At 32.2% G+C, this 70,834-nt stretch overlaps 7 protein-coding genes and 1 long non-coding RNA gene across 17 annotated transcripts in view; 5 read left to right on the top strand and 3 right to left on the bottom strand.

Moving 5' to 3' along the window:
* The first annotated feature begins 253 nt into the window (after positions 1–253).
* Positions 254–7,543, top strand: HDA2 (histone deacetylase 2). Its single transcript, XM_011021179.1, has 13 exons — positions 254–596; positions 670–725; positions 1,763–1,880; positions 2,240–2,302; positions 2,692–2,760; positions 4,084–4,250; positions 4,372–4,436; positions 4,530–4,576; positions 4,761–4,805; positions 4,888–4,938; positions 5,690–5,776; positions 6,218–6,305; positions 7,187–7,543. Exons 1-13 carry the CDS (start codon positions 357–359, stop codon positions 7,264–7,266), a joined length of 1,176 nt encoding a protein of 391 aa, XP_011019481.1. The 5' UTR covers positions 254–356; the 3' UTR covers positions 7,267–7,543.
* Positions 7,544–7,657: 114 nt separating this feature from the next.
* LOC105122207 (uncharacterized) lies at positions 7,658–8,202 on the bottom strand. The gene is made up of 2 exons (XR_841658.1): positions 7,792–8,202; positions 7,658–7,741 (listed from the first exon to the last, which is right to left on the bottom strand). It is a non-coding gene; the product is annotated as an uncharacterized LOC105122207 (long non-coding RNA).
* Positions 8,203–8,738: 536 nt separating this feature from the next.
* Positions 8,739–16,704, top strand: KEA6 (K+ efflux antiporter 6). Its single transcript, XM_011021180.1, has 21 exons — positions 8,739–9,197; positions 9,708–9,751; positions 10,228–10,286; positions 10,419–10,497; positions 10,575–10,636; positions 10,720–10,795; positions 10,933–11,007; positions 11,471–11,542; positions 11,620–11,703; positions 12,397–12,465; positions 12,570–12,647; positions 12,785–12,873; positions 12,999–13,095; positions 13,217–13,270; positions 14,006–14,101; positions 14,672–14,860; positions 14,953–15,030; positions 15,244–15,288; positions 15,997–16,086; positions 16,216–16,252; positions 16,383–16,704. Exons 1-21 carry the CDS (start codon positions 8,975–8,977, stop codon positions 16,457–16,459), a joined length of 1,773 nt encoding a protein of 590 aa, XP_011019482.1. The 5' UTR covers positions 8,739–8,974; the 3' UTR covers positions 16,460–16,704.
* Positions 16,705–26,140: 9,436 nt separating this feature from the next.
* LOC105122209 (transcription factor MYB1R1-like) lies at positions 26,141–27,643 on the top strand. Its single transcript, XM_011021181.1, has 3 exons — positions 26,141–26,632; positions 26,849–27,042; positions 27,287–27,643. Exons 1-3 carry the CDS (start codon positions 26,335–26,337, stop codon positions 27,515–27,517), a joined length of 723 nt encoding a protein of 240 aa, XP_011019483.1. The 5' UTR covers positions 26,141–26,334; the 3' UTR covers positions 27,518–27,643.
* A 4,694-nt stretch (positions 27,644–32,337) lies between these two features.
* Positions 32,338–35,337, top strand: LOC105122210 (abscisic acid receptor PYL2-like). Its single transcript, XM_011021183.1, has 2 exons — positions 32,338–33,114; positions 34,943–35,337. The coding sequence occupies exon 1, from the start codon at positions 32,493–32,495 to the stop codon at positions 33,066–33,068; it is 576 nt and encodes a 191-aa protein (XP_011019485.1). The 5' UTR covers positions 32,338–32,492; the 3' UTR covers positions 33,069–33,114; positions 34,943–35,337.
* Positions 35,338–49,380: 14,043 nt separating this feature from the next.
* LOC105122211 (homeobox protein ATH1-like) lies at positions 49,381–54,690 on the top strand. Of its 6 annotated transcripts, XM_011021186.1 has the most exons (8): positions 49,381–49,399; positions 49,659–50,387; positions 50,502–50,573; positions 50,707–50,860; positions 51,763–53,215; positions 53,561–53,916; positions 54,032–54,092; positions 54,239–54,690. In XM_011021186.1, exons 5-8 carry the CDS (start codon positions 51,995–51,997, stop codon positions 54,401–54,403), a joined length of 1,803 nt encoding a protein of 600 aa, XP_011019488.1. In that variant the 5' UTR covers positions 49,381–49,399; positions 49,659–50,387; positions 50,502–50,573; positions 50,707–50,860; positions 51,763–51,994; the 3' UTR covers positions 54,404–54,690. The 6 variants fall into 6 exon arrangements, with proteins under 6 accessions (XP_011019488.1, XP_011019489.1, XP_011019486.1 ...); XM_011021187.1 differs by lacking the exon at positions 49,381–49,399 and having other exon boundaries at positions 49,477–50,387; positions 50,694–50,860; XM_011021184.1 differs by lacking the exon at positions 49,381–49,399 and having other exon boundaries at positions 49,477–50,387.
* A 5,370-nt stretch (positions 54,691–60,060) lies between these two features.
* On the bottom strand, positions 60,061–63,808 carry LOC105122212 (pollen-specific protein SF21-like). 2 transcript variants are annotated; one of them, XM_011021190.1, is made up of 11 exons: positions 63,539–63,808; positions 62,802–62,901; positions 62,237–62,334; positions 62,011–62,099; positions 61,760–61,820; positions 61,568–61,654; positions 61,392–61,469; positions 61,254–61,313; positions 61,060–61,115; positions 60,703–60,838; positions 60,061–60,601 (listed from the first exon to the last, which is right to left on the bottom strand). In XM_011021190.1, the coding sequence occupies exons 1-11, from the start codon at positions 63,596–63,598 to the stop codon at positions 60,380–60,382; spliced, it is 1,047 nt and encodes a 348-aa protein (XP_011019492.1). In that variant the 5' UTR covers positions 63,599–63,808; the 3' UTR covers positions 60,061–60,379. The 2 variants fall into 2 exon arrangements, with proteins under 2 accessions (XP_011019492.1, XP_011019494.1); XM_011021192.1 differs by having other exon boundaries at positions 61,254–61,310; positions 63,539–63,806.
* A 5,876-nt stretch (positions 63,809–69,684) lies between these two features.
* The window catches only part of LOC105122213 (SNF2 domain protein), a 3,731-nt gene continuing 2,581 nt past the window's right edge, over positions 69,685–70,834 (bottom strand). For 3 of the 4 annotated variants that reach the window (XM_011021194.1, XM_011021193.1, XM_011021195.1), the window contains exon 5: positions 69,685–70,564. In XM_011021194.1, coding sequence (XP_011019496.1) covers positions 70,101–70,564 — 464 coding nt within the window. In that variant the 3' untranslated portion in view covers positions 69,685–70,100. Of the gene's footprint in view, positions 70,565–70,674; positions 70,764–70,834 lie in introns of all 4 variants that reach the window. The other variant, XM_011021196.1, reaches the window with a different exon arrangement.

Here is a 70,834-nt window from a genome sequence, read left to right on the forward strand (position 1 = left end):
TGACGCCAGATCACTTTAACTTTGTCTAGTTTAACTCACGTGGTGTTTTTTTTAAGCCCATCCCAGTCTGTTCCGGATCTACCCGATATACCGGATGAGTTTAGTAATTAAGCTATTTTAATTAAAACACATACCCAGGCCAGGGCCATGTACATACAACGGGGTCCATTAGTACGGCAGCCCACCACTAGAATTCATCACAACAACATTACCAAATTTAGCACGTGTAAAACAGTCAAAAGTTTCCATCGCCTGATCGGTAAACCCAACCGTTCGTCTTTCACTTCTACTTTCTTCTACAGTACCGTTACCACGCTAACACCGATTTTTTTTTTTTTTTCATTTGAAAAATCTTGATGACGTTCCGAGTCACACCAGTAATCACTGAGTCAACTCGGAATCTCGGCAAATCAACGCTATATTTCTTCCTCACAATCGCCGCTATCAAAGCATCACATTCTCTCTACCGCTGCATTCGCTCTTTAACAATGTCATCTTCTTCATCTTCAACGAGTAACAGTACTGCAGATGCCTCTACTCTCCGCCGAAATCGTATTCTCTCTAGCAAGCTCTATTTTGACGTGCCTCTCTCTAAGGTTTGTTTTCTAAGAAATAAAGTAATTAGCAATTTAATTTCATTATTGAGTGTTTCAATGTTTGATCAAGCAGGTACCGCTAATTTACTCGAAGGCTTATGATATTTCGTTTCTTGGCATGGAAAAGCTGTAAGATAATTTATTTGAAGTTTATCGTCGTATTTGTTTGGGTAGCTGTAATTAATTTGCTGCTTTCTTGGTTGATGGTACCTTTGTCATGGTATTGATATTTACTTTCCTTTCCTTTTTTTGAGACTTAACAGTATGATTAATTGTTGATTTCTGTGGTTTAGATTAAATATAAAGCAATTTATTATGTGCTAATAGCATCTGATCATATTTTAGAATTGTTTTTGAAATTTGATTATAATTTGTGCGTCCTTATAATAATAACCATTTGATGTTTTTTCACTGAAAAACTTTATAGAGTATTGAACTTCTGCGGAAGAACGTATTGAATACATAGCAGATTTGTAACCTGGTCATGCCTTTTCTTTGGCATAGTAATCGGATCTGTTTTCTAACTTGATGAAATGGTGCTTCTTTCCTGGCGCTGCTATGTGCTAAACCTTTAAATGATTTTAACTTTTAATTACCATGGTTAGTATCCATATGCTGCCCTGGAAAGTTCAAAGCATAGTTTTTGCTCTGCACTGGTGTCTTTTTCAATAAATCATGATTATAAGTTAAACTATAGATTAAAAGTCGTGCAATGTTTGTGGAGTGCATTTGGGTCAATGAACATGGTTACTAATATGTTGCCTAATGCCTAAAGGCAACAAGCTTTATGATGTTTGGAATGGTTGGGAAATCGATAAATTGGTGGGCACTGCAATTCTAACAATTTCATGGTCTTTCACTGCGACATTTCTGGTACTTTATTTTTGTGTTGTTATTGGACGTTTGAGATAAAATTACAGATCTAGAGAAAGCTTAAAGAGATGAAAAAATTACATTGTTGCTTCTGCTTTTGAATTTATTCGCTGTTATGGGAAGTCGCATGGCTTAGTTCTGAATTGCTATTGGTATAATCATCTATAAGTCAGACATATAATTTGGAATTGCTAAAATGAAACTCTTGCATATTTTTGTTGGCTTTGACTTTTTGGACTTTGAGTTCAGTCTTAATGCTCACTAGCCCATTTCTCTAATTGTAACTGATGTAGGCACCCCTTTGATTCTTCTAAATGGGGTCGCATATGTCGATTCCTCATTGTGGATGGTGTTCTAGACAAAAATAGTATCATTGAACCTCTAGAAGCGTCAAAAGATGATCTTCTTGTGGTACTTTCTATATCTTTTTGAAAACTTTCACCCTCTTTTTATTCCTGTTTGTATTGAATGCTTTTAAGGGAACATATGATGCTTGGGAGAAAAATCATCAAAGAGAAGAACCTTCTGTTCAATCTATGCAACTCAGTGTTGATTTGCATTTACCTTGCTCCAGACTTTTAATTGGAGTGTTGTTAATTTCTGATTTTTACCTTAGAAATTGTGTGAGAGTTTGGTGAACAATCGAAATTGCCCGGCAAGGATGAAAGTTTTGGATAGATAATTTTACTACCTTACAGTTGGCTTATTGATGTGAGATGAGTGCTTATGGACTGGATTTATATATTGTACTAATTGGTTTTCTTTAACAGGTTCACACGGAGTCATATTTGAGCAGTCTAAAGAGTAGTGCAAATGTTGCCATGATAATCGAGGTGATGTATATTTTCTCCTTTTACTGCCAATTTCTTTTTGATTAATTTCATGGAATTGTAGTAAATTTTATATTGGATGCTAACTGCTTTGCAAAAAAAACCTAGGCAATATTTTCAACTATGTTGATAATAGATCACTTTGACTTAGTGATGATCTCAAGATGATAGTATTTGATCTATAACACAGGTCCCCTGTCACACTATTTCTTTAGGGCGATTTTAGATAATCTTTTCAGTTCTTCTTCTTGTGATAAACATGGACTAAATTTGTCCAATCCTGCTAATTTGCAAACAAAACCTATCTAAGCTATTTTTTTAAACTTAATTGATAACAGATGACTTTGAATTAGTGATGATCTCAAAATGACAGTATTTGATCTAAAATACAGGTTCCCCCAGTCGCGCTACTTCCCAATTGTCTTGTGCAGCAAAAAGTTCTTTACCCATTTCGCAAGCAGGTGTGTATAGTTTGTATTTGACCTCTATTTTTACTTTGTAAGGATAAACTTTAGACTCCATGTTTCTTTAAGGCGATTTTAGATAATCTTTTCAGTTCTTGTTATTGTGATAAACGTGAAATAAATTTGCCCAATCCAGCTAATTTGCTCAACTTTGTAAAACTGAGCTAAATATGATATAGACCCCGAAGGATTTTATAGGTACTCTCTAAATTTGACATTCAGCCAATGAATTAACATTGATAAAAAAATGCACAGTTAATGAATATTTTATGTCACAGTATAATTTTCTTTGGTAGGAATCATCCCATACATGTAAAATAGGGTCAACACATCCAAACAAAATGAAAATATGATATTATCTCAACAATATAATGTCATCACTGCAATGTGTTGCCGGCAGATATCCTTTTTCTTTTTATGGCTGCAAGAAGGGAGTTTTTCCCAACTTTTGGGATTTCTTCGTAAATGCTATGAGAAATGAGAAAAGCATGCATAAGATCGCTTAGGCTCAAAGTGTTTTATGCAAGGTGGATTAATCTATCTAGAACAGGTGTCATCTATTGCAACTAAATTTGCATGGTTGGTGTATCATTTTTATCTTCGTATAAGACAAAGGTTTCCATGTTGCTCTCGCCAATTGAACATAGATGAGGGGGTCAATCCTGTTGTTCCAAACATAGATGGCCTTTTTGGTGCACATGCAAAGTCTGCAATTCAATGAGTGCAAAAAAAAATAAAAAAATCACCAATCCTAGTTCAGCACCATGCAAATAAACAGCGTTGAACTTACTATTTTTACCGTGTTTGACCAACTTAATCGAACTGCATTTCCAAGTTAGTCGGGTCAGCATTATAGTCAGGAATTCTACATTCAGTTCTGTACTGAAAAAAAATCTCTTTTTGTGGTTGTATAGCTAGATTATTCTTGATCTTTTCTTCAATGTCTTTGTAGAACTTGCTCGAGTTAGTGGAGATGATATTATAGATGATATCATAACTGCAACTCAATTTGGCCACACTTCTCCATTTCTTGCTTTGATTCTGTGGTTAAACCATATTTCACCAAATTGAACCACAATGTTTCTGTCTGACCAAATGTTGATTAAGTTGATGAAGTTCAACTATCTTCACAGATTTGACCATTGCAATAGGTTTAGCAAAGAAAAAGACCTTAAATTTAGCAAAATTTTAATCACTTTTAGCAAATTAGATTCATTAAATAGATTTGGTTGAAGTCCATGTCATCACAACAAGAAGAATTGCAAGGTTTCAAATTTCTGTACACAGCGTGGTGTCTGCACTGATCATACCCTACCCTAGGTAGGGGGAACTGTTCTGGCAGCGAAACTTGCAAAAGAGCGAGGGTGGGCCATCAATGTTGGAGGAGGTTTCCATCACTGCTGTAGTGAAAGAGGAGGTGGATTTTGTGCTTATGCAGACATTTCTCTTTGCATTCACTATGCCTTCAACCGGCTTGATATATCAAAGTAATGGCTGCTGCTCAGATGAAGTAGATGCTACTTTTTTTTGTTCATGCTGCTATAGAGTCAGTTGACAACCATCCTTTATGAACACGCTTCTATCCACACTGTTTGCAAAATTTTGCAGGGTGATGATAATTGACCTCGATGCACACCAAGGAAATGGCCATGAACGGGATTTTTCCAATGACAGTATGTTTATCTGTTCTTCTCCCCTCACGATGTTTTAGTCAATTCATATTGGATTTGACTAAATAGTTCTGAAATTTTGTTTCTTTCTGACAGGACGAGTTCATATTCTGGATATGTACAACCCTGAAATATATCCTTTTGTAAGTTGCATAAATTCAAAGCTGTCCATTTTCTCTCTCTATATTTCATACATATATCACTCTCTGTAGTTAATTTGTGGATTTCATCTGTTTTAACAATCGAGTTGCTATCAGGTAAAAAGATAATTTGTTTATTGTGGTTATTTTAGTTATAATTCTTAGTCTGTGGGTATTTCTCTGATAGGATCATGAAGCTAGGAGATACATTGATCAGAAGGTTGAAGTAGTGGTACGTAATTTTTGGTGAAGTTGGATTTTGGTTGTTGAACTATGCACCAGAATCCAATTCATTCCTTTTCCCCTGTGGACAGAGTGGTACCACAACAGATGAGTACTTGGTGAAACTTGATGAAGCACTCGTGGTAAACATTCAGGCCTCCTTTAAAATTCTTTTCACTGCCTCTCTATTTTTGTTCAATTGTATCAACTCAATAGAGCATAAGCTTTCAGTCTGATTCCATGATAGTCTTCTTTGTATGCTATTTCCTGGCTTCTTTATTCCAAAACTTCATCCATCTTATAGCATTCACTGGGTTCCTTGATTTTATCTTTTGCCAGTTTCAGTTTCATCCTTTTTTGCTATGTGCCTACCTGTAATTTGTTGAACAATTTTCCATAGCCTTGATACTTGTGAACTACCTATAACTCTTCCTTTTCAGCTTAGTCATGTTCAGTGCATCAGCATGATATGTCAATATAGATTTTGGTTATGCCTTTATAGTTCTTTGTAACCTAAAGCTGCTGGTGTTGACTTTATGCCATTCTTTCAGTTAGTGCGTCAGCACAGTATGTCAATATAGATTTTGGTAATGCCTTCATAGTTATTTGTAACCTAAAGCTCCTGGTGTTGACTTTATGCCATTCTTTCAGTTAGTGCATCAGCACAGCATGTCAATATAGATTTTGGTAATGCCTTTATAGTTCTTTGTAACCTAAAGCTGCTGGTGTTGACTTTATGCCACTCTTTCAGTTATCACTTCACTTGACAGGTTTTTCTAGATCTTTTATTACTTTATGCGTTGAAATTCCTGGATCCGACGCATTTGTTATGCCGATTCTATTCTTATAGATTATGTTTATGCAACACTAATTATTACAAGGTGTGAATGTGAGGTTGCTGGTAAAATGTTTGATCCTGAGTTGGTGGTCTTCAATGCTGGCACCGATATCCTGGATGGAGACCCATTAGGGAGGCTAAAGGTATCACAATCCTCGGGTCTTTTTGTGCAAAAAATATTGCAAGTGTTTAATCTGTAATAGCAGCTAAATGTGCAGAACTTATGATGAGAATCTTGCATTGTCATTGGGTTTTTTGGCTGTTATGCCAGATGAATTGTATAATAAGCTGAGCTTTAATCATCCCACCAACATGATAATCTCCAGTTTATTATATAACTTTCATCATGCCAGTCTGATGTCATTAAATGAATTGGATTTGAAACTGTTGAGGATGCATCCATAGAATCTAAGGAAAAAATTATAGAATTTAGGTGGCCTATTTTCTCTTGAGCTGTTATTGATTAACTAAAGGAGATAATGTTTGTGCTTCTTGAAATTGATGTGCTGTTGTAACCATATAAGAAGTTAATTAATCATCATGAGTCTGGTAGGAACCCGTGTAATATAGTATGCTTGGTGCAGATTAGCCCTGATGGAATAACTAGCAGAGATGAGAAAGTTTTCAGGTTTGCTCGTGAAAAGAATGCCTCTCTTGTCATGTTGACATCAGGTTCAGTTTTCAAATTTATGCTTAGTTTGTAACGGTCAAACTTGCCTATGCATGGATTTTTGCTTGCATACCTGTGTGCGCTTTAAATTTCCATGGCCTGGTTTGTTGAGAGAGACTCGTCCCTTGCAAAGAAAAATCTGTTGATTATCATATGCTTCATTCTTCTATGATTTCCGTTTTGGTGGATGGAATATGAGGCCCTTAAGTTACATCTCCGCTTATACTAAGACACACCATAGAATTTTATGATCCCATTACTAAATTGTATCCAATCCAGCTTCTTGGTAATCATGGTCGTTGACCAAACTGCAAACTGCATTAGGTTGCTAGAAACTGTTTAAGAAATTACAACTTGCATTGGTTCCATTTTCGGATGGATGAAGCCTGAAACCATGCAGAGGTGTGAACATGATGCTTGGGTTTCTCCAAATCTTTAAGCATTTTGTCCATGCGTATAGTATCTGAACCAGCAATTCCCTAGGGTTTTTCCATGCTTACCTTGATTCATTTCATCTCAAGACTTACAAGTAGTTTCCTGTTGCTTTTCTGAAGAGAAATAGTATGTTGTCTTCCCTTTGTATTGCTTCTCTCAGAAACAGACAGAAAAGATTGAGATATATCACATGGAATGGCGCAAAAGGATCCATATAGCTGACCCCAACTGGCCTGGGTTAAGGTGTGGTTGTGGTTGCAACCTTTATTTTTCATCCTCGAGTGTCTATGGCGATCTAGGCCAGGTTGCTCATGCATGATAATTAGACAATCTGACCTTTACCATTTAGGATATGAATTGTTTGATTGGTTACATCGTGAGAATTCATCTCGGATAAATCTGTCTAGCTATATGCATTGTTTGATAATGTAACTTGTTCTTGTTTCAGGTGGTTACATGAAGTCGAGTGCCAGAGTTATAGCAGATTCGATAGCGAACCTCTCAAAACAGACCTTAATAAATTTCTAGACTAGTAGACCGCTCCTCAGTGAGGGTAATTAATATCCGTCTGTGGCATGCCCTTCAGGATTTGGTCCATGTTTGAGACGAAACCGTGACAGCTTCCCTCTTTATGCAGGAGGTTGTAAATATATGAAATGAAGAAAAAGAAAATATGTAGGACATTTACAGGGAGCAATTTAGTGCTTATATACGGGCTGTAAAGCTAAAAATGCTGTTCATGCCATTTAATGTTGACGTAGTAAATTTCCAGCTACAGTATTAAATTTTAAGAGCCTTTATCAAAGCTCTCCGTGCAGAGAAACCTGAACTGCTCTGCCAGAATCCCACCGCGGGGCTGGAAGCTCTCATGATTGTGGCTGTTTTGTTTTTGCCGTCGTAAAGTGTTTTTGGTTTTTTGGCTGAAAATGATGGAGATCAAAGGGTATCTTCTTTTATTCCACTCAATTGAATTTCAATGAAGAATGATTAATCTACTGTATATCTTGGCAATCCGGCAACAAGAGCTGCAGCAGCAACATGCTGGGGATGCACGTTGGCAATCCGGCAACAAGAGCTGCAGCAACATGCTGGGGATGCATTGGGTGTGAGGATCTCGAGAAGCTAGTTTTGGTTTCTTTATTAAGAAACTCACTCAGCTTTGTTTGACAAACACTACTCCTCAGCCGATTATTGGTTACTTTTAGTTGGATCTTACCTTTTCTTTATAGAAATAAGAAGAGAGTTTTATAAATGTAATGAAAATTTTGTAATATATATAAAATTATATTGGTTCCATACCCACACGTTTTGGACCGACATGCCTAACAAAGTAGACCACCCTGAAAGCACTGTCATGGTCGATCATGGGTTTTGAACTCTAGTCAAGGACACAGCTACAAAAGCACCCAACTTGCATTTCTCTTAACTCCCTTGTCTCCCTAATTTGTGGTTCTCTAAGAAAATAAAATAAAAACAGTCACTATTTTCAAACAAAGTATACTTCTGCCTGTGGCACTGTTACACGCACAAATTATTCATATTTAAATCAAAACATTCATTAAGAAAATATTTTTGAGCATATCACCTGGTGTACGTATTGCAGAACCCAATTGATTTTATTTTTCAAATTTAAAGGATAATATTGGATTAATTTACGTGATAATTAAGATTAATTTTTTTTTTTTAAAGTGTTAAGAAAACAAATCTAATACCTTTTAAAGAATAAGTCAATCTTTTAAGATTTGATGATAAAAACTAAGCAAATAAACCTTTTAAATCATCACCTTTCTTTTGAAACTAAAACTAAACCACCCTTATTTTTATATTTTAAAAATGCTTTTAAAAATTTTATTTTTTATTTATATTTTCAAATCTTTTTAACATATATGTAAATATTAAAAATAATTTTTAAAAAATAAAATATTTTAAAAAACAATATTATCAAACTCCCAAAAACCTAGCAGTCCCGTTTCGAATTAAAAAGAAGAAAAGTAATAAAAAATAACTAAGAAAAAAGAGAAATAAATAAAAAGCAAATTGGAGAATTAGATCATTGCTTCTGGTTTGCTTCTGGTTTCCTTCATATTCGATTCATGACTTCTACTTGACTACGCTCTCCTGCATTTTCTCCCCCTCTCTCTCAGCGCCCAAAGAAAAAGAGCACCTCCCCACCCGGCTCCCACACAAAAAAAAAAAAAAAAATTATCTTTTAACCTTGACGTTTCTCCTCCAAGCAATGTTGAGAAGAGAATCATTTCTTTGCAAACTCATTTTTTTCCTCTTCTGTTTCGCTTCCCTCTCACTCGCTGACGAACTCACCGACTCAGATCGGCTCGAGTTCACCGCCAACGCTTCAATCTCTAACACTTCTCTGCCTAAACCTAATGAAGGCGGTAGTTTTGCTGATATGATCGATAAAGCTCTCGAGAAAGAGTTCACTGAGAATGACCAAAACGAAGGTTCGTTTTCTTAATTTTAGGGTTTACTTCTTGATTTTGCGTTCAAGAAGTATTTCATCATGTTTAATTTAGTTAATTATATATTTTTTTGTTATTAACGCTTGCCATTTGTTGAGTGTCATTTTGGTGTGTTTTACTCTATTGACGGGGAATGTACCATTGATATATAGAGGATTAGATCTTGTCTTCTTAGATTCGTTCTCAGAACTGACGAACTCGATCTCAGGATCGAAAACTTGATGGGTTTATCAGTCTTATTGAGAATTTTTGGTCTTTAAATCTCATTCAATTTTAATTGTTAGGCTTGATTTGATGATATAGTTACTTGCGTGCATTTTAGATTGTGAAGGTAGATGACAGTACAATAGAGTCCAGAAATTCAATTTGCTCTGAGACTCTACTATGTTGATTATTGTTTGCGCAAGATGTGAATCACCGGATCATTGCATGCATATTTTCATCACCTAGCTAATCATGGTTCCTTCCTCACTTATTTTGTCATATCGGCAGCAACTGATGCCGGAAGCTTTAACAACAGCGTAGCTGAACAGCAGGTTGGTTTTTTTTTTTTTTTTCTTTTCTCAAATTTTGAATGACAGCAGATTTGACTCCGATGAAGCGTTTACTTTTGGATGTAAGATGAATTTATTTAAACATTATAATCAGTGATTGAGGCACAACGCACTCAAGAAGGCAGATGATGCCATTCGCTTTGATTCACTGTTATGGTTTATTAGAATTTTTTAACTAACTCATGCTTTTATAATGCTCACCATATATATTGAGATTCTAATCAAGTAGTTTTTTAATCGAAATTTATATTGTGATGAGAAAAACTGGCAATGGCGGTGTTTTTCACTTGTACTCTACTTGTGGTTATGATATTTTTTTTTCTTGTTCATCATAAATTTGATCTAGTTGCTTTGAGAAAAGTCTGCTTGGTTTAGAGCTTTTATCTTTCCCCTTGTTTGGATTCATTTAGAACAAGTTTTTGCTGAACATATCTTCTTGATACCTTTTCATTGCTCAGGCAGTTTTGGAAACTGTTGCCAGAGTAAAATCGAAGAAAAATGACACGAAAGAGGAAAAGTATAAGCTCCTTTCTTGTAAATTAGTGGCTTTCCTTATTATTTTTTAAACCTTAAGTTGGCTTTTGCTTTTATTTGGTATATGAATGCTGCTATATCATCTGAAACATTTCTCTTCTGAATCTCATTTTAGGTCGTTTAAATTTCATGATGTTTTTAATTTGGACAATGAGAATGGACCAGAAGATACCCCAACATTGATAGATCGAAAGGTGTGATTGCTTTTCTAAACCTATCCTGAGTTGGTGACATTGCTAGTGTTCACCTGCTAAATAATTGTTTGTTTCAGGATAATGTATTCATTATATCAAACTTTAAATCAAAATATCCGGTGCTGCAGCTAGACTTGCGGTAAGTGTACTGATGTTTTATATTTCATTCAATTTATTTCTCTTTCTCAGCTGGTAATTTAATCTGAGTTTATTGCCTTGTAGATTGATATCAGATTTGGTTGTCGTCATTGTATCTGCAACTTGTGGTGGCATTGCGTTTGCTTGTGCTGGACAACCGGTCTGGTTATATTTGATCTCTGCTTAGTTCATGACTCACTGCAATGCTATATCAATGTCGGAGCATTTCATTTAGTTAAATTATACCATCTCATCATGTTACTCTTATATCATTGTTCTAATGGTAAATTCTTGCAGGTCATCACTGGATACTTGCTAGCAGGATCCATTATTGGTCCTGGAGGGTTTAACTTTGTCAGTGAAATGGTTCAAGTATGTAGCATAGATATTTATTTCTTTACCAGTTCCCCTAAAACCTTTCTGGACGATTCTTTCTCTGCCTTAGTGTTGTACTTGGATATATTACAGGCTCTGAATGCATAATCTAGTAGTAACGACTAATTGGATTATTTTAGCTTTGAATCTTTGAATTCTGATGATTCACCTGTACCATTTCACAATCATAAAAGTGATTGTTCTTTACATCAGAACGTTCTCTAATATTTGAGGGTATTGAATATAGTTTTCACCATCAATAGTTAAATGGTTCACCTCTGTTGTAATTGCAACTATAAACAAGATTCCATATTATCTTCTTATGATGTTTTGCAAACACCAATGACAATCTTCTGAGTTATTGTTTTTAATTTTATAATCTTAATGCCCTAGCTTACCATGTTGTTGATGCTAATTTTCTTCTACCAACTTTACAATTCGCTTGTTTTTCATATGTCAGGTTGAGACGGTGGCTCAGTTTGGTGTTATTTTTCTTCTTTTTGCCTTGGGCTTGGAGTTTTCAACAACAAAGGTTAGTTCTCGACCTTCTTCTTCAATTTTTGTTTTTTCATCAATATTATATTCAAAGTTCATCTTCTTCAATTTCAGCTTCGAGTTGTCCGGGCTGTTGCTGTTGTAGGAGGTCTGCTTGAAATTGTTTTATTCATGTTCTTATGTGGCATTACAGCCATGGTATGATTATCTACTTATTGTTTCAGAAATTATATGCGATTATATTGCTGAGTTTCGTTAATATGTGAAGACCATTTTTACCAAAGTATACACTAATTGATTGTTTAACCAATCACAAGGAACCAGACATCGCATTCTAGAAAACATCTATGAGAAGAAATAAGAAATGATTCAACATATGCAATTTTTGGCTGAGAAACTGACAATTTGAAATGAACAACAGTTATAGAAATGATCCCATATTCAACACAGCATCATCTTTGTTTTTCCCATTCAATAATTTTTGGCTCTTAGATTCTGGCATCAGGCTTTGACCATAATGAGTTTTTGCTAAAGATAATCCTGCCATACCAGTTTCATACCTTGTGTGGTAAAGGGATTATAGTTCAAATCTGCCTCATGGTTCCCAATTCAGTGTTTAAGGTAGTTGCTGCATGGTTTCATTGTAAAATTGGACCAAATGTGCATCTTTTCTATCACACAAAAGTTTTGAAGTTGAATTCTTTATGTTAACCCACTGGTGATAAAACCTCTAGTTTGTACCTGTCATTGTGGTGCGCACACAGCAGAGGTACTATGCCATTGGTTTTGCTGCAGAGCATGTTGCATTCTTATATTTTCTTGGCAAGTAGAGTATACTGCACAGAGTTATTCATTCTTGATGCTGCAGTTCTGATTGGATGCTGTTTGCAGTTATGCGGTGGTAAGTCTTCAGAGGGTGTGTTTGTTGGTGCATTCCTTTCCATGTCTTCAACAGCAGTGGTAAAAACCTTATCCTAATGTATCATGAGTCACTTGAACCTTCGCTTTCATTATAGAATTCACAATGTAATGCAATGATCTCAAAGTTGCATGGTTTGATGCAGGTATTGAAGTTCTTGATGGAAAAGAATTCTATTAATTCGCTTCATGGGCAAGTCACCATTGGAACTCTAATTTTGCAGGTTGGGTTCTTTACAGTCATCCTTCAAATCTCACTTCTGTTTGCTGAGTTCCATTAACATTTTCTGGCACTCAGGTTATCTATGTGAACTTTCCTTCCTTCCACCACTTACAACTTTGGAATTTTTTTACCTCTCAGGACTGTGCAGTTGGTTTGCTGTTTGCACTGCTTCCTGTTCTATGTGGAACTTCCGGTGTTCTTCAAGGACTAATGTCCATGACCAAAGTGTAAGTAAATATTAATTATCATGAGTTGCCAACCTTTTTCTTTGGAGTTAGAATGTATACGTGCATGTGTGTTCAGGCACAGTAAAGCTATTTATCTGTTGTAATATGCTTACTCTTGTTTCCAGGCTGGTGTTGTTGATTGCATTTTTGGCTGTTCTGTCAATATTATCTCGTACTTGGGTTCCATGGTTTCTTAAATTGATGATGAGCCTATCATCACAGGTACACATTTATTTGGTAAATAAGTTGTTTTAAAGAAGTTCTGCTGTGGGCTTATAAAAAAAATGTTTGTGTGTTTTAGCTACATCAGTCTTTTTTCTAAGACATTAATGAATTTTTGCAGACCAATGAACTCTATCAATTAGCATCAGTCGCGTTCTGCTTGATTGTAGCCTGGGTATGCATCATCTGCTTGTTTTCAATTTATCCACAACTCTTGATGTCGCTTCGTTACACCTTTATGAGTACTCCTATTATTGCTCGCTATGTTTCATTTGGGTTTCTATTTATGTACTGAAATCAAACATTAGCTCTTAAAGAGCTGTACTTAGAGCATCTGAACCAGTGAATTGCAATGCTGCATGTGGCTTTAAATGTCTGAGGTGTTTCATTGTGGTGGATAAGTCTTGTATTAGAGTTAAGCTCATGAATAGAGGTTGTTTATCAGGAAATGCTTCATGAGATTTGAAATTATTGATATGCCATGTATTGAAACCATAATTAATTTGTATGGGACATAGTAGATCCAAGAATAGCTTTCCATTTTAAAAGTTTTTGAACATGGTTTTTTTTCTAACTAAAAATAAGATATTGGATCTGTTTTCATTTTGGCATCTGATTTAGATGATTTCTCCTGAGAATGTTAGAGATAGATGAACCAACATAAGAGTGGTGTATTTGGCATGTCACATACTGGTATAATTAACTGGGCTGTTATCATTATATAATTTCGGTTGCATCTGCTAAAGCTTTGATGTGTTGCATTTCATTATCAATGAAGTCCTTGCATTCCCCGCTTTGCTTTTCATCTTAAAGGGTTTCTTGAGATAATTTAAGCTGGCTACCTCTATAAATTTCTTTGCATTACAGGTTAAATGACATTATTATCTTTTTTTATTTTATAACATCTCAGAGTAGTGATAAGCTTGGCCTAAGTCTAGAACTGGGTTCATTTGCTGCTGGGGTGATGATATCAACAACTGATCTTGCTCAGCATACACTAGAACAAGTAAGTTATAGTTAGAATTCTATTTTGTCAACGAAAGTTGTATGCATTTGTATACTGTAATATATTTGGCATCTAAGGCAATGTTGCAACCATGAAAAATAGAAATGATTCCTTCTCATTTATTTGTGATTTAACAATATTTTACCATCAGGAGATTGTTGAAAGTTGTTAAGCTTTCCATGGTGGCACTAGAATTCAGCAATGAATTGCTACTGTAATCTGACTGGCTGACTCAACTGAATTTGGGCTTCTTGTTATTGTTGTTTTTTTTAACTAATCAATGGAGGCAATATTTGTCTCTTAGGTTTAGCAAGTTTTGTTTGTTTCTGCTAGATGAATATGAGAGACTGTGAATGTTAGATGCTCTTCAGGGCTGTCACATTGAATAAGGTGAAGGCTATGGTGAATGTGTAAAACCACAATGCTATTATCAGTATTATGCATTTAGTCGCAGTCCATCTTTGCAATGATAGTTTATTGGTTATTTTGTCAGGCTTGACATTTGATATTTGATACTGGTACCAGAGTACTCTCTAGTTATCCCACACATGAAGCTTGTTACTTGTGCAGATTGAACCCATTCGGAATTTCTTTGCTGCTCTTTTCCTTGCCAGCATTGGAATGCTGATCCATGTTCATTTTCTCTGGAGCCATGTTGATATATTACTGGCGTCTGTTATATTGGTTATCATAATAAAGACAGCCATAATCACGACAGTTGTAAGGGGATTTGGTTACAACAACAAGACCGCACTTCTTGTAAGATTTTATGATGGTCTCCTAGCTCTGTTACTTTAAAGAATATTGGTTGTTAATTGAGGGAACCTAAATGTATTTATGTAAATGTGTAGGTTGGAATGTCTCTGGCACAAATAGGGGAGTTTGCTTTTGTTCTTCTTAGCCGTGCTTCTAATCTTCATCTAGTTGAGGTAAGTGGTACTATTACAGTTTACTGGGAAAAGTTTTCAAATAGAGAACTCATGGAAAAGAGAAGTTTGTATCTACTACGTTGACTTCTTCTTTTTTTTGCTAATGGTGGTGGTCTGTGGTAATATTTACCGGAATTGCCCTTAATTCCTGCTGAGAGACTCTCTGGAGATTATGATGAAGAGCTAACTAGCTAATACTTTGATCATTCTCAGGGGAAACTTTATCTGCTGCTTCTGGGGACAACAGCTCTTAGTTTGGTATGGTGATTTATTTTACTAAAATTCGTGGAATTTATAGATTTTATGCTTGCCATGTTTTTTAGGTTGGGTCTAACTTGCCCTGATGCATTAATCGCTTGTTGGTATCAGAAAACTAAATGCAATTCTAGTTTAAGTTGTTTCTGCAATTTAATTGCATATTTAGATTATTATGTTCATTCGAATAGGATGGTGAATTTTGCATCCACACTCCAGTTTCAAATCCCTACTTACTGCTCAACATGAAGTGAAAGGTGCTTATAAAAAAACTCGTGTTTGATGCTTAGTTTTACTCTGGAGATGGACATGGACATGGGACACTAATTTGATAAAATGTGGACAGGCTCTGCATAGTCATAGCATTCTATTAAGTTATTGACCTTTGCTAGTGACAATTGTTTGCTTATGGAAATGAGAATGAACATGGGAAAAGCAGTTACTGGTACAAATGCCATGCATCTTGAAATAAATGTGATGGTAAAAGAAAGTTTAAATGACGGACAACTTTGTGCATCCAAGTTATGCCTTGTCATTTGGAAGCTAGATCTGTGATGAGAGTGGACAATGCTTTTTTATGTATTTTTCATTGCTTAAGAAGGAAATTTCTAGCGGTATTGAATTGCAAAAAAAGCGGACAATAGGGAGGAATCAATTTACTGTTGTCTGCACGTATTTTGACAGATGTTGACATACGTAACATCCCTGCAGGTGACAACGACTCTGCTTTTCAAGCTAATCCCTGCTGTAATGCATCTAGGAGTGCTGTTACGGTGGTTCCCTCCTGACAGCGCAGTCGAGGTAAGCATTGATGAATTGATTGTCTAGACATGGACTTGCAGCTGGTCGGATCGGCCATTGACTTGTATTTAGCGATCCTCCTCCCCTTGATCTCTTTCTAAACTTAATTATGTGCCTTTTGACTTCCAGGTTGGATCTAAAGGAGACAACTTCCGATCAGACAGTGGTAAACAACGGATTAGTGTGTTAGTCGAAGGACCTCATGACTCATGAGCTCTGTACATATGCCATTAAGTGGTATGTCAAGTTTATATGACTAACACTATGCTGCGGCTTTTTTTCATCCCTCTGTGCAGATGAAGTTGACTGTGTTCCTCTAGGACTGGCACGAAGTTTTGCGTTCGATTTAGATAGGAAATTTTCTTTGCCATGATTTTTTCATTGTATCATATGCTCGATCCAGCACAGAATCGCAGTGACAATTCATAGTAACCCATACTTGATGTCTTATGAATCTGTAAAATGAACATGTGCATAGTGCATTTTTCTTTTTCTTTTTTCCATTTTTATGATTTTTCCAAAATCACGTTGGGAAAACTCATCTCAATGTTATGGCTTTTCTTACTGCCACTGTTGGGCAGATGTATATATTATGTTTAGAATCTCGTGAAATGTTAACCATATTGTATGGAGCAAATTGTTTTAGAAAACCTATAATTTTCCGAAGCTCATAAAACGCATTATTATTTTTTATTTATTTATTTTGAAATAACGCTTTAAAAAATCTTGGTCAGCCATTCTCCATCACGATATCTTACCGTATAAAATGAATGAGTGAGATGGAATGAAAGAATGACTGACAAGGATACAAATGTTGAATCCATAAGCTGCTGCCAAGAGAGTTGCTAGCCAGCTCAATAACTTGGGCTAATGGCAGTAGGATTCTATGCCACCAAATGTTGCCTCATGCTTAATCTCACCACGTACAATAAGAACATTCCACTGTGTCCCGAACACGGAAATCCAATTCCATCTGGTTATTTAGCTGCCAGCTAGTATTTCATGAGGCAAGATTTTGTGGCATAAATTCCCCCTGCCATGAGCCCAAGTTGTTGAGCTGGCTACCAAATCTCTTGCCAGCACCTCAAAGATTCAACATTTGTGTAAAATCATTGCGTCATTCATTTCAAATGATAAGATGGCGTGATTGAAAACGCGGTATCTTAGGTCATTATATTTCTTAACCGTCATATTTGTAAATATTATGTTTTTTTTTATTTAATGAAGATATAAATCAAATTATGTTACTTCATCCAAATGTTTTTTTATCTATATTATTTGGCTAAATTGTGTATATTTGAAAGTGTGATTATTGTTATTTTTCAAATAATTTTTTGTGTTAAAATACATATTAATAATGTTTTTTTATTTTTTAAAAATCATTTTTGATATCAGTATATTAAAATGATTTGAAAATATTAAAAATATATTAATTTGAAATTAATAAAAAAATTAAATTAAATTAAAATTTTTTAAAAATACTTTTAAAACACAAAAACAAACAAACAGAAATTAATAACCAAAAACACACGAACCCAACCAAGTTTCGGGAGACGCAAGTTCTGATTAGTAATCTAGCTTGGCAAGAAAATCAACATACTTTATTACCTTTACGAAAAGCTAATTTGCCACGATCTATGTCATTACTAATGAGAAGGTGTTTTAAGTGTGAGAGATTATTTTTTAATAATATTTTTTAAATATATATATATATAAATTATTTTTTAATTTTATAAAGAATATTTTTAATATTAGTATATCAAAACAATCTAAAAATATCAAAAAATAATAATTTAAAACAAAGAAAAAAATTAAAAATTTTAATTTTTTAAAATGTTTTTAAAAAACAAAAATAAATAGGCTATAAGAAGTATAACTTAGTTGTTTTTTTATTTTACAGTATCATTGTATTTTTTAAAATATTTGAATATTTTTTTTTGTTTTAAATTAATATTTTATATATTTTTAGATTGTTTTGGTATATTAGTATCAAAAATAAATTTTAAAAAAATATAAAAAAATATTTTAATATATTTTTAAATAAAAAATATTTTAAAAAACAAACACTACTACAATATTATTAAATATTATCAAAATCTAATTCAACATGCAACCCAAAATTCCAAACTGGCTGAATGCCATATCTCAAGGGCATGAGCTTCCCATGTGTATTGGTATTGATATAACTCACCATTTATAAATACAAACAAAGTTATATAATTATAAATATAAATAAAAGATTTGTATCAGACTTTTTTCTTTTGATTTAAAAAAATAATAATGGATGGCATATCATTTATCCTAATTAAAAATAAAAATAAAGATCCAAGGCCAGCATAGCTTATTAAAAAATAAAGTTTTTTTTTTTGTTGTTTTCCTATTCCATCATTTACTAATGAAGTTTTATTAAGTTTTATAGTTCAGTATTACAATAATCATGAATTGGTTTTTTTATTTTTTATAATATAAAAAAATATATTCAATAAGTTTATAATTAAAAATGTGAGTTTAACAAGTTTAGTATAATGTATTTTGCCTATTATTTTTTTATTTCCTTTAAGTTTTTTGGGGATGTATCCAATCAACAAGTCATGCTGGGATTTTAAAAGTTTGAGTCTTTATACCAACTTTAATAAAATATGTCTATGACATATTTTAATTGGACATTTATTTTTTCTTCTTTGACTTCTTTTTTCTTTCAATCATATACTTTAATGTCATGTTTTTAGTTATTTTTATTATTTAATGTTTGGTTTTTTATGAATTGTTTTTATATTTTTTATCATATAATATAATAATTAAAAAATTAATTTAGCTCGGTGAAGTTAATATCTTGGGTTGTAGGTTTTGCAGTTTAATTAAGATAAACATGGTTTCTTTCATTTTATTTTAGTTTTTATTTAAATTTATATAATTTAATTTAAAACTTACAGTTTCTTTCATTTTATTTTAGTTTTTATTCAAATCTATATAATTTAATTTAAAACTTAAATTCAATAAAAAATCGAGTCAATATTTTTTAAGTCTTAAATATTATGCCAAGTTTAATGATAATACTAAATTTTCTTTTGCAATTAATATATTCTCCTTTTATTTAAAAAAAAATTATGATCCAAGCCACAATAAAAGTGCGGTCAAGAAACTAGTTAGCAACTAACTTTATTAATTAGCTATTTAATTTTTATAATTAGCTTAAAAAAATCAAGAGCTTCAAAAAAAAATTATGCATATGATTTTGTAAATTCCTACAAATCGCATTTATTGTTCATCTTCTCCCGCATTATTTTATAATTTTGGTATTAACACAATTTGCAATAAAATTTGTATTCTTAAAATAATTATTTTATTAACTCAAATTTGCAGTGCATTCTAATCATTCAACTACGAAAAATTTTAAATACAATATCTTGAAGCCTAATTTTAGTAGAATCTTGTGGTTACATAAATCGACCATGTTACAAATTGGTTACAAATACAATTCTGTGATCGATATACGCGTCTTGAAATCACAATTATATATAAAAAAACAATGTGAGGGCATTAGCTAGTTTCTAAAAAACCCTCTAAATGTTATATTACTAATTAAAATTTTAAAAAATCATCTCAACCTAAATAATTCAGTACTATAAATATATTTTAAAACATAAATAAAAATTCATGAATCATAAATCTTAATAATCAAATAAATTAATTTTATTTTAATTAGAAAATAAAAAATAAAAAATAATATTAAAATAATTAAATTTAAAAAAATCATGACAACCTAAAAAAAGATATTTTTTTCAAAATAAATAAATGATGTAAATTAATCCCTAGCATATTAAAAATAAAAATAAATATTGGATAGAAAAATCAGCTAAAATCAACCTAAATTTATATAATAATATAAATAACAAGAGTTGAGTTAACTCATATTAACTTATCAAAAATTATATTCTATATCATAAAATTGAGATAATTTGAATAATAATTTATAAATTATATTTTATATTTATTAAAATACCAAAATGTTCTTCAACCAACTTGACAATAATAAAAAAAACTAATGTTAAAATACAAAAAAACCTTAGACATCAATTTATAAATTTTTGTTTTTAAAAATATTTTGATATTTTTTCTATACTTTTAAAAAACATGAAGACTTATAAATTTCTGATAAATCCAATAATAATTACTGATAAATAAAAAGACTCAATTGCCCTCCATAACCAATTCGATAATTTTTTCATGGAATATCAAAGCCATCATCAACATTCCACTAAACCAGACCTCTGGTCTGAACAATATTTTTCCAAGCCTATTAGATTTTGTTATTTTTTTTTTTTAAAGGTGACCCTGGTGTCATGTCAGTGCCCACCAGCTTAAATTTTGTACCATTATTCTGGGTGGCACTATCATTACTCTCAACAAAAAAACGTTTTTCTCTAAATATTGTAAATTTCTGAGGTAACTTTCTCCAATTTCTCATATTAACTGTTCCTTCTATTCTTCATTTTATCGTGTAAAAGCTGCTTTATCATAATGCTTGTTCATTAATATCTATACGACACGTTTCTATCAGAGTGTGAGGTTGAATGCTGACACCCATTTCTTCATCATGGATCCACAGTAACTCTTCCATCTTCAGATGTTCATAAAAATTATATAACTAATAGAAAGTAAATTAACCAAGACAAAATAAGCTAAAGAACTTAATTAATTAAAATAAATTACTTTACAGGTGTTTATCATTTATTTTCTTATTTTTTTGGAATAAAGAGCCACTCTGATAAAAACGTGTTATATAAACGCATGGGCCGATGACGTTATGATGAAGTGATCGCTACAGAACAATCTTCAAAAGACTCGAAGAAAATCATGAAAGTGAGATAGACAGATCTGGGTAAAACCCAGGAACTCAAACCCAAGAACTAGTTAAAATGAGAGAGACAAGTGCTCACGTCGTGATTGGCGCTTGTCTTTTTTGGTGCTTGCATCGGTGCTGTCCATTAACTTTTAAATTTATTAATAATAATAATAATTATAATAATAACGTGTGATGTAAAATGAAAAGCATGTGCAGGGAATAGTAAAGTGAAGGCGACCCTTCATGAGTAATGGGAGAAATTTTCCCGTCCAAAGCTGTCTTGTATGGATAATTTAAGGAAATAATTATGACTCTGACTAAATTACTGTATCTTGTAGACAATATAAATTAATTATGAAGTAAGAATCTATTTCTCTCCTTGTTTCCGTCCATGTTTTTCACCTGCGATGACCTTTGATGATGCAAAAAATCAAGACCCTTTCTACACCAAAGGAATGGCACAGTGCCTTTCCAAAATGCAACAGTGATGCAGTTACAGAATCGCCCGCCCCATGTAATTATTCTCGAGCTCTAATGCATGATTTGGCCATCTTTACGCGGCTGCTTCCGGTGGTTTTCGACCGGACTCCAAAAAATTTCAAACACTTGACGACGGAAATCAGCTTAACCCCGCCGCAATCTCGGGCATAGCCATGGAATTTTGTTTTACATGACATGCAGCCAACAAATCCCCGTGGCCGATCTGTGCATGCAACGTCACGTTTCACACATCAACTTGACCGTTTATTTGTTGAAAATAAGTTTTTTATAGAAAATATTTTTTAAAAAAATAAATTATTTTTTAATGAAAAATAAATTAAAATATTTTTTAATATTTAGTTATCTTATGAAAAATGAACTAAAAATATTTAATAATATTCTTTTCAAGTTTATTAAAATAATAAGGAACAAATCTTACAAATTAAAAAGTTAAATGCAGATGAAATTAAAAAAAAAATTATAAATTATTTTAAATAAAATAAATAAATTAAAATATAAAGAAATTAAAACAATAATAATTATCATTTTATAAATTATTTTAAATAAAATAAATAACAATCAAAAGGATAAAAACTAAATTTGATAGATAAAAAATTTCAATTAAAAAATAAAAAATATTAATTATAAAAATAAGGATAAAAATTAATATAAAAATTAAATTATAAGGGATGAAATTAAAAAATAAATATTCAAGATAAAATATATATAACAATTAAAAATTTGAGGATGAAATTTAATATAATCAGTAAATAATATGACATTTTAAATTTTTTTATAATTTTAAAAAATATTTTTCAGCATGAAATAGAAGTAAAACACTATCCTGAAAGTCAAGTCAAAATTTTTTTATAAAAAAATATTTTTTATTGACTGAAAAGTATTTTTTTTATTGACTAATTTTTTTAATAACAGACATACATATTAAAATTTAAAAAGTGATTTATCAAAAACCACTTTTCGGAAACACAAATGCACCCTTAGTTGTACATTGCCTAATTTTATGAGTGTTTTATTCTATGAGCGTGTTTGGAAGTATAGTTGTAGATATTTTTTAAAATAATTTTTATTTTAAAACATATTAAAATAATTTTTTTATTTTAAAAAATTATTTTTAACATCAGCATATCAATATAATATGAAAATATTAAAAATAAATTAATTTTAAAATACATGTGATATATATATATATATATATATATATATATTGTGTCACACCAATCAATTATAAGGACCTTGCTTTGTGGTAAAGCTAGTTAGATAATTAGAGAGAATCTTCAATCACTGTTACTTTCTCTCGTCTTTTCTTTTTCTTCTTTTTTTTTTAAAAAAAATAATTAAATCGAACTACTATTTCAACCACAATTGAAATCAACGAATCAGGCAAGCTCTTGGTGAACGAATTGCCTTTGTCATTGTTTACCTAATCCCTTACATAGAAGTGTTAATCATGAGCTAGGTTCCGTGATAAGCTAATTAGCTCTTTAATCCACTAACAAATGACTTAGAGCTTAGTTTATAAGAGGGCTTTCGAGTACATACCGTGGCTAAATTAGGGGCTTCCAATTTAATAGATCAAGTTAATTAATCTAAATCTTTTCTTTTTTCTTTTAAATAAAGAACAAGACAAAACTGACTACTCTTACAATAACATGGTTTCCTTTAAAAATTAGCAAAAATAAAATATTGCTGAAGAGAAAATGTCTTCTTTAATGTGGAGAGATAAATTTTTTTATGTTTAAAAATGAAATTCCATGTTTTATATTCATACCGACATTATTTAATTTTATTCTCAGAACTTCAGGTTTCTTTGTCTGCTCAATCCTTGATCGGTTTATCTTTTAGTCATTTTATAATAATTAAAAAATAAAAAAACTCATTTATCAACTTCTTTTCACTATATATAAAAAAAAAACTAAAAACATTCCAATTATAGTTATTATTATTGTAGTTATCATCATCAATAATCGAGTATTAATCGCTTCGTGTACTCAATTTATGGGCTCAAGGAATGGTCTGCTCAAGTCTAATTTTTCAACAAAAATGGCGTTGGTTAATCAACATCACACCTTTCCTTCGTCTCTACTCTCTGAAGCCATTCCCTGCATTCAAAACAATGGTGGATCCCCCGATCCCTCTCAACAACCATGTCCTCGGGTACATTACTTATTCTGTACGTCCCATGAATCAAACGTGCCACATCTAGGGGCATGAATATCGATGCAAATGCCTGTATTTACACCATGTTAAAAGAAAAAAAAAAAGAATTCTTCTAGATTCTTTAGTTTATCGATAAATATTGAATAAATATTATTTTAAAAAATACCAAATATTATATACGTTTAAAACTATAAATATATAATAACATAATTTATAACAAACATATTATTAACATAAACAAAAATATATATTAGACTTGTAATTAATATAAAAAAATCATAACATGCATATTAATCATACAATATATCCAAGTTTTTTTTTTAAATAAAATAAAACAAGATACTTACTTATTGAAACATTTTAAAATAATAAAATTTTTGTTGTTATTAATAATAAATTTTTTATATTTAAAACTTTATTGCACCACTCTCGATACAAAGAATTTATTATTAGATTTACTCCACTAAATAGCCTCAAAAGTGAAGTAAAAAGGTATTTTTATTGTTTATTCGCATATTAAAATAACTAAAATAATCTTAAAAAAAAAAAACTAGCATATAGGGGTCGCTTCGGTTATTCCTCTTGATCAACATAATAACATGATTATATTATCCTTCAATTCAAACTATTTTTAACTTTCATCGTGTTTTTTTTAATTAAAGAGCTGGACAAGAGGTAATTTGATATTTTAACATGTATAAAATATTATTTGATATTTAAAAATAGTTGGCAAGTGCTATTCATGCGAGCGCGCATGACAACATCTATATTTTTTTAACAACATGTATGGTGTCTTATGATGACTGAATGCTGACTTCCATAATAGCGTTTGAATCTTCACGACGATCCCTCGAACCCCAACTGACATATGCGACTAATGAACCTCTGGTTTGACCAATGAACCTTTGGTTTGGCATAATTGACATTTTAGTTTTTTTATCTTTCATCTCTCTTTTATTTTTACATTGATCTTGTAGATTTTTAAACTAGTCCTTCAACTTATTTGTTTTTCATATTTTGTTCTTATTACTAGTTGTTTTATTTTAAATAATTCATAGAATTGAGATTTTTTTTAATTTTATTCTTATTTGATTTTTTTTTAATTTTATTCTTATTTTTTTAATTTATAAATTTTGGTTCTTATTCTTTATCTTGTTAATTTTTTTTGTTTTTATTTTTTTTAAATTGAAAATTTTTTCAATCGTGTCCATCAACATTTTATGTTTTTTATTTATTTCTCTTGCTCTTTTATTTGCTATCTTTTGTTGTTTCAAATTCTTTTTTATTCAAGCTTTCTTTTTCAATTTTTCCCTAGGTGATTGGGATTTTATTAATCAAGAATTTGGATTCATTATTTTTTTATTTCATATTTGCCTTCTATAGGATTGTTCAAGTCTCATGACCCGACTTCACGGGTTTGAAAGGTTAGTTTGAATTGATTTAAATATTTTTTTAAGATCATTTTTATAATTTTTTTTTAGTCTTATCTTTTAATGAGGTTATCTCGATCTCATATATTAGGTTGCGGGTCTCTTAAGTTAACCTGGGTTGACTTAGATCAATTTTATTTTGTTCCATTAATTCGTTGTTACTGTCTATTTTTTTTTATCATATTATTCAATTAATCGAGTTTATTGAATCCAATAAAATAAATAACCCAATTCTCTAATTTCTTTTAAAATATTATCATCGCTTAATTAATAGACAAACGCCGACTTTCATGATAGTGTTTAAATCTTCGTGATGACCCCGGAAACCTCAATTTATATGTGTGACTAACGAACCTTCAATTTGTCATCGACAACCTTTTTGTTTTTTTCTTTCCGCTCTCAACCTTGACTTTTATATTAAACCTATAGATTTTTAAACAAGTTCTTCAATTTATTTGTCTTTCATATTTTGTCTTTATTATTATTTGTTTTATTTTAAATAATTCATAGAATTGAGATTTTCTTTTAATTTCATCTACCTTTGATTTTTTTATCTATTCTTTTTATTGTTAATTTTTATTTTATTTTTAGTCATTTGTTAAATTTCATTTTTACTCTTTTATTTGCTATTATTTTTTGTTGTTTTAGATTCTTTTTATTCAAGCTTTCTTTTTCATTTTTTCCCATGTTGATTGGGACTTTGTTAATTGGAAATTTCATTTCATGATTTTTTTCAAGTTTGTTTTCTATAGGATAGTTTAAGTCTTATGACCCGAGTTACGGGTTTAAAAGTTAGCCTAAGTTGATTTAATTTTTTTTAAAATTTTATTTTTCAATAATGTTATCTCGACATCATATGTTAAAGCACGAGTATCACAAGTTAATCCAAGTTAACTTTAATCAATTTTATTTTATCAAATTAATTTGTTGTTATTTTTTATTTTTTTATTAAATTAATAAAATTTATTGAATCTAATAAATAAGTAATCTAATTTTTAAAAAATATTATCATCATTTAAATATTTTTATTTTATTTTAAAAAAACTCAATTCAGTTCCCACAAACCAATGTAGTGTTCCGAGTCCATGGGTTGGTGACGTGACGAGGGAATGTCAGCATGTATGGTGTAAATCGCAGGACGCTTGCGAGGGGGAGAGCGCGCCAAAGCTTGGGTGGAAAATATAAAGAAAAGAAACCATAAGCCCTTCGTTATTTAAATCACTAACCATAGAGCAGTAAGCAGTCATAAGGAGTCTCTATCCATCCCTGACTGTCTGTCTCGTGTGGATTTGGAAGTTTGCTGGTTTGATCAATATGGGCAGGAAATGCTCACATTGTGGGAACGTAGGGCATAACTCAAGGACTTGCACAGCTACTCAAAAAGAAAGTTTAAGGCTCTTCGGCGTGCAGCTGGACATACCAGCTTCGTCGTCTTCTCCTGCTATGAAGAAGAGTTTTAGTGTGGGTAGCTTGCCATCTTCATCAACCACACCTTCTTCTTCTACGTCATACAATTCACCGCAGGTAGTTAACACAGGCGACGAATTTTATCTCCTCTCCAATGGATATCTCTCTGATGGCCAAGTAGGGCGGACTCCAGAAAGGAAGAAGAGTGAGTTCAACTAGTTTTTGTGCTGCTTAATTTGCCACTCACCCTCACACATGTAGCTAGTTTCATCATCTTTTCTGTACACAAATTGAATTAATCATCTATGGAGGTATGGTGGTTATTACAAATCGATCATTCGCAGCGCTGCGTTTCACAAATTTCTTGGTTCAATTTATGTGACTTGTCTTGATGGGGAGTTGGCTTTTCATTCATGGTTAGGTGTGCCGTGGACCGAAGAGGAGCACCGGATCTTTCTGCTAGGCCTCGAAAAGCTCGGCAAGGGTGACTGGAGGGGTATCTCAAGAAACTTTGTGACCACAAGAACTCCGACCCAAGTAGCCAGTCACGCACAGAAATATTTTCTTAGGCAAAACAGTCTCACTAAAAGAAAACGGCGCCCTAGTCTCTTCGACGTAATTATCACCATTATTTCTATATGCTTAATTTAGGCTGTGTTTGTTTTCCAGTTTGATTTAAGTCATTTTTTGGTTTTTAATCCAAAAAAAATCACAAATATGTTTAGCTGGAACAACTTTTTACTTGAATAAAAAAATCATTACAAATTTAAGTCAAGATTTTACTTCCATTAAAAGTTGAAATTCCTAGCTTTAACTTTTAAATTTTACCAAACATAATTCAAAAATTATATTTTGACAGGTAGGGAATGGTACTAGCTCAATCCACCCAGTCAGTGCTGGCATTCCTGAGGTTATAACTGAAGGCAACATCTTTGGAGGGTTACCATTGATGAGCACAGTAGCTTCTCCAATTTGCACTAGCTTTTCTGAGTTGGGTTTAGTTCATCATTCTGTACTGCTTCCATGTTCAAGTCCTGGTGAACATGTCAGCTCCAAAACTTCTAGCACTCCTGCTCCCAGCAAAGCCTAGCTAACACTCACTGCCAGCCGCGCGCACCTCCATTGTAGTCTCCCCTCCCCTTCTCTTTAATTAGCGGTGCCCTCTTTGATACCCAAATTTATTTATTTATTTAATAGCCAAATCGCCATGAAAATAGTACTGGGTAGTCTTTAATTTTGCTTTTCTATTTTCTTTAATTTTAAATCTTGGCTAGATAACTTTAGAAGATCATGGGGACTCCCTGATGAGAGGAGAAACACAAGCCTTTTCATGGTTTAAGATTCTAATTAAAAAATCAAAAGACTTTTCAAGCTAGAGCTAGCCCTTTAACTCATCATTTTGGGTCAAGGTTGATGATTACATATCATGGCATTGCTCTCGGTAGGTCCATGAAAAAGTGACAGTAATTATTAAAAAAATTCTTTTGCACGGATATGGAAGGAACGTGATTAAGAAATTAATAAAAGTTTTAATGGGGCTTTCAGTGAACCATCAGAAATTAAAAATATTATAAGTATGCATCATGGTTGTAAAAAATAAAAACAAATGTTCATCATTTTTATACCATTCAAGACCTCTTTTCATACTGTTTGAGATGATCTAAAACCACAATTGTAAAATTAATTACATTTGATCCATTTAAATTATATGTTATTTATAAATGTCGTTACTTGATATTTATTAGAACTTGATTCAATGGACAATAATATATTTTTCTTTTTAAAATACTCTTGCAATTTAACTGCATGTTACACTCCATTATATATTTACGTGTGGGCGTGTTCTAAAATGTGTTAATTTAATAATATTGTATATGATAAATATTTATTTAACTATGTAATTAATTGTTATATATAACCTGATCATATAATGGATATAACAAAAATAAATATTTTTAAATATATAGAAATTATTTTATGTGTTGTAATATTAACTTCGAGTGGATGTCAAGTAATTTGTACTAATAAAAAATGCAGAAGGGCCTACCATACCGGTATTTACAACTTTGGGATGGAGGCACATTCTTGAGAATCAAGCAACTAGCACGATATTCTCTATAAAGTTAATGTACAATGAAATCTTGATTCTACTACATTTATTTTAATGCAGCTGACGTTTCCTTGGCTCTACTGCTTCTCTAATCTCTTTCCAATTTATTGCGTGACTGCATCTCTCCTTGGTGGAGTTTAGAGGGGTAATTATTTTTTATTTAGTTTTTAATCATAAATCAAATTTATTTATTTTTTAAAACTTATATTAATATAATTTAAATGGATTGATTTTAGTTCCATTCGGTTTATATTATCAAAAAACCCAAAAAAAAAAACCGAAATACACCTTTTCAAGTCAATTGAAAGATCCCAGCGGCACAAGTGGTGGGTAATCGGTTCGCAACAGCCTTCTGTTTTTTATTATTTTAATTTATTAATATAAAAAATAAAATAGAAATTATAAAAAATTATTATTTTAATATATTTTTAATTAAAAAATATTGTACATTACCAAGCACATAATAAAATATATTAACCTGAAGAGCAATGTTGATGATCACAGATCCCATCATAAATAAAATAAAATAAAATAAACTCTCCACCGCCGGAATTACTTTTGGCGGCTTTTCCTGGAAAATAAAATGGGAATTACGTTTGTTCCGCGTTTCGTTACATCTCTATTGTCCTTTACCCAAAAAAAAAAAAGGAGAAAAAAAACCTCACATGTCGGGTCGCGGGTACGAAACGACTACCCGCTCTATCTTGCTTAATAAATAATCATTAAAAAATACTAACGAGTAAAGGATTGAGTTAATGGGCCGGGAACCCGGCCTATCTCAGTTCCCACTTGAATGTACGGTACCATTATTTCTAGACGTTGCCCTCTTTTGCCGGGCCCGAAAATCTGGCCCGTGACCTCGTTTTGCTGACTCTTAGAGGACTATCAGCCTTAGAGTCTTGTTTATATAGGCCCAGTTCTCTAGGCCCACCGTTCATAAGAGTTGCACTCATTCAGCAGTTAATTACCAGCCAACACCAAACACAAATAATAATTTTTTTTGAACATCAAAACACATTAGGATTCATTATTTGAACAATATACTTATGTTATGGCATATAGGAGCCTGTTTGGGAAATTCCTTAAATTTTAATTATTTTTTTGTTAAAAAATATTTTTTTATGTTTTCAGATTATTTTAATATGTTGGTATTAAAATTAATTTTTAAAAAATAAAAAATATTATTTTAATATATTTTTAAATAAAAAATCCTTTAAACTACTATACTACTATGTATACTTAGCCAATCATGAGGCCATGATCGAACCGTGCACCTCTTTCATCTTTCCCCAACTTTTTTTTTCTTTTTTTCTTGTGATTAAACCATTGACTATAGCACACGACCATCTATCAAGTGATTCCTGGGTACTCAACAAAAGAGCTAAAGAAGAGGGGAAAGATTTCATCCAGCTCGGTGATTGTCTTGTTTCTCCTTTGCCAGCCCTAATTAAGACAACACATCTATCCACGTGGGAGTAGAAAGGAGACAAGACAAGGACTAAAGGGAGCAACATAACTCCAAGACTTGTGTCTCCTTTTTTCTAAAGTGGCTATGCAAAAGGTCAAGGGTTCCTCCAATTGCTGTATCGGAGTAGATAAGAGAGGACAAAGGAATCCAGTCCATTTAGGGGCTCCTTGCCGATCTCCCTGCTCGGCGGCTGCCCAAATCACTGAAACGGCCATGCCATTTCGGTAATCTTCCTCCTCTCCGCGTTTGATCAGATGAGAGACATGAAGAAAATGAGTGGCTGTTTCATTTTGAAGTTTAAGTTTCAATTATGCATGATTAATGTTTTTATTGCCTTGCAACCATCATGAAATCAACTTGCTCTTTTTCATGAATAAACTATTTCAACTTGTGGCCTTTTTTAATTTCAATGATTTGGTTGCAAGTAATTAATAGAATATTTTTCATATAAATCAGACTGATCCCATAAGGAATTGGCTGGATCGATCGCCTCACGTTTATGGTCGACTTGTGTATAAATTATGGAACCCTCGGTCAGTATCTTTGCTCTGAAGTACAGTCTCTAAACAATGCACCTAATTCATGATCTCATTCACCACCTAAAAAAGAGAAGAAAAGGGGAAATGCACCTGATTTGAATTCAAAGTCCTCTCTGCAAGAATCCGGCATACAGCCATGCATGCAGAGCTGTACTTACCTGTTTCCAGTCTTGCTCCGGATAAACATGACCATGTCTCTCCCTTAGTCACTGAACTCGTACAACTTTTCCAAGAAAATCAAAGAAAAGGTAGCCAATGAAGGGCAAATTCATTTTGTTCTTAATTTATGGTACTGCAACATGACAAAAATCATGTGTGTTTTTATTCATTTCATCTTCTTGTCCACGGGAAATAAAGATAGGAGATTACACGCATGCATTTATAAGTGGATCGATGCCAGCCACGTAGCTTTGATGGTAAAGTTGTCTGGTAAACCTCAAAATTGAAGGACGTTTAAGTGCTTTGCTATGCAGCTTAAGAGCCAAAGGGCTTCTCAGTTAACCTAAGAAAAAAATACATTAATCACATCAGCAAATGTACGTATAAAATTATTATAATTATGGTAAAATAGGGATATATATAATATTGAACTATCTAATATTATAACAATATTTTGATGCTCTTGTTCAATTCTCGATGTGGAACTAATATGTGATGCTTTGTGAAGAATTAATACGGTATTTATAATTGATTAATAATTAGCTAATTTAGTTTGTGAAGTAGTGCTCAATGTAATTCAAAGTAATAATATTCTAATCAAATTCAATTATCGAAGATCGAGTATTTTTTAATCAACTTATATATAAATCAATTTTTTCTTCAACCGATATTAAAGATAAGTTTTTTTCAAAAAAAAATCTGTTTTATATTAAAGATAATTTTTATGTACACAAATAATGTGGGGAAATACATGGCACAGAATTTGGGAAATAAATCTGTGAAGTGGTAATTCAAGAAATTGATAATAATAATAATAATAATAATAAATGTGAGTTAGGGAGAATCCTGCAAAGTAGAGTTGTGGATCACGCGGGAGTTTGTTAGACTTCCCACATGATCCTCGAATCTCCAGCTTGCCTTTTCAACGATGGCGACAACCCTTCATTTACCACTCCCCGTCTCTTTTACTCTTCTCTCCTTCTCCTTTTCTTCCATTTTCATTTCTCTTCATTCTTCGGATCCCAAACATACCACCAACAATTACGTCACCATTGCTAATAATGTATTAATCAACCAAAAAACACTTGGGTTATCGGCTTGAGGGTTGATATATGATTAATTAAGCAGAATCCGAGTGATTATGGGTTTTTAGTCGAGGAAGGGTTGGTCAAAGTTTGATTCTCTCGGCGTATCAAACAAAGGAATAAAGAACACTAAAATGGCTGAAATAGGGCAGGCCGCAGAATCATGCAATTGGTTCCAAATACCATACGTCATTTTAGTGATTAGTAATAATAAAACATCGACAAACACCTTTGCAAAGCACCATCTTGCTTCTTATTTAATTAGCACCTTGTTAAATGTTAAAAAGATCTATCTTTATGCTCGAGCATTCCCTGAAGATAAGCACAAACGAGCAGGTAAATCGATACAATCAACAATTTTATCATGCTAAACCCAGACACTTTCCTCTTATAGTTATGTTCGGGCCACCCTTAATTCTCTCATCCTGGAAGTAATCACATTTTTAATGTTTGGACAAAAGCATGGCCCTGACAAGTTTGTTGAGCCAAGGACACTTCTGTCAGAAAAACAAAAGAAATTAAGCCCAGCTCTTTAATATATATATATATATCCCCAGCCGTCCATGTATCGATCAGTTCACATTATTTGCTGTGTCTTTGCCTCTCTTCCTCCTCCTCCTCCTCCTCCATCTATCTTCAATATTTCTTCTCGCATGCTAAATTTCTTGTTCAAACAGAAGGCCTAACTAGCCACTCTTTCCCGCATGGCTACTAATCACGCCCCACCAGTACCACAAGGCTTAACCCAAGAAGAATATGCGGAGCTGAAGCCCTTGATTGACACATACCACAAATTTGGGGCAGCAGTACCCAACACATGCACGTCCCTCATAACCCAACGTATTGATGCGCCAGCTCATGTTGTGTGGCCCTTTGTTCGTAGGTTTGATAACCCACAAAAATACAAGCACTTCATCAAGAGTTGCAAAATGAGTGCTGGTGACGGTGGTGTAGGCAGCATAAGAGAGGTCACAGTTGTTTCTGGGATACCAGCTTCTACAAGCACTGAAAGGCTAGAGATTTTGGATGATGAGAATCATATTTTAAGCTTTAGGGTTGTTGGGGGCGAGCATCGGCTAAACAATTATAAGTCTGTTACGTCAGTTAATGAGTTTAACAAGGAAGACAAGGCCTACACTATTGTTTTGGAGTCATATATTGTGGACATACCAGACGGCAATACAGGTGAAGATACGAAGATGTTTGTGGACACTGTTGTGAAGTTGAATCTTCAAAAGCTGGCAGTGGTTGCCAATACAGCTCTGCATGGACACGAGTGATTCTAACGAACCAGATTAATCATTTCCTTTGATGATGATTATCATGGTAAGATTCCCCTATTTGAAATCTTAGTGGCCAGTTAAGGATTTTGCAAGTTGGGTTTTCTTTCCTTTTCGCCCTTTTTCTGCTCTCCTCTCTTATTGTTATTAATTGGTTTGTATATTTTAGTTTTATTAGGCAAGCTCAGCTATATTGTTATGGACTTCTGTTTTAAAAAATGTTATCATTTTCTATTCAGTAAGTTAACCAAAACTCACAACAAATGATGAAAGCACTCCTCTTTTTTCTTCTCTTACAAACTTTCCTTTTGTCAATTAAGTAAAGCAATCTAGCTAGTGTTGAATAATCAATGGCAGAAAGTAGAGTGCAAATCAAATAGAATTTTAGTTATATATGCACACTTTTTTTCATGAAGTGGTGAGGCAAATAGCACTCCCAATTAGAAACATAATTTTCCCTCAATGTTTTCCAAGGACTATCATATCAATTTGTACTCGTACACAACCAAAACATTGCATAATATTAATGGAATATCGTATTCTTTAAACATAGATTTTGTTAGGAAAAAATTTATCGGTGGAATAATGAATGCTAAATAATTGTAGAAAAATATATTGTCAATGATTTCTATTTTATTGGTAATATAATCACTAATTGATTTATAGACAGCAAAAACACGTCAAATAAAAAAATTATCAGCATTATTTCGTTGGTAATTTCATGGGTAAATATAGCATATTATAGACAGAGTAAGTCATTGGTAATTCAATTGGTGATCAAATACTAATCAGTCATATGCAACCTTTTAAGTGAGATTCGATATTTTTACGAACGATTATTCATTACTTATATAAAACTTATATAGAATATTAATGACAACATGTATTAATTAATAATATGAACTAAATAAATTATCATTACCTAATTAATTAGTTATTATTGGTTTATCTCAAACTTATTCAATATATTTTAATAGTATCATTAAATTATTATCAATTTTATCTAAAAATATAAATTTCTCCGAATTTATTGAAATTTTTAGCTTAATAATAAAATTAATAAAATATGAAACTTGTCCATTAAATAAGTTATTATTTATTCATTATAAAACACATAAGTTACAAAATCAAATTCAATTTTATCGAATAAAAAATAAATATAATTTTTTAAAATTTCAAATAAACCCTAACATATACAAATCATATATTGATACAATAAATCTCTATAAAAAAACTATATATCAAGTAAACACACAAAACAAACTACATATACAATATAAGAATACTAAAAAATTAATATTTTATAAATGGGTTACAATAAAAAATAGTTAATTTTGCTTGCTTGATGTGATAAAAAAATTTTAAAAAATCAAAGGTGGCTAAATTTATGATAATTTAAGTTTAATTTGAGAAAAACTAAAAGGGATGTTGTCTACTATTTTATGCAGAAAAAGAACAAATGAGAGAGAAGGAAAAAGAAGGTCGGCTGTTAGGTTAATTAAAATATTATCAATGAGAATATTTTTTCAATAATTTTGTTTATAATAATAACATGTTATTTTTTTTATTTTTTTAATTCTAACAATAATTCTCTCGATTGTCACCAATGAATATTTATATCGATAAATATTAAGAAAAATAATGAGATAGTATTTCATTGCTAAATAATACTGTAATTTATCAATAATATTGTTTCCGTTGGTGTCTTTTTATTTGTATTCAATAATTATCTAGTAGTGATATCTTCTTATACAATGTGGATATGTACAAAGGGACATCTCTCATCTCCAACAATATATGCTGATTACAATAAATTTCTTGCTAATTGGTTTTCGTGTACTCTAGTACAAAAGCAAGGTTGAACTTGTTTATAGGAGAAACGGCTGCCATATTTGTGCCTTTGTCAATGATGTTCGAGACTGAAGTTTACCTGCAAATAAGTGAGGGCAAAAAATCTTTATACTGCACGGGTTTGTTTCACATGAGACTCCATGATCATGTCATATGATTGAAAGCATTTGGGAAAGGGAGAGAGCGTATTAATTTCTGTTTGGAGGTTTATAGGTAAGAAGATTGGGTGTGTGTGTGTGTGTGTAGCTTTTCGTGTGGATTCAATGTCAACCCTGAATCCAACGGCAAGGACAAATTAAAGATAAAAAGTTTTAATACAGACACTTGTGATCATGAGTAACATTGGAGGACATGTGACCTAGGACGTTGCCCCATCTATATTTATCTTTAATCAGTGCATCAATCCATCTTTGCCACTTATTTTGAGCCTTTTTTTGTTTTTTCGTGGGAAAGTAGCAGGCAAAAATCTGATTTTGTGTGCCTACAACTGCATCTAAAACAAGCTTTAGCTTTTCTCCGTGTTAATTAATTATCACCCAACTTGATTGCAAGACTTAAATGTATATTTAATTAAAAATTGTTTTATTGTACATTTTCTTTACTTTTTGAGAAGCTTTGTTCTACTTCTTTCTTCCGCATTGCTTTTTTGGTTTCTTCACGAAATAAAGAAGACTTGAATGCATGTTTGTGATCTTAAATAATTGTCTTTTCTTTGCTTTGCATGACTTGCGAGAGTAATTGATTTTTATTTTTATTTTCAATAGTTGGCATATGCACACATCTACTATATGGCTTGTACAACGCTTGCAAGCCATGTTAATTTTGTTTAATATGTAAAAACAAATCCGGACATTACTAATATTTTTCTAATAAAAAAATTAAATTATATAGAAGTTGGCTCAATTTAAAGGCAACCTAAATGACCGATAAAATATAGTTTGATTCATAAATATTCAAGACAACATCTTTTTTAAAAAATAATATTGAAATGATAATATATTGAATAGATTTGGATCAAATTGGGCTAACTTGTCAAATTCTCGACCTAGATCATAAAACCATGATAACTCATTATAAAACAAATCAAAATAAATTATAAAGCTCAATTCTCAATCAATTTAATGTTGAAGATTGAAATTGAAAAAATAATAGCTCAAGTTAATCTGTCACATTTGTGACTCAGGTTATGATATTAGAATAACCTAAAAATAATAAATAAAAAAATAACTTGAATTAATCTAACAAATTTATGACAAAGATCGTGATACTATAATAACCCTGTGGTAAGTAAATAAAAATAAATTATAAAACTTAATTTTTAATAGACTCGTTGTTAAGTGTTGAAAGTTAAAAAAACTAAATGTAATAATTGAACACAATAAAATAATTTGAGTCTATCGAATTAACTCACAAAACAAGTGACCCGAGTCATAAGATCGAAATAACCTTATAGAAAGTAAACTAAAATAAATCATGAAGCCTAATTCATGACCAACTACGCATGTTGAAGGATGAAATTGAAAAAAAATATCAATTAAGAAAAAAACTTAAGTCAATCGGGTTAACCATTCAAACTCACGAACTAAGTCATGAAACCTAGATAACCTCATAAGAAGTAAACCACAATAAATTATAAAGTCTAATTTTTAATCAACTTAATATTGAATGATAAAATTAGAAAAATAAATATAGATTAAGGGAAAAAAATAAAAGGAAAAGAAAAAAATTATTAAAATGAATAGTGTTTTATGAGATAATGCACAGTAAAAGTATTACCTCTTTTAGTTTATACTATCAGACTGGTGTTCACGCTACATTACGATCTATATTCTTTTTCCAGTAAAACATTTAGATGTTGCGAACACATTTTTAAAAAAAGAAGAGAAATCCAATAACTTAGGTTAACACCCTGACCACTTAAACAAAATGGCTTTATTTGAATCACATGGAAAAGAAAAGAGGCAATGATAACAAATGGAGAAAGTATATATATACATTAATCATGATAAAATGGGCAAAAACACTTTTGATTAAGAGTAAAAAGATGATGTTGTTTAATTTTTATACAACTAAACATAAAGGATGAAATAGGATAAAAGAAAAAACTAGTGCAAGCCAATCCGAGTCAACATGGTAGACATATAATTTGGACATTAAGGGGAGAGCTAGTTTAATTTAACCTAACAAACTAACATTCCAAGTCATGAGGTCAAGATTATTTGATTGAAAAAAATTAAAAAATCACAAAACTATATTTTTATATTAAAAAAACAATGTCAAACGATAATATTGAAAAAGAAAATAAGACAAAAAAAAGGTAATAAAAAAATAAACAAAAAATACAAAATAAGAAAAACCAATTAAAAAATAAGAGTTGAAATCAAAATAAAAAAAGAGCAATAACAAATTTTCACGTTGAGAGTTAAATTGAAAAGAACAAAAGCATATATAAAAGGAGAAAAAATCAAAAGAATGAGAGTCAAAATAAAGAAAAAAATAATACACTATTAACTTTGATGGAAGCATAAAGCTAAAAATAATAAGACTTTTATAAAAGAGTTAAGGGAAAAAAAATCATAAAAATAATGCTTAAATTAAAAACACCAATATATGATAAAAAATTGAACATGTAGAGTTTTTCAACGTGTTTTTTACATGAAAAAATAATATATGTAAATAAAAAAACTTATGCACATAGGCAATTAAATAAATCACAAACCATTGTGTAAATAAATAAAAAAAAGTCATTAATGATAAATAAAAATATAGTTAGGAAAAATTAAGGGATAACTATAGATCAAGATATTTAATATTGCAGTACATATCATTTATCTAGTTGTATTTAATGAATTTTCTTATTAGAATCAGTTTGTAATACAAATCGATACACATATAAAACTTATTGAATTAAATAAAAGTAAAAACATACTATGCAAGGTGAACATATTAAAAATATTATCAAATAAAAAAATTAATTTATAAAAAAATATAAAAAAATTACCAATGAATTATACTAACCTCTTAAAAAATTAAATCCAATATAATTAAGAAATAATTGGTATTCTAAAAAGTCTAAATAAGCAAAAAACAAATCATAGAGAATATATATTATATAAAACTTAAATTTAAAAATTATTTTAAAAAATACATATAAAAAAGATATTAATAAAAAAAACTATTTTTCTTTTTTAAAGAATGAGGCCAAATGTTTGGCCCCCCAAGAAAGGGCTCGCGCGTGGACTTGTAAGGTCAAGTTATCTGCCCTAATTGTATGGAAAAATAAATAGGTAATGTTTCATTTTGAAGTCCCTAAAATCTAATCATTGTGGTAGTCAGAAAAATAAGTCTGATGTGTTTTTCGCTAAAAAATTCATTTTCAACTTATTTTTTACTTGAAACACCTTAGGAACCTTGTTGTACTGATCTTTGGCTTCCAAAAAAGCAAAAAATCAGCCAAAAACCCAAAATTAAGCTAAAACAAAAAAAAAATCTCCTTAAGCTTATATCTATTTTTTAGGCATTTTAAAGGTAAAAAAATACTTAATATTAACTTTTCTCGTCATATTGAACAATTTGACATAAGAATCAATAGTTTTAGTAGCTAAAATCTACAATAAATAATGAAATCTAATTCATAATCTACCTGATATTGAAGGATAAAATTAAAAAAATATAAATAAAATAAAACAAAATGATATTATCGTAGCCCATTATCTCGATTGTAAAATCACATCCTAATTTTTTTTTCCCATCTTTTCTCCCTCCCTTCCTCAAAATTCATGTTAACCATGCATAATTTCATAGTTGCCTTTTTATTTATTGAGATTTCAACTTCAGTTTTTTTATTTTTTTTATTTTTTGTATATGACATTTTGTAAAAAAAAAATTAATTTTATCATCCAATCATAATTTATGATATGCTATTTTTTTTCCAAATTGATCTTTATTTTTATGATTGATTTTCATTTTCAATTTCACCCCTCAATAAAAAAATGCTAGTTGTCCTCTATTTTTTTTTAAAAAAAATTGATCATCATTTTATGAACTGTTTATTTGTTAAATTTATATTTCTTTTCCTCTTATTTATTTCTTATTTAAATTTTGATATTCAATCCATGAGTTGTTTTTTGGTTAAATTGATTTTTCTTTTAATTTTACTTTTCAATCAAAAATTTATAATTGTATATAGTTTATTTTTTATTTTAGTTTTGATTCTCGTTCTTTTAATTTTTTTTTATTAAATTGATTTTTTCTTAAAAAAATTAGTTGTCCTCTAATGTTTTACTTTATTTTCATGTTAATACTCATTCTTTTAATTTCTATTTTGCTATGGATCCTTTTGCATAGTTTAATTTTTTTTTTGAATTTTATCTTTCAATATTTGACTCATTCAATTTTACCTTTCAATAACAAAAACTTAGTTATCCTCTAATCTATTTTTTATTTCAATACTGATGCTCATTCTTTTAATTACTATTTATTTTAGATCCTTTATATATAGTTTTTTTTCTTCTTATTCTATCATTCAACATCTAATTAGTTGAGGATTGAATTTTATGGTTTTTCTTGATGGGGTGATTCTGGTCTAATAACCAATGTTTTGGGTTTGAAAAATTAATACGAGTTAACATCTTGTTTTACTTAGGTAATTAAAAAAAAATTTCTAGTGAAAATTATCTAAATTATTATTTAAGGTATATAACACAATATTTACATATGTATCGCTAAATAATTATATTGTTAAGCTTGATTAAATTGATTCTATCAATAGAGATTTTTTACTCACTTTTTTTTTTAATTTCATCACTTAATATTTGATTGATGGTTTTATAATTTGTTTGACTTACTTTTTATAGGTTATCGCAATCTCAAACAAATATCCTAGTATTAGGTTATTGCTTGATTTTATTAACATCTATTTTTATCATCATATGATTAAATAACAAACAATTTTAAAAAAATTATTTAAAATTAAATGGAGACCATGATTTAGATTGAGTATTAAACATATGAATCTGAGTCAATCAAATATGTTACTGTCTTAATATTAAAAACAAACAAGTGAATTTTTTCTTTATTTTTTTATAAAACATTCTTACTACTAAAAAACATGTTAACAACTCTCTCCCTCTCTCTCTCTCTCTCACACACACACACTCCTTGATAAAACTTCTCTTATGCGTTAGTGTGGTCTCCCTATATAATAAATAGTAAATTATTGTGGCAGTATTTGAGAAACATTAATTAAAATTTTTTTTTGCATGACTATCTTTTTTGGATCAAATTCAAGGATAATTGAATAAAATTTGTCGACTGTGAACAAAATAAAAAGACACAAGACCAAAGTAATAAAGGTATCATGAATGGGTGATGACCTCAAAATTCACATAAAAGTTTAATTTAGTCCTCAAACTTTAAATTTATAATCCAAGTTGCGTATTTGACTGGTGAATTCGAATCAATCCACTGTATTACCATTTTAATATTAGAAAATTCTAGAAATCAAACACTCATAAATTTACGTGGTTCGACAACTTACCTATTCCACGGAGCTATTAGTTTGCATTAATCAAACTTAAAAACAATACAAACAACAAAACAAGAAGGAGGAGAAAATTCTTCTTTACTCAACTTAACTCTCTTTAGCTCTCTCTCTCTCTCTCTCTCTCTCTCTCTCTCTCTCTCTCTCTCTCTCTCTCTCTCTCTCTCTCTCTCTCTCTCTCTCTCTCTCTCTCTCTCTCTCTCTCTCTCTCTCTCTCTCTCTCTCTCTCTCTCTCTCTCTCTCTCTCTCTCTCTCTCTCTCTCTCTCTCTCTCTCTCTCTCTCTGTGTGTGTGTGTGTGTTTCTTTTTATTTCATGTATATATCAACTCTCATTAGCACCCTTTATTTACAACTTATATGGAAGACAATCCTCCCCATTTTAGTCAACCGTAGCAACCACTTTCGTCACCATATTTAATGTTCAGCAACCACTCTTAACCTTCACCATACAACTATATTTGACACTACAGCTAATAGCTAGTTTGTGTCTATACATAACAATTTCTCACTCGGACACAAATGGTGTTATATCCATGTTTTAGTTTTGAAGATCAACTAAAGCTTTACACAACTTTAGTTTATCAAAAGTAACTCCTTTGTTAATATGTTAGCTATATTCTTGCTTCCACAAACCTTTTTTAGCACTGGTTGCTCATCGTCAAGCAATTATCGGATAAAGTGATATTTGATCTGAATATGCTTAGTCTTGGAGTGAAATGCTGAATTTTTAGCAAGGAAGATTCCACTTTAAATATCGCTATACAAAGTACCCTTTTCATTTATCTTGCCTATTTCTTTGCCTAATTCTTTTAGGAAACTCTGCAGCTATACTATCTCTTTTGCAGATTTTAAAATTACAGCATATTCAGCTTTTGTTGTTGAAAGAGCAACAATCTTTTATAAGGTAGAACTCTAGGAAACAACAATACCTCCTAGAGTATATACATATCCTGTGGGGCTATTTCTGCTATCAACATTTCTTGTTAGATCAACATCTACAAAACCTTCAAGTTTTAAACCACCAGCTGTGAAACTAAAACAAGTCTTCAAAGAACCTTTTAAGTACCTCATGATCCATTTTACTGCCTCTCAATATTGCTTTGCAGGATTGCTCATATATCAGTTTACAACTCCCACTGTATGGGCAATGTCTAGTCTGGTACATACCATAATATACATTGAAGAACCGATAGCTAAGGCATATGACATCTTATACATGTATCCATATTTAAGTTCAGTTTTTGGTGACTGGTCTTTGATGAGCCTGAAATGATTTCCTATAGGTGTATTTACTAATTGAGCATTATCCATATTAAACTTGTTAAGAACCTTCTTAACATACTTTGTTTGTGAAAGTTTTAGTAAGCCTTTGTCTTTATATCTTATGATTCTCATGCTAAATTTTTGTTTAGCAACTCTCAGATCCTTTACTTCAAACTATTTTAACAACTCTTGTTTCAACTTGTCAATCTCCTCAATGTTGGATTCTATAATCAACATATCATCCACACATAACAGTAGAATAATATAGGAGTTGTCAAAATATTTGATATAGCAACAATGATCAGTTTGACATTTTGTATAACCCCTCTAGTTATTGTACCACTATCTTGAAGTTTGCTTCAAACTGTATAGGCTTTTTTTTAGCTTACAGACTTGGTTCTCCTTTCCTTGTATTGCAAACCCCTCTGGTTGTTGCATATAAATGTTTCCATCTAAATTACCATGAAGAAATGATGTTTTTACATCTACTTGTTCAACATGTAAATTTTCTACAGCTACTATCCCTGTAATAACTTTGATTGTTGTGAGCTTCATAACTGAAGAAAATATCTCAGAGTAGTCAATCTTTTTTTTTTTTAAACCCTTTTACAACAAGTTTTGTCTTAAACCATTTTCTTTCATCATGCTCAGTCTTTACTCTGCAAACCCACTTGTTTTGCAAAGCTTTCTTTCCTTTAAGTAGTGTGGTTAGCTCCTAAGTCTTGTTCTTCAATAAAAAATCTATCTCATCCTTCATTGTTAACTCCCACTTGCTTGAATATTCATCTTGTAATGATTTTTTCTAAGTTTGTGGTTCACTACCATCTGTTAGCAAAATATAATTCAAGAAAAATGTGGACCATTGTAAGGATTTTACAATACTTGAAGACTTGCGAATATAAACAATAGGTTTACATGGCTTTGTATCTTCCTGTGTAATAATGGGTACACATATGATTGAATATTATTGTAAAGGCTCTTGATTTTTATTCTACTTGATAACATCAGGAAACCCTTCTAATTTTATGAATTTAGATTTTTGTGGACTTGTATATAAATCAGTCATATTGTTTCTACACTTGATTTGTCTTTGTACAAGACTTTCTCAATGAAAATTATATTCCTACTTCTAATAATTTTTCTATTTTGATCATCCTAGAATAGAAACCTAAATTCTTAATCTCCATAACTAATGAAGAAATATTTCTTAGATTTGGCATTTAACTTGTTGCGAGCATCAGAATTTATATTCTCAATGAAAATTATATTCCTACTTCTGATAATTTTTCTATTTTGATCATCCTAGAACAGAAACCTAAATTCTTAATCTCCATAGCTAATGAAGAAATATTTCTTAGATTTGACATTTAACTTGTTGCGAGCATCAAAATTTACATAAACATAGAAAACACATCTAAAGACCTTTAGATAAGAGAGTTGTACCTCTTTTCCTCTTCATACTTCATTAGGTAATCTGAACTCCAAAGAAACTAATGGTTCATAGTTTATTAAGTAAACTGCAATATGAATTGTGTTAGCAAGAAATGTTTGAGGTAACCTTGAATGCAACCTCATGCTTATAGCTCAATCATTGATGGTCCTGTTTATCCGTTCAATATTTTTATTCTGTTGTGATGTACCTAGAACGGCCTTTTCCATTATGATATCATTGATAACACAATACTCTTTAAAACCTCCATCAATTTATTCTCCTTCATTATTAGATCTCAAGCATTTCAACTTCAAAACTGATTCAATCTCAATCATAGCTTTTCATTTCTTGAATGTTTCAAACACATCAGATTTATTTTTCAGAAAGTAGACCTATACCTTCATGCTGAAATCATTAATAAAGGTCACATAATACTGAGAACCTCCAAGAGATGCCACTGGAGAATATCCTTATAAATTTGTGTGTACCACTCTAGCTTTCTTGGTCTTAAGGTCTTGCTAACCTTTAAGAAATCAAGCTTCTTCTGTTTTTCAATAATATAACTTTCATAAATGTCTATATCAATATTTTTTAACTCTGGCAGTTTTGTCCTTTGATTGAAGTATCTTCATCCCTTTTTTACTCATATGGTTGAGTCTACAGTGCCATAACTGTACCTGATTTTCTACTTCAGTAGAGGCAATAATATCTGCAAATCTTGTGATCATATACAAGATGCCAATTTTCTTTTCACAAGTTAAAACTATTGCTCGCTTCGATACTTTCCACATACCTCTAGAAAAAAAGATTGAATGACCATTATCGTCAAGTTATCCAACGGAGATCAGTTTCTTCTTCAATCCAGGGACATGTCTTGCATTTTATAAGTTCCATGTAGATCCATTCATTGTCTTGATTTGCACATCTCATATACCCACAATATCCATCGGCCAGATAAACTACACCATGATCTCCAGCAACATAGTTTTATATTATTTTATAGTGTGTTGTATAGTGAAATAAAGCACTAGAATCAAGAATCTAATCATCAATTGGACTTTTTAATATAAGAATCAAAGCATCTTGTACCTTATCAGTGGTAGTGTTCGTATAGTTAGACTTAAGTTTTTTTGATTTTATATAACTCTTTGTGCACTGACCAAGTTTGCCACAATTCCAACATTCAACATGCTTTTTGGGTCCAAACTTGCTCTTACTTTTGTATCTTGCTTTTGATCTACCTCTAGAAAAGCCTCTATTTTATCTTCTTCCTCGAGTGTTGATGTTAAGAGTTAAACCTGAATTTTCTCCAGAGTCTTTTCTATATATTTGTTTAGCCAAAATCAAATCTTGGATGTCATCATATTTTAGTTTGAATTTTTCAACTGAGTTACTCACAGTTGTTTTCATACCTTCCCAATTACTTGGAAGTAAAGCTAGCAAAATCAATGCATGAATCTCATCATTAAACTCAATCTTAACAGATGATAATTAATTTATAATGGTATTAAAGTTGTTGAGATATTGTGTGACAGATGTGTTTTTTATCATTTTTAAGTTGAACAACTTCTTTATCAAGTGCATTTTATTATTTGTTGAGGGCTTTTCATACATTCCAGACAAGGCTTCCATTAGTCTTGTAGTAGATTTTTCTTTTGTAATGTTGTGAGTAACTCTTCTTGATAAGGATAGTCAGATGATGCCCAAAACATGTCTATCAAGAATTAACCATTCTTTTTCTTGCATATTCTCTGATTTGTTCTCTAATAGAGAAAGATAAAGTTTCTTCCTATATAAATAGTCTTCATTTTTATATTTTTCAATATCAAAAATCAGTCCCGTTAAATTTTTCAATTCCAGCAGCATTTATTTCATCTTCCATTTTTGATAATTTTGGAGTTTGAATTTGTTGAATCTGACTTCATAGTTATGTCCAAAACGATTGGAAATGACTCTGAAATCACCCAAATCAAACATTATATGGCTTAGTTCTAATCAATCAATCTTTTAGACAAATAAATGTTGCAGATGAAACTGCATGTCAGGTCAAACAATATCTACACTGCATCAGATAACCAAATAAAAACTTAGTTGTTGATATGGCTTAGATGACGTGTCATCCATGTAAATACGATAGCCCCACAGGTGATGATATGGCTTAGATGCCGTACGACCTTTATGACGTGGCTTGTGATAACGTGTATGATGACTTGATAGGTTGCGTGGCTGCTACCTATGCGAAAACGCTAATGTGGCTACTGACTAGTTGATGCCATAGCAGGTTAACCTGGTTTAGACTAGGGTTGTCATCGTACGACCTTTATGATGTGGCTTGTGATGATGTGTCTGATGACTTGATAGGTTGTATGGTTGTTACCTATACGGAAAAGTTAATGTGGCTGCTGACTAGTTGATGCCATAACGGGTTAACTTGGTTTAGACTAGGGTTGTCAGGTGAAGAAAGAGCGTGTGGTGCGTATGGCGTGTTTGTGTGCATGAGCAGTCTTAATAAAGGCGCGTGTGGGTGCGTGTGTACATGCAACACGTCAGTTATTCACTAGAGTTTCACCATTAGATTTGTTTTGTCTTCCCCTATACGGTGGTATGTTCAAAAACACGTTTTAAGAAGTTTTATTTCTGGGTTTGGAACAAATATTTTTTTTTTTCAAGAACAAACTCTGATACTGGTTATTAGGAAATTCTAGAAATCAAACACTCATAAATTTACGTGGTTTGACATTAGGAAATTCTAGAAATCAAACACTCACAAATTTACGTGGTTTGGCAACTTGCTTACTTCACGGAGCTACTGATTTATATTAATCAAACTTAGAAATAATACAAACAACAAAACAAGGAGGAGGAGAAAATTCTTCTCTACTCAACTTAACTCTCTCTAGCTCATTCTTTGTGTTTCTCTCTATTTCGTGTATATATCAACTCTTATTAGCACCATCTATTTATAGTTGATATGGAAGACAATCCTTCCCATTTTAGTCAATTATAGCAATAACTCCTACCACCATATTTAATGTTCAACAACCACTCTTGACCTTTATCATGCAACCATGTTTCACATGGCAACTAAGAGCGAAATTGTCTCTATACATAATAAAAATAAGTGATTTTTTATTTTTTTTCAAAATCTTTCATTGCTAAAAAGCATAACAACTTTTGTATTTATTTTTTTCAATTTATATTTAGTGATTTCCTTGTTAAAACTCCTCTTATGCATTAGTGTGGTCTACCTAGTAAATTACTAAGGCAAGGATTTAAAAATACTAATGAAATTATTTCATATTAAATAAAAATAATCATCAACTCACAATATATATATATATATACACAACTAATTTTTACATGTTTGTGTGAAATAAATCATTAATTGGACATAAAGCTAAAAGGAAAAATAACCATCTTAGTAATAATATAACAGGAAAAAAAAAAGAAAGGATCTCATATATAACCAAAGTTTTTTTTTTTTCTTCCAGCTGCCAACCTTAATTATACTTAAGTTGTTGCATTAATAAATATTAGGATTGTATCATCACATTGACAAAAATCTAAAAGTTGTGTTCAAAACACTATATATATTTATATTGTTCATCCTCACATTTTACCATGAACTCATTGTTTAAAAAAATTTCAATTTAATCCTCAATTTTATTTTATTTTTGCGTGAATGCATCTTTTTTAGGCCATATTCAAGGGCAGTTAAATCAAGTTTGTCAATTTAGGATAAAATTAAAACATAAAAGACCAAATTAGAAAAGGTTTCATGAATAAGTGATGGTTTAAAAGCTCACATAAAAATTTAATTTAATCCTTAAACTTTTTAAAAATTTACATATTCGGTCCCTCAATATTTTTTTCAAATAATTTTTGGTAAAATAATTTATTTTAGTTATTTTTTAATCCATGGTTGGAGAGAAGAGAAAGAGAGATTGCTAGATTATAACAATAGAAAGAGAGAAATATCATTACACCAATTCAGACCATTAAATTGTTGATCTTTATGTCATATGATTCATTTAATGAAAGAAGTTCAACTTAGATTTTTTATACCTTGAAAATGCATAAAAATACAAATCTAAGTTTGTGAAGATTTTTTATTTCAAGTTTATTTTAAGTTGCAAGATAGTGTTTTGAGGCCCCATATGAATTTATTAAGGTTCTTAAGATGTTTTTTATGATAGTATTTAGTTACTGTCGATGATAGAAAGGATGAAAATAATAGAGACAAATATATATTTGATTGAAAAGACTTACAGAGACATAAAAATAAATATGTATTCTAAAAAAATTTTGGAGTGAATTTATGTACTTTCAAAATAGAAAGTACAAAGGGAATATGTCTTTAGAAACAATATTTTTTTTTATTCATAAAATATCATTATAAAAAAACTTTTCATTCCCAAATTATTAAACTAAGACATATAATAACAAAAATAATTATTATTATTGTTTTAAAACTCAACTCATGAGTGAAATCCAAGTAGAGTCTAGGTTACTGGTTGAGGCCCATGTAACGGGTTGGATTGACTCAAGTCAGCATAAGAATAAAAAATATTATTATGATAATTTTAAAACCTGATTTGAGGTTGATTCATGGTAGACCCAATTCAAGAGTGAGATTGACCATTAACCTAGGTTGACACGAGAACAAAATTAATTATTATCGTAGTTTTAAAATACGACTACAAGGTTCACTCAGGGTAATGCTCAAGTCATGTGTTAAAATGATCAATTTAAGGTGACCCGAGTCAATATAAAATAAAAATGATTGTTATTATAATTTAAAAACTTTATCTAGAAATCAAGATCAAGTCAGTTCTAATTTTATAACTATGATTATTATATTATTAATCTTAAACTTGATATAAATTAAAGTTAAAAAATTAAATGTCAAATTATTTCTTAAAAATATATAAATTTGATAATAATATATATTAAAAATAAAATAATTTTTTTATATTTTATTTTATCTTAGCTGCTATAACCAAACAAGATAGGGATAGTCATTTTATCTTACATATTATTATCAACATAATTATATATTAGTCTCATTTGTTTTCAGTATTTTTATTTTTCTATCTCGAGATAGTAAATAAATGCTACCTAGATGTTTTGAATTAAAAATAAATTTTTATAATAAAAAATATTTAATCTTAATTTTTTAGCTATATTAGTAATTAAAATCTAGACTAATTCATAGTATGTGTTGACTGACCTTTTTCTTAAAAAAATCTTCAAGCAGACCCAATTACATTTAGAAAATGAGTTCACATGTTAGCCCTTCTAAATGGATCAAGCTCAATGCATATGGCCTTTTCCTTTTATTTTTTTTAGATTTTTTTGGGTAGTTTTGACTTATTTAAAAAACGAATAATGTATTTTTATATATGTTTTTTAAAATGATTTTTTTAATTTATATTTAAATTAATACACTTTCTCTTTATTTTATTTATTTATTTATTTTTAAATAATAATTGTTTTTTAAGTATTTTATATGTATTTAATTCTTGAATAAATTTTTATAGTTCATCTATTTTTTATATTTTATATAATTAAAATTTATTTTTAAAAATAAAAAATATGTATCTTTAAATAGTATTTATACTACGTGTAGTTTTGCAATATATATTTTTTCACTTTTACTTTATTTTATGGACATGTTTATTTGTATTATTATTTGATTATATAAAAAATATTAATAAATAAAATTATGAAATACAATGGAATAAATAGATATTAAATATTTTAATATATTTTTCTTCTTTTATTTTTTAAGATAGATATTTAATTATTATTAATTTTTTATTTGTTGATAAAAAATAATTAAATAAAAATATTTTTTAATTTATTTAATTAAATTTCTTGATTTATTTTTTATATTAAAAAAACTTGTAAAAAATGTCTATGTATTTAATTTTTTTTATTGAAAAAATAGCTGCAGGTAGGTAGATACAATCATACAAAAAGTCAATCCCATCACTCTACCGCATCGGTTTGATGAATCTTGAGTTACTTGGAGCACAACTTGATCATGATCCAGCGAGCATGCAAGATTGAATAAGATAATCACCTGATACCAGTGTTACATCATCATCACAGCACAGGTCTCCTCCCATGACCCATCATAGCTAGATAGAGATGGAGATGTGATCATAATGGTCTGCTAAATGTAATTATCACTGGAACAGTAGGGTAAGGCCCACGTGGAAATCCAAAAGACGTGAACAGGTAGATAGGGCTTGTTATTGCTTCAATAACTATGTCAAAGATCTCCTCGCTAGATTTTCTCATCATTTTTGGTTTTGCTTGCATCACCATTTCTTGTAAAGTACGCTGCTAAAAAACCTGGAACTGTGTATTTCACTGTTCTTTTCATAGCGTTACAGTATTACAGCACAACACGCTTGCCTTAAACCTTTAGTTTTTTAGATTCTGAAGAGAAAGTATAAAACTCCCTTACTTCATTTCCTTTGTTGTTTTAAAATAGCTAAAAGAGCAAAGGACTTCCTCTGAAAATTGGTGCTCAGAACCTGCCATGAACAGGAGTTGTAACAGAGAGAATCCAGATATTTTGATTGTGATGATTGCAGAGAAGCAGATAATGAAAGGTGGTGGGGATGGCAAAGAGAGGGAAATAATGGGCCCTCTCAAAAGCCTGCAAGAGAAATGAGTGACACTGCACCAAAGATAAATTTGCTTCCTTTTTCTCTCTCCATGTCCTTCGTTTTTACTCGTGTGGCTCCTCTCTCTCCCAGCTTGAGTCTTATGGGTACATTTCATGGCCCTCAGAAGCTTTTTTTGGCTTTTTGGTATCCTCTTCCTTGTTTTTTAGTGGGTTTTCTGAATCTTTTGTCCTTTATTTTCAACACTCATTCGTGTTTATGAGCTTTTAAATCTTACCGAGGGGAGAAGAATCATGAAATCTTGTTAAGTCAGTCTAAAAATCTAAATCTCAGTTTCTTGGTTTTGGGTTCTTAAAGAAAAAAACTTTACTTTTCTGATCATTTAATGCTTGGACAAGGGTGGGGTTAATGCACGAGCACCTGTTGCCTTTTTGTTTATTACCTAACAGAAGTCACCACTATTTTCTATCTTTTGATCATGAATCATGCTCTTTCATGGAGAAAGAGAAACCAATGATTTCATAGGATGGTTGTGGCTTTTGATTGTAGCTTGTCTTGGGTTCTTTGAGGGAACCTGCATATAGTGTCAACCAGTGTAATAACATTTCACTTTGTCTTGTGAGCATAATAAAATTCTTATGTCTGATTTGGGAAATGCCATGAATCTGCATGAAAATTCTAAACTCTCATTATTTTTTGTCTACTAGGTATGCTGGACAACATTGTATCCACAGGGACTTCTCTTGTTGGGTGATCGCTATTCAGCAAATGACAAGAAGGTTGGTCATTTTCACATGCCTTTTTAGAATTCCAGCACCCCTGCTATATCCATGCATTAGTTCAGGACAAACTTGAACGTTAATTTTGCTCTTCCTTGCTCCTGATCTCAACTGTTTTAGCATGCTTGTGCAGAGTTCTTTAGGTCTTTTTTCTCCTTGCTTTCCTCGGATGCTATTTTGGTGTTCTAAATACAGAATGGTTGGACTTCAGTTACGTTGTCTTTGCATCCTTCTCCCATCTGTGCTTCTACTCGAATAATAGTGCACAAGAGCTTTGGAAGCTTAAGGTACGCACATCTGAAATTTCTCCTATAGCTAACAATTTACAACATCGGGAGAGGTGTCATTTACACAACATTCTTAGATTACACCTCTCATCTCCCTTGTGCTGTTGATTTTGTCCATATCGGTCCCTCCTCTAACTCTTAAAAGGTTGATCCATGCTTTCCTCATGTATAGTTTCGAAGTCATGAGAGCATTTTCACTTGTATACAACTAGGCTAGGCCTATTGTGGGCTGTGGTGACTGCTACCAAACTGCAGACTCAACAGCCCCTAAGTCAGATATCTGAACGAAATTACACATGCAGGTCTTCTTTCACGTGTTTTAATGGCTGGTTGTTGCTTCAGTCAAATTGTAACTCGATATTGAACAAGAGAACAAGGATTTTTTTTTTTCCAGGGAGAATTGACTAGTTGACACCAATGATAATTTAATCGGCTTTAAACATTTTCACCTTGTCTCTATATGTGAATCAGTGAATGGAAGATTTAGAGTGGTCATTGATTTATTTCTATGCATGTGTGGGATGAATAATTTAATTTCATCAAAATTAAAACATGAACCTATGCTGAAATCTTTATGCAATTTCCAATGATCCTAGGGCTACACAATGAGGGATAGCCTCCTACATTACATTGTTATAACACGAGAAATTTGTCACTGGGACTTGGACCTTGCTTCACTTAAGGAAGCTATCGGTAGGTTAAGTCTGATATTCTGGTATGGTTTCCAATGAGGTAAAGAATGCAAAGAAATCTGCAATTTCACACCCAGATATTGCTTGTGTTTCATCATCCATTTTTTTTCTGTATACATATGAACATTGTTTTAATTTCCTCCTTTAATTGTGGTTCTATGGTTTACATTAAGTGTACTCTGACCTTTTCAAATCATTGCAATTTTCCAGTTGAATATTACTTGACACCAGAAATTAAATACTTCATAGAGATTGCCAGCAAAAACAACATAGAATCAGCTACAGTAAGCATGTTAGTGTTCTGTTGTTCGTGATCCTTAGTGAGAAGAGTTCCCCATAAGTGCAAAGAACGCTGTTTTGCAAGTGAAAGTGGCCTAACATACAAGTGAAGTATTCAGCTGATTTTCAAGCTATTTGTGCCTCTTGCCATGTGATTTGATCGATGCACAATATCATGGAGAATGGTTTGTTTGGTGTTCCAATAGATATGGCAGGAAGGAATTCTGTTGCTACAGATCGATCATCACAGAGAACCCCGAACTCACTTGCCCAGTTTGATTCATTCAACCTTAACAACCATAGTCAGACAGTGGTTGGATTTACCATGCTTCCGACATTGCAAGGAGAACCTATCAATGATCTCCATTCAAACATTCACTTGGCCAATCGATCTTCAGTTTTGAACTCAGAGGCATTAGTTACATCTCTTGGAAGGAATGTAGTGGGAGATACCTTACCTGGCTGTTCACGTTCTATTAGTAACACTCCGTTCGATGAGCAATTTGGGGGTGGAACAACAATTTCTAGTTCTTCACTTGCTACCCTTCTAGCCACAAGAAGTGGTCTTCAAGAAAATCCGAACAACTTGGCAATTTCAGGACCATCAAGCTACCCTTTGGAAGTGTCAAGGTCATTTGTTTCAAATGATTGCACCAATGCTTTGAATTCATCATTTGCGTCATCTTTGAATTATGGATGTGGTGAAGTATTTGGTAGTACAAATGGTAAGGAGGATTTTGACAGGTTTCCTGCTCCTGTAGAGCCTGGTGGACGAGCATCTGTAAGAGCAGGATTTCAACCATATTCGTCCTCTGGAAGCCTGCAGCTGAATAGCTGGGTAGAGCCAAATGGTGTGAATGTGAGTGCAGGTGACCCTTTTGCATCTGGTAAACCTACTAACGAGCTCTCTTTAAGTCTTTCCACATCCCAGCCTTCTGTCATAGATAGAAGTATCCCAGATCAATGCTTGGAGATAAGCTGTAATCATTTAACACGCCATTGCTTGAAAGAAACAAGGTCATGCTCTGAACAAACTTCTTCTAGCAGCAAGGAGCTTTCTTTGAGTTGTAATTCTTATAAAGCTGGTCAATTTTCACAAGTATTAGTAGGATCCAGATATCTTCATGTAATACAGGAAATACTTGCTAAAATTGCAAGCTATTCACTAGAGAATGTGGACCAGATAAGCTCTTCTACTGTTTGGTTCAAGACTGGAGCAAGTACACCATTCTTTTCAAGTTACCCTACTGAAGGAGGTATGGTGTCGATGGGTTCTGATGAATCTCCTGGTGTGAATGGTAGATTTGAAGTTCAAATGGATCCAGCACTTCAGAAACGGGCGCTAGAAGCAAAGAGAACACAATTGTTAACCCTACTACAAGTGGTATGTCAATTTAATTATTGGTACCGACTAATTATGAAGCCGTAAAATCTAGTCTAGTTATGAATCATGCTTCTGATTGAAATGGTGATAGTAACTCTTTGCATTTCCATTATAATCCTTGGAGGAGACATGCCATGCAAACAAGTTGCAATTGAAAATTTGCTGAATTCAAGCCTCGTTTTGGGTTGGCCATATATACTTCAAAAATTGCTTGGATTAACGCGTGATTATTCTATTACCACTTGTATGGTTGAAGCTAGCTAGCTTCTCTCTTGTTACAATGTCTGGGTTTGGTGGACATGACATATTTGCATGAGTAACACGCCCTATTTATTGTTTGCCCAGGTTGATGAACGATATAGCCAATGCTTGGATGAAATACACACAGTTATATCAGCATTCCATGCTGCAACTGAGTTGGACCCACAGATTCACACTCGTTTTGCTCTCCAAACAATCTCTTTCTTGTGCAAACGCCTTAGGGATAGGATTGGCAACCAAATCCTAGCAATGGGAGCTCAGTTAGATAGTGGAGACACCATAGAGATAGAAGGATCGTTTGAAAGTTCGTACTTACAGAAGCGATGGACTCTACAGCAGCTGAAGAAAAAAGATCATCCACTGTGGAGACCCCAGAGAGGATTGCCAGAACGATCTGTCTCAGTTCTGCGTGCATGGATGTTTCAGAACTTTCTTCACCCGTGAGCTCTTTTCTCCTAACCTTGTCAAGAGCCTTTTAGTATCGGTAAAATGCATTAGCCAGGTTTGACAACATGCATCAAAAGTGAGTTTTGTTACACGTTCGATTCCTTTCAGGTACCCTAAAGATGCAGAAAAGCATTTGCTAGCAGTAAAAAGTGGACTAACAAGAAGCCAGGTACATAAAGATTATACAGTCGGCTTGAATATTTCAAGAATCTTAAGGACATGCTGATAACTTGCGTTTTAATCACTTGATACTATTAAATAGATTTTTTTGCCAAGTTCTCATGTTTTCCTTTACTAAATTCCGGAAATGAACAGGTATCCAATTGGTTTATAAATGCTCGTGTTCGTCTATGGAAACCGCTGATAGAGGAAATGTATGCTGAGATGAACAGAAGAAAGGTGCACCAAATGGAGGAGGGAACCTACAGCAATCACAAAGACCAGAGTAGCATCAGCAATCCAAGATTTAATGTGAATTAGAGAGTCGGAAGTAAAAATTAGACATGGTAATGGCATAAGGAACCACTTGTTAATTACATTATTTAATATATGAAAAAAAGAAAGACATCCACAGCTGGATATGATAGTATATAAATGTTCCACAAAGTTTTCGGGTTCACAATTTAATCATGTATTGTTAGTATTAGTCCTCCATTAGCCTGGATAATTAAGTGGAATAATTTTGTATGCGTTGGACATGCCATGCCCAACCCTTTTATTGCCGAACAGATTATATGCAGTCTTCATTTAACTTATGCCCACATGATTAACTATGAGTGTGTGTGTGTGTGTGTGTGGCGTGAAGAATCATGTTTGTGTTTTCTCAACTAGTTCCATTCATTTTTACGCGGTAGTTTATCAAAATTATGCCACAATCGTTATTTAATACTACACATGATCAAGAACCGCAAATCTGTCTACGATGTCTGTACAGCACAATCGTGTATAATTTGTGATATAATTGTAAACTGATTATGCTGACCTTATGAATGGACATTCTGCGTTTACCATTATATCAGCTGTCTTGAATTCGTACTGGGATATGAGCTTATCTGAGCCAGCATCTGCTGGATGTTGTTTTACTTGGACACTTCCAAGGAATACCCTGTAAAGTTTGTCTCCTTCGCAAAAAGGAATGAAGACTCAATTCTGTTACCTAAAGATAACAGATTCTAGTCTTGTAATAGCTGTCGTATCTTTGTTCCTTCAACAATTGAAGCACGTACCTGGGAAGGGAAATGATAAAAGCTTTTCTCATTCAATGTGTGCAGTGCAGTGTATTGAATGAACAAAATTACATGTGTTGGTGAAGCAAATGGGGCTGACGAAAAGAGGGATGATATTGCATGGACGATTGATTACTCTTTTATAATTAGGTGGAGCTTTATGGATTTTAAATTTTAATTGCTCTCGGCAAAAGAAGTAATTGCGAAAATTTTGATTATTTACCATCTATATTTTAGAGCTTTCAAACCCCAGGCTGGCAAGGAAGAAGATGCGTGAGGTTTGATAGCTATTGTGTAGGTCAGTTTTTGAAGGGGACAAGAGATGATGTCGATTCAAAAACCAATGGACTATCCTTATAACCTTAAAAGAAAAGGTAGAACATGCATGTTAGGCCTTTAAACCGTATTAATTATCACTAATCTTAACCTAGAAAAACCATGACCAAACTCAGATAGTGAACTCGTGGACGTCCATTAGGAGTTCAACTTTTAACAAAAACACTAGCACTCCACTGCATACGCGCCATGTCTTTGTAGTGCATGCAAAGTTGTCAGCAATTTCTGGACACGCCGGCCCTAAAAGAACCCGCCTTGCCAGTTGCCACGCCACTCTCTGTCAATACTCAATAGATCAGAAACTGGGAGTTGGAGGAGTGGCAATGGCAAAAGTGGTGGTGGTTTTCGACTTTGACAAGACCATTATTGACTGTGATAGTGATAATTGGGTCGTAGAAGAAGGTTTTGATGACTTGTTCGCTCAGCTCCTTCCCTACTTTGCCTTGGAACCATTTCATGGTTCTTAAATATGTATCACTGATTTACATTAGTTTATCACACATTATTACTGTCAATGTTGTTTGTAATTTGCAATGACCTCTTTACAAACGGGGTTCATAACACCCTTGATTCTTTGATATATATAGTACTAGGAGAATGATTTCCTGTTTGTTTTCCAACGAAAAAACAAATAAATGTTGCTGCTTTTTGTCTCGCTATATATAATTTTTATTATTATTATTGGTTCTGGAACATTAGAGGGATTGACTATTTAGTTCTAAAATTCGTTTTTCTTTGTAAATATCAGAGACTGACATGCAGCTAGTATTTTTCAGGATAAGATAATGATGGAGCTTCACTCCCGGGGGAAGACAATACAGGATATTGCTGGGTGTTTGAAAAAAGTCCCAGGATTATCTCAGCAATTAAATCAGCCCGTGCTTGTGGGTACTGTAACACAACTGTTTATTCTTCTTCTTCTTCTTCTTCTTCTTCTTCTTTGGTCCAGAAGAAGGCTCAAGTCAATGGGATTTAGGCGAGTCCTTCCTCGGTCCCTAAACTCCCATCCCACCCCTTCCATGGTTTTGGTTTGAAACTGAGACTTCCTAGTGGAATGATATTCTTCACAGCTAGGTGTCGCCTTTGAGACATGCCTCAACTGCTATTTTCAGTGATACACATAACCATGTTAGGATAAATTGCACAATTGGTCTTTCAGGTTAAGAGTTGATACCAAGACTGTCCCATATTCTGATTTTGCCAGTTTATGTCCTAGGGGTTCGAGTATATGATGTATCAGCTCACAAATTATTAATGCTGTACAGAAAAGAAAAAAACATTGCATGCATGGATTTCTCAGGTGTGATTTAGCGATTCGAATGACTTCTTTATAGAGACATTCTTGATGGATTGCTTCTCTGAGATCAACGCGAACCCAAGCTATGTTGATGCAGAAAGAAGGCTTAGAATCTTACAATGCTAACAAGTCATCTTCTCATATGCACATCATTTGCCCTCCCAGTATGTGGAAGGCAAGTACATTAGTTCTCACTCTAATGGCGTTTTTAATCCCTACTAAAAGAAATTCTAATTTCTTCTGTGCATGAGCGCGGTAGCTCGTGTGCTTGAAAAATAACTCTTCAGGATGATCATGAATTTAGATGATGAAAAAACTAGCTAGGGGATTTTCAGCAAACAAGGCTGGAATAAAGAATTAAGGATATTTTGGCTTTACTAAAAGCTACTTTCTCAACAGGGTCTGGTGATGTGAAGGATCCTAGCTTCTGTTTTGGCTGAGGGAGAAAAACGGCTCATCTATGTTGATCCTGATTTATGCGCAGCTTTGACACTTGAAGAAATAAATGTGTTGATGCCAAGGAAGAATTTTCCACTCTGGGAACTCATTTGCAACAACAAAATTCTTGTCAAGACAGATATTCAGGAATGGAGTGATTGGGAGGAGCTTGAGACTAGGTTGCTTAATTTAACGAATAGCATCTTTATTGAAGAGCAATGCAGCGCGAGACCAGATCAATTGGTTCCAGTTGATTGTCAGTTTCAAACAAGTTCAATTTGTATTATTCAAATAATCATGTTTCATAAGATTTGTTAGAATTATAGAATTATTGAACGAGGAATGGGAAGTGGATAAAGAAAACAGAAATCCCACTTTAGGCACATTCATTATCCCTTATCCCAATGCCGCACACAATAACCACAATCGTCAAGATGAAAAGAACAGCTCTCTTCTACTAATTATCCAACCGGAACGAGATTGGAAAATAAATAAGAAGACATAAAAACATGAATTAATGATCCTAGATTTCCAACTGTTGTAATAGGAAGAGTATTACCATTAAAGATATGAATATGCTGTTTATCATCATGATTATGAACATCATGTAAAGTTGACGGACTGTCGGTCATGTGATTGGAAGTTGTATGGTCATTTAACCAAGAAGTAAGAAGATGTTTCTTACCTCGAAGACCATAAGTAGAAAGGGTAAAAATAATCATCTGTTAAACCTGCCCAAGAGTAATGTTGGAAGAACCCAAAGCAACAAGTTGTATAGATGTGGGCATAAAAATGGATTGGATAATAGTTTGAAAAGCAAAAACGTATTGATTTTGAGGGTAGACACAGCAATCCCTAATTATAATTATACGACCTTTCTTCTTGCAATAATTGCAAAATTTCTTCTTGTAATATTTTGCAATGTGTCCAGTTTTATATTGTGATGCAGATCTAGATCATTATCTACCTTAAGCAATAGGCTATATTAACCATCTTAAAATTACTGGCAGCATAATTGCATTGTTCGCGATGTAAGCAGTATTACATAAAAAATTAATTTTTTTATATAATTTAAATTATTTTAATACGTTAATCTTAAAAATAATTTTTAAAAAATAAAAAAATATATTATTTTAATACATTTTAATATAAAAAATATTTTAAAAAATAACAGTAATTACAGTCCAGACAAGCAAAACAAGCAATGACGTGAAACGTTCTTCTTCACAGAAAAGCTCACCCAGTCAAACCTTCAAAAATGAGACAGGTTGGCTCTTAGAGAGTATCATTTGTAATGTTGCTAAAGCTTATTTGAAATCTAAGAATGCACCGACCTATAATAATCATTCCATAAATTAATAAAATTGGGATAAAATTGCTCAATAGAGAGATTCACCTGGCAATAGTTTTCAATTTATAATTCTAATAAAAACTTTGGGGCGTAAGTATCTTGATAATAAATTCTCCAAAGGTAATCCCTCATCATCTTAGCAGTAGTGAACTATGAGATACAGTGGAGTTGAGTGGCCAGGAAGCAATTATGGCAACCTTACTTTCCTAAGAACTAATTTCCTTGGGATCAGTGGGAGTCATAGACATCCAGAATTGGAATTCCCAACTAGTATAATTCTTGCCAATAATAGAATTTTCTCCTGACATGAGAACCACAAAAAAGTGACAAGAAAAGAAACATCACCACAGGTAAAGGACCTGTCAATAGCCACCAAGCTAGAGATGGTTGAGAACTCCATACTAGATAACCACCGCACCACGGAGAAACAAAGAGACATTTAAAAACTCCACAGCCAAAAAATAAACCTCCAAGTCAGAGAACCTCTTCTGTCAATACTCAGAAAAAAATACCATAGTCTTGTTTTCTACCGTTACCCACATAAAAGTACCAGAAAAGAAAAGGGAACCAGAAAAAATTCAAACAAGCCAAGATAATATTATAAAGAGAATTTGAGGCTGTAATATCATGTCAAACACAAGATTTAGGTGTGAATACTCTCTTTATGAGAATTGCTTTCTTTACATGGAGACTGGAGCACACGTTACAAGGCTAAAAATCAGCCATTATATCGGATTATACAAGATAAGAATAAAGTCTATCAATTATATATAGCTATCCTAAATAAGATAACAGGTATTAAGCCATCAATTTTGCGACTGATTTTCTTAGAAATGACTTTGCTAATGACAAGTTTATCATCATTGAGAATCAGAAAATGACAAAAGAACACTTGAAGCCTTGAACCACACATAGCACCCTCAACCACCCCGCTTTCATGAGTGGTAGGAGAGCCCTACCATCCTGGACATTTCATGGCGGGTTGTGATTTCATTTTTTATGCCAAAACGCAACCAATCAAGATACATGTTGTTCATGAAACTTCTCCAGCTTGGCCAGTCAAGAATAATACCTAATGCCAGAGGAATATCCTGCTATTATATCTAACAATATTGACGCTCCATTTGGCTACAGTTAACCACTCATTATACTTTTTAAGTGCCAGCTCGGCTCTAAACACTGCATTTGGCTCTCATGTAAAGAAGATAGTTCAGAAGAAATCCAAACCAAACTCAACACCACTGGTTCTCAGGTCTTGTCGCAGTTATGAGGTTGAAGGAAATATAAAAATTCCAAAAAGGTTCCCATCATTCAATACCATCTGTAATAGGAAAGGGACTTTCCACTAGCCACAGCATCAGCAAACTTAAATTACAAAAAAAAAAAAAAAATTAAAAACCTGCCAAAAAGCTCTCTCTCTTACCTTATTAAGAAAGACAGCTGAATTGACATGGAACCCAACAAGAAGAAATATGTATACTTCAAAACCTGTGAAAATGCGAGTTCAACGCCCAACCTTTATTGTCGCTATCATTATTCGCTTATCAGTGTTAAAAAAAAATTATTTCAAGGATTTACAACTGAACCCCCTCCTCTCAACCTCAACTAGTTTATGATACAAATAAAAGAATGGCAACATCTGCTTCTTTCTAAATATTTTTCCCTTGTATCTTTCCTCTTGACTTCTATCTACATTCTTCTAGCAATCCTCCAACATTTATAATCCCAACCAATCAAAGAAATTAAAAACTCCTCCAATAAATAGATTACAAAAAGCATTCTCCCCTTCCCCTGCCATTCATATCCTTTTAAACTTCTAGAGACATGCGTGTTTTTATTGGTTTTAACTTCAAACCCATGCTTTCCGGCGATAGAAGCTCTGGCGAGATGCAAATTGGACTCAGAGGACTTCTTGGACTAACACTCAACTTAGGTGGCCTGTACATACCGTATCCCATGAGAAAGTATTCCAGTGGTATTAACATGGCATGGGGCTGCTCCTCTGTCACCATTGACCCACATGCCTGAACCTGAAGGGAATAGTTTCAATAAATAAAACGTGATTCCAGAGTCCCGGGTACACACACAAACCAAATTTTAAAAGTAATGGAAAAAGACCTGTAATGCATACCTCAACTAAGGCACTACATCTTCTGTCAAGTTTTGAGTTCATGTCAAGAGCCTCAAAGTGAAACGGAGAGTTCTCACCAACATATATTAGTGAGCGACAACGTAGTTTTCTCAATCCATCACTAATGTCTTGTCTCCTGCAAGAAACCAGTGAATAACGAACTTAAGTTAACATTGCATAGCACGAGTTTGGCATAGTTGCTGCATAACATGTGCCACCTATCTAAGGGCATGATGAACACAAAACAGTGCCCCATGGCATAAAATACAATACTCAACAAACGCAGAGGGCTTCTATGATTTAAGCTTGTTAGATGGGTGCAAATGCAAGAAAAACTAAAAGGAGAACAGGCATTACTCATTCATTGCTTCAAGAAAACGCCACACATTTAAACCCTGCCTCTCATCCAGCAACTGCCAAAAGAAAAACACACGCGATCAAGTGTGAGTATATGTTCTCGACTGCCAATAATCAGTTGATTTCAAGTTCTGGTTTTATAAATGGAATCAGAAAATGAATAAACAAATGGATAGGCAAGGCTGATGACTAACTCTTCTGCAGGCCTGGACTACATCTGATTCTGGTACTTGAGCACTACCACGAGCTTCCTGCTACATTGTTTAGAATCAAATCATCAGAACAAACCAATTGCAGATAGACTTATTTACGTACTAGAAGCACAAAAGTACCTTGCTGAAATACCGCTTAAGCAATAATTCCTTCACCACTCCACACATGCCATAATAGTATAGTAAATTAGACAAGACCTGCAAGTAATTTAAGAACACATGTAAGAATAAGAATGAGAATAGGATAACTTGACTGACAGCAGATCACAAAAAGAACTGTTACAAGAATAAGAAACCTTGTTATACAGCCATTCTGTCCAAGAGGGTGCATTGCATAGAGGGGAAATAAGTATCAAGCCAAGAACACGTTGTCTATATTTCATCTGTGGCCGAAGAAAAATAAAAACACCAGTAAATCCCAGGTCAAAACAGAACTTGGAATCATTAAGTAGAAAATCATGTGAACCATGCCAAGGATGAAATCATACAGCAAATAAGGTAAGAATGTAAGCTCCAGCAGTAACCCCCATACACATCACTGCATCAAGTCTGAAAAAGAAAAGAAACGTGACAGAACAAAAAAGGCCCATCAGATTATTCTCCACCATAAACTAAATAAAGAAACAACAATGTCCATGATATACAAAAGGAGACAGTCGAGGCCTTCTGAGCATGCAGTGCTATGCCTGGATAGGCCATCTAAAGAAAATTTTAAGCATGTCTAACGGCATGTGCTTACCCAAAATAGTTGAGAACATCAGCAATTTGGTCTGCCAAGTCATCAACAGAAAGCAAAGGGTCATCGGGACTAATCGTGGCAGCTCCCAACTGCAATAACTCTTGAAGAAAGTTCCACATAAGAAACACAGGGAAAGCATAGCATTCCACATAACCACAAATTAAAGCAGTGTGGGCATGCAGCACGTTCAGAACCGAGATATGCAATCAGTGGTCAAGCTACAAACCTCATGCCCAGGAGGACTGATGTGATATATGCAAAAGTTGTGAAGGAGCAACGAGCATGCTTCAGGACAAAAGAACAATCCTTGAAAACAAGAAATATCTGCTTGCAGGGTGCATAGAAAGAAGTTTAAGTTAGAGCATGGCTGAAACTTGGTAGCGTGTCTCCAAAAAAAAAAAAAAACTCAGTAAAGTCTACGGTATTTTCAGAATCATGCACTGATAGAACTAATAAAAATAATAAACCACCTCCATCTTCAGTTCCTAATCCACAATATGTGAATTTTCATTCAAGTTGCATCTGTGAGCTTAGAAGCAAATATTCTAATGAGACATGGACATAAATCTCTATAAGTTCCCACATTACTGGACAACTTGATCTATTTCTCCACATGTATTTTTCAAAACAAAAGCTACTTCGACATATGTCAAATGCCAGTTAATGAAAACTTGAGAAGTTGAATGCGAAAAAAAGCAATGCAAAGTCACATATGCATAAAAACCAAATATCTATAACCAGCATGACAGACGTAAAAATTGAAATGAAATATACAATCGCAGTTTACTTACGATTTAGAGCTAAATCAGGATAAGTAACAAGAGCGGGCTTGTCTTGGTCTCCATATACAGAAACCGACACATAACCACAGCAAGTTTCAACAACATACTCCTGCAAAGTTGAAATTCAGTCAACAAAACACTCAAAAATAAACAAACAAACCACTACCTTCATAATTACAGGGTCATCGAATTTGGTAACAATATCAATGCATAAACCAACCAAAACACTTTTCTAAACAGATACAAAGCATTCAAAAGGTAAACCTTTGATGAAAAAAGGACCACTTCCTTTTACCTCTCACTTGCTCCACAAAAAAAAGCAAGTTTTAGGCATGCCCAAGTTAAGTATATTCTACAAGCAGATGGAAACTTCCATGTGCATCACTTCTTTTTCAAAAACAATCCTTAACTAATTTGCCCATTCGGTATACAATCATTACTCAATTAACGAAATGCAGGTCTTCACATAATAAACCATATCATTTATTAATACAAGAATCAAACAACAAAAACATTTATTTATTGTTTAATGTTTACCAAACCTAGAACCCAAAAACAGAAACGGAAATGGAAATCTTCAAGAATTAATTAATTTCCACATCATTCAAAAGAAACCAGAAAAAGAATACGGAAAGAAAACCTTGCCAGGATTCCTTTCCTTATCCCACATTTTCTCAGAAACCAAACAAGTTTCAAGAAATCAAAATTATCAATATATATATATATATATATAAATGTGAATGTACCTTTCCACTAAGAGAAGGAGTCTCCATATCAATGGAGACTGAGTCACTTGAATCTCCCATTTCTTGATATTTCCCTCGTTTTCTTCTCTCCCTCTGTGTTTTTTTTTTTTTCCCCTTCCTTCTTCTCTTAATTTGAGGGTGCGGGGGGCTTGTCTTCCCTGCTTTTTATATCAATTATTTTTCCTTCTGTCAATCATTTATTCATTTTCTCTTTCTTTGAAAAAATAAAAATAAATGAAAGAGTTAACTCGAGAGCGAGTCACCGACGCTCGCAGAGAACTCACGAGAGGCCCGTATCTAACTTAAGCTCTGGTTAATTTTAACCTGGGTTGGAGACCGACAGTTTCCTAAAATTACTATTTTGTCCCCCTTTTCAATGGACATGAGCTGCCACTTCTAAGGATTTTTTTATTTTATTTTATTTATTTTTTGGGGCTCTTTTAAATACGGTTGATTATTGACTTTTGACTAATTAATTACGAGTGTTTGGGTAATTGTGGGGCATAGAACCGCTTGATCAATAATTCCAACCCTTGATGTAGGTTCTTCGAGCATGGTGTTGTGTTGCAGATTTCTACTTTCTACTATGATTAGTTAGTGCGTGGATAGTAATATGGAGCAGGTTAATTTTTAAAAATATATTTTTATATTTTTAAATTTTAACAAATTAAAATATATAAAAAAAACATTAATATAATATTTTTTAAATAAAAAATATTTTAAAAAATAAAAATCATTCAGTGTCAAGCGGGCACTAACTTGCTACAACGAGTTTATACCAAAAAATAAAAATTTTACACAAAACAAAATTTGAATGTTTCATGAATGATTTTACAAAAGAAAATAATTATAATAATAATAAATAATTTTATTATAATTAAAAAACAATAAATGATATCCTAATTTTTATTTTATGAGTTTCATTTTATTTATTCATCTAAATCCATAAAATATACTTTTAAAAAAGTGAATATGTTTTTATGACTTCTTATTATGTATGAATTTTATTAATTAAATTCTTCTTGAAACATTTCCTTTACTCGGTTCACGATATTCGTTTGAATTTATTGGTTTTTCTTGTATAAATACTTTCTTTTTTCTCGCTATAGCTTGATTTTTTTTTCAAGCTACATTCATTATCTTAGTTTTATATGGACGGCAGCCTCTTGTTTCTATTGTTTCTTACACTACTACACGCACACTGTATGTGACCTGGCGAGCCAGAAAAAAAAAATCTTGGCAATAAAATAAATTAAAAAGAGAGAGGGAGAGAGAGAAAAATTGACATTCAAGTCATAGAAATGAATTTATTTTATCCCACAATATCTTATACATTAAATAGTGATTATAAAAAAAATATTAATTTTTTCAAAAAAAACAACAAAGACACATTTCACTCTAACAAAAAACAACACAAAGACAAAAAAAATAACTTAAATAAATTTGAGCATGTTTACTAGCATGTAACCATGCATAAAACCATGATAATTTTTAAATAAACTTGAGAAAATAATAGAATACAAGGCGTTAAAAAATAAAAATAAATAAATATCACTCAAGTTAATTTTTTGAACTTATCACCTTGATTACGAGCCCGACACAAATCTACTGGCGATAACCACGACTCTTAATTTGACATTTCACTCTAACAAAAAACAACACAAGGACAAAAAAAATATCTAAGGAGAAAAAATAACTTAAATAAATTTGAGCATGTTTACTAGCGTGTAACCATGCATAAAACCATGATAATTTTTAAATAAACTTGAGAAAATAATAGAATACAAGGCGTTAAAAAATAAAAATAAATAAATATCACTCAAGTTAATTTTTTGAACTTATCACCTTGATTACGAGCCCGACACAAATTTACTGGCGATAACCACGACTCTCAATTCGTAATCACGACTCTCAATTCGTAATCAGTGCAATATTAGAGGATAAAACTTAAAAAAGAGTTAGTTTGACAAAAATCCCTTAAAAAAATAGTAATATAAAAGAATAAAGTTTAAATGATAAACATAAAAAGGTGGGAAAAACATTGATTGATTTAGGTGTGAAACTAGAAAAAAAAACATTTAACAAGAGAAATCAATTTAAAATTATAAAGTTAAAACAAAGAAGATAAAATTTGAAATCAAAGAAAAAATAACATTTTAATGTTAGAAAATGAAAATAAAAAATAATAATAAAAGCACAAAAAAATAATATAAAAAATGAGAACTAAATGCCAAACAAAGAACTAAAGGGGTAAATAACATTTATTGATTAAAGGGTGAAAGTGAATATAAAAAAATCAAATATTTTACAAAAAAACACAGAATAAAAACTCAATATTAAAATAAAGATGATTAATTATGAAATCAAGATAAAGACAAAATAAGAGGAAAATTAAATTTTTAATATTAGAAAATGAAATTGAAATTTTTTTTTTGATAAAATGCCTCAAAATAATAATAAAAATGTTATATAAGAGAATGATGACCAGATGATAAATAAAAAAAATAAAGATAAAATAAAACTAATTAATTAAATGATAAAATTAAAAAAAATCAAACACTTGACAAAAGAAATCAAAACAAAAACTAAAAAAAAAGGATCAAACAGGAACCAAGAAAAAATAAGAGAAAAGGTAACATTTTAATCAAGGATTGGTTAAAAAAATTAAAGTTTATAAAAAAATCAAGACAAAAATCATACAATAGAAAAGAGGATGAAATAAGAGGGAAAAAATGGATTTTCTAACCAGAAAACATGTTTTTCAAGGTAAAGAGATAGAAAAAAAAATAAAAAAATATTATCAAGGTCAAACCACTACCTAAATCACCACATATGTCATCTCATTTAGAAAAAGATGTTGTGATCTTTCTAATATCATCGTGGATGGAGAATTTTTCACTACTTAAATCCCTCTACATATACTACTTGAAGCATATAAGGTGGTCTAATATGCTGATACATGAAAAGAATATGATAACAAATTTTATTTTTAATTTTTTTTTAAAAAAATATTAAATTACCTCTATCTTAATCTAGTAACTATAAAAAAAAATTGAAAGAAAAAGATGAATAATCCTAGTACCCTAAGAAAAACATATTTGTTTAAAGGGCAACAAAATAAATTTAATGGGTTTTTTTGTTAAGGGCAACAAAAGATAAATTTACCCCTGCATCAAAGCAATTTCTTTTATATTTCAAGGGCATTCAAGTCATTACATTACACAATTAAAAATAGAAAAAAACATCCTAAACCCTAATCAAAACAATAATGAGTGATTGGTCCATGTAACATCACTATTGTACCTTGAGACCACGTGGAATGAGTTTTTATATATATATAATAAAAGCAGAATAGTAATTACATTATTTCCATCCATAATGCACTGACTATGCGTGCACAGTAATTTCTCGATTTATTTATTTATTTATTTTTAATGAAAGTGTAATAAAACAGGGAGAGATTTTGGGGGACTTTTGAGATGCAAAGTCGCTCTTTCAACCACAGGATCATGTAGTTGAGACATCATCGTGTGGTTAGATTGAAGTGGGAGCCAAAAAATTGCATGCAAAATCATATGAGCAAGAATGTCACTCTCCATTTGAGTTGGTATCTGTCATTGGCATTCACCAGACAGTAACCCACAAAGTCCCTCTAGATGCTGCTGCTTCCGTGTCCCTGTAAAGGACAATTCAGTATTGTCGTTAACCTTTTTTTTTTTTTTAAGAGAGAAGAAAAAATTATTCGGCTTACTAAACTGTTTTAGGTTTTCGAGTTGGAAAAAAAAATATAATATTAATTTTATACAGTTTTAATCAAGTATATATATTTTTAATTGTAATTAAAATTGTTTTTCTTAAATCTATCCTTTTTTTTCAAGCTGCAAAAACAAAAGTTATAACAATGCTAGACACCCACCAAAAACGACCTCTAGATAAAAAAATAAAATAAAAAATTAGGGTTTCAGCAAAAATTGCCGTTTTAACACACACTGAAAGGAATATATTTGGTTCAAAGAAGCCTATTTTCACTTGTAGATACGGGGTCGCCATCGTTTTCACTGTCATTTGTAAATTACTTGATTTTGACTCTCGAAACTTTTCACATGGTCATGGATGTTTTTCCTTTTTTCTTTTTTGGGTCCCTTAATTCTGGAATCTTCTTTTGCTAAAGTTCATGTGCATCGCCTCGTGAAGTATATGTGCTTTTCTTTTCTTCTTTGTTTTCTTTATTTTCCAACCAATCAATAATTAAATAATTGGTATTATGTTATTATTTAACATATATTTCTCATATTTAATTGAAATTATTGGCAAGTCTTTACTTGATGGTTTGCATAATCCCTCCAAAAAAGAAAATAAAGTACAGTTGTTTGGCAGCATTCGTAACTTATGGTGCACTCTTACCCCAATTTTTTAATTTTTTTTTTAATCTTTGACCAGATCCAGGAATGTGTTCTCTAAATCACATCATTAACACGCCAACATATATATATATATATAGTATTCATAATTAGTTATATTTTTGTAATCATAAGGCAATAGATTGCTCCTTTTCTTTTCGATTTTTCATCCTAATAAGTTTAAATATAGTAATTATATTGATTAGCATCGAAACCCTTTTATGCTTCGACCATTTGTATAAAGATTAGAGAATTTATTTAAGAATTTTACTTATTATAGCTTAACTTGAGACTTAATTACACCCCCATTCTTTGCAGGATTTAAAACAAGGTAAGATAGCAAAAGGAAATTCACTTGGAAAACATTTTGATCTTTCGTTTAGTTTTGTGTACGTGGTGAAACGTACACTTGTCTTTGGCCACCAAATTCAGGTGGGGGTTGTAGGACGTAGTTATAATTCACAGCACCGACAATTCATTGCCTCAATTCAAATTCGAGTAGCCTTTAGTGCAATATTACAAGTTGTTTTTTAATGGGTTTTAATAAAAAAAATTTTTAAAAAGAAGTAATGTTTGCCAAACCGTGTTCACAAGCGCTATCTATAAATGATTGGGTCCGATTTTTATAGAATTTATGGCTCTAAATTATAGAGGGCCATCGGTGGTGCGGTCATCCTTTCCTTTGAAAGCATTGTACACTAAACAAATTGCTAAAGAGACTTATAAAGATGGATTGCTGAAGGGGAAAGTTTCTTTCTTTATCGCTAATTCTTTGACTGTTGTTCTCAATCATTATTGTTTCACTAACCCTTTAATCTAAAAGCCAAAACACACCTGTCGGTGACATGATTTTCATTCCAAGAACAGTGCAGAAACTTTCACAGAAGACTAAGCGAGCTTATGTGGCATGTCCAAGTAGGCAAAAAGGCTTGATTTGGCGAGGCTTTTCATGATTGTTTAGGGCTCTCGTGTGTCTCACGTTGAAGTTATTACCATCACAGGGGCGATGTTGCTTTTGGTACAGGTGTTTAGCCATGTAATGCCCGCCTAGCTCTACAAATAGCGTATAAAAATATGATTTTTTGTAATAGTTTATAGTGTATAGCAGGACTTGCTTGCCACGATGCTTCTTTATTGGAGATTGTTTAGCTTATAAACGAAAATACATGGAGATCATGATATCGTCATTATTCGTGGAGGAAAATCACGGTGGACCCACCCGTGTCATTGACTCGCGGGAGCTTACAGCATATATTACACGTGACACAGAGTTAGTATTCACGCTTGGAGAAAAGTGCCTTCGAAATGAAAATCCGGCTGGTATGGCTCCTCATTTTCCCTTTTATTTATTTATTTATTCAAAATAAATGGACCCAGAACTTAATTGCATATGGCTGGATGTGGCTAGATCAGAAAGTCAGAGAATCGAACCTGGCCAATATTGTCGGCAGAGTATCTGGTCCCTCCTCACAGCTGGATCAGTGGAACGTCAAGCGCTGCTAAGATTGTACTAGTTATGACGCAAGAGGCCCAAACCAAAATGGATGGCAGCTCGGAGCCCATGTGGTTTTCGGTGCCTTAATGTTGATATGGGCCTCACAAACTTGCTTATGGGCTAGTAGGATCTTTCCTAAAATGAATGGACTTTTCTGGATTCTGTAACTTCGAACACTGAAAATTTAAGGGCAGTGTTATGGGAATCAAAAGAATAATCGTTCATTCGTTAATTATTTTTTTTCCCATGCGGAAACCAAAGAAAAAGGGAATTTCAAGGGAGAAAAATATCTAGAAATACAAGATAACCATGAATGACTACCGTCATGTGAGCATACACCATTACCAGGCTTATATATTGCTTAGCAGACTTCAATTCCAGTTTCAATGTTTGCAAGAAGATCGTATCCTAGCATATATACTTTTATGAGCATCTATTGATACATGGAGGCATAAATCTAAAACCCGCAGATCAATTTAATGCAGAAATTTTGGCCTCTGAGCGTCCATCAGCAGGAGGAAAAGATAGCACAATCCAAGAGCTGCAAGTCATGCCGCAAAGACAAAATTTCTCATTCCATCATCTACTCGCAAAGAACTGCCCCCAAAATGCAATTACAAGCTGTGGTTAGCCTGTCCACTGTTCTCAGTTGCTGCCTCAGTCAAGCTTATTGCTCCATAGACACTGCATTTTCAACAGACAAAGGATTGTATACCTCACTCCCATTGCAAAAACCACCACCATCACACAATGGCCAAACCTTCTCCTCCTTTGTTAACTTGTCACCAAGCTGACATTTGAAAAACTTAACTCGTTTATCCCCTTCATCATTTCTTCCTTCTTTGCGTTTTCTTATACCATCAGTTTCTGTCAATCTCATCAATCCAGGAGCGCCAAGGAGCATAGTGTCCGCAGAATCAACCATCTCTAGATCACCATCTACTTTAGCTTCAGCTTTAACCTCCTTAACAGGGTAAAAAAAGTGATTTTCATTCAAATTCTTGCCACCTGACTTATCAACCAAAAGCTCACACTCTGTTCTTGATTTACAAATAATGGCCTTTGCATATATCTTGGAGATGCCACTATCGAACACCCTTGAACCTTCATCCTCAACAACAAGTAGCCACTCTGGAAATTAGTAAACTCAAAAAATTAGAGAATTTAATAAAAATGTCGTAAAGCATCTTGAAATAGAAAAGAACTGCAAAGCCGACAGCCCCTTTCTAAGTAGCTCCTACCAAAATTTTCCAGTTAGCAATGACAGTGGGACACGTTTCAGAACAGAAGGCGCTCACAGTGTACCAAGAAGGACAGCTGATCAAGAAATCTAATGCTCCAGTTAAACAATCATACAGCAGAAGCCTCTCCGTGTCATAACATGCTTGCTGAGAATCATAA

Source organism: Populus euphratica, unplaced genomic scaffold (genome assembly GCF_000495115.2).
Source record: "Populus euphratica unplaced genomic scaffold, PopEup_1.0 scaffold19.1, whole genome shotgun sequence".
NCBI lineage: Eukaryota > Viridiplantae > Streptophyta > Magnoliopsida > Malpighiales > Salicaceae > Populus > Populus euphratica.

Bases quoted from the DNA above. Each gene is read 5' to 3' on its own strand.
- KEA6 (XM_011021180.1), top strand. From the start codon at position 8,975: ATGTTGAGAAGAGAATCATTTCTTTGCAAACTCATTTTTTTCCTCTTC. The intron at 9,752-10,227 runs GTTGGTTTTTTT...TTCATTGCTCAG, and splicing joins ACAGCGTAGCTGAACAGCAG to GCAGTTTTGGAAACTGTTGC. The intron at 15,031-15,243 runs GTAAGTGGTACT...GATCATTCTCAG, and splicing joins CTAATCTTCATCTAGTTGAG to GGGAAACTTTATCTGCTGCT.
- LOC105122211 (XM_011021186.1), top strand. From the start codon at position 51,995: ATGCACAATATCATGGAGAATGGTTTGTTTGGTGTTCCAATAGATATG. The intron at 53,216-53,560 runs GTATGTCAATTT...TTGTTTGCCCAG, and splicing joins TGTTAACCCTACTACAAGTG to GTTGATGAACGATATAGCCA. The intron at 53,917-54,031 runs GTGAGCTCTTTT...GATTCCTTTCAG, and splicing joins TTTCAGAACTTTCTTCACCC to GTACCCTAAAGATGCAGAAA.
- HDA2 (XM_011021179.1), top strand. From the start codon at position 357: ATGACGTTCCGAGTCACACCAGTAATCACTGAGTCAACTCGGAATCTC. The intron at 2,761-4,083 runs GTGTGTATAGTT...ACCCTACCCTAG, and splicing joins TTTACCCATTTCGCAAGCAG to GTAGGGGGAACTGTTCTGGC. The intron at 4,437-4,529 runs GTATGTTTATCT...TCTTTCTGACAG, and splicing joins ACGGGATTTTTCCAATGACA to GACGAGTTCATATTCTGGAT.
- LOC105122210 (XM_011021183.1), top strand. From the start codon at position 32,493: ATGGCTACTAATCACGCCCCACCAGTACCACAAGGCTTAACCCAAGAA.
- LOC105122212 (XM_011021190.1), bottom strand. From the start codon at position 63,598: ATGGGAGATTCAAGTGACTCAGTCTCCATTGATATGGAGACTCCTTCT. The intron at 61,821-62,010 runs GTAAGCACATGC...TTTCTTTTTCAG, and splicing joins GATGTTCTCAACTATTTTGG to ACTTGATGCAGTGATGTGTA. The intron at 61,116-61,253 runs GTTAGTCATCAG...TTCTTTTGGCAG, and splicing joins TAGTCCAGGCCTGCAGAAGA to TTGCTGGATGAGAGGCAGGG.
- LOC105122209 (XM_011021181.1), top strand. From the start codon at position 26,335: ATGGGCAGGAAATGCTCACATTGTGGGAACGTAGGGCATAACTCAAGG. The intron at 26,633-26,848 runs GTGAGTTCAACT...ATTCATGGTTAG, and splicing joins GACTCCAGAAAGGAAGAAGA to GTGTGCCGTGGACCGAAGAG. The intron at 27,043-27,286 runs GTAATTATCACC...ATATTTTGACAG, and splicing joins GGCGCCCTAGTCTCTTCGAC to GTAGGGAATGGTACTAGCTC.